The following is a 67,164-nucleotide window of genomic DNA, read 5'->3' on the forward strand; positions in this document are numbered from 1 at the left end:
TATGACTTAAAAGCGACGTCTCTTTATGTATCGTTTGAAACTAAATTAATCAAAACAACTTGGTCAGAACCAGAGCTGAGGCGGCAAGGGTTGGGACGCAAGGTAGCTTGCCTCTCGATGGAGGATCAGCTGGATCTTGAGTTTTTAACTGCAGCAACTTTAAGATTTATTATTGGAGCTGGAAATGCTGTGACTGCCTTAATATGCATCCTCATTTAGAGATTTAAAGTGTACTTATTCCAATTTGCCGACCCTCAAAAGACTCTGTTATTTTTAATCACTAGCACCCCAAGTCAAGAGTTATTACTTGCTGCCTTGCTTGGATGTGGAAATCATTTCTCTCCCTCTCTGGTATCAAACCCTGATTCCCCTGGCTCCCCTATCATCTGTGGACAACATCGTAGGGACACAGCGAACCACCGAAAGTTTATGACGTTTGAATGAGATGTTGCCCCCATCTAGGTGCAGGGATTAGCTTAAGGTGATCTGGAGTCTGAGCAGCAGGACTGCAGAACCTCTTCAGGGAGAAATCCTTTTGTTTCATTTAGTGGTGTACAGAGTTGGAGGGCTTTCAGAGATAGTAACTATGGTTTCAGTCTCAAATACCTCTTAGGTTAGAAGAAGAAAGAATTCAAAGTTGTAAAAAAAAAAGGTAAATGGCTGGATAGTAGGCAGTGTCAGCGCCTGTGCGTGGTACTGACACTGCCATGCACAGGCGCCACCGGGACTTGAGGAAAATCTACTTTAACATAGCATCAGTGTTACACCTATAAACCTGAGTTGGGATTTAAAAAAAAGTCTGTAATACTGCAAAGCAAAAATCAAAGGCAATATTTTAGGTGGTATTTTAGGTATTTTGAACACGCGTCTTGTGCTCTACAACGCAGCAGCTGAAACTGGACTTACTGCAACCCTCAGTTAGCAAACAATCCCTCCTCCTGTGCTTCTGTCGCTGTCTCTTCAATGGGGTAATCAGCCATTCTCCTCCAAGGTAATTCCTGCCCAGGAGTGCATGTGGCCGACACTGCGGAAATTCATTTTTTGGTTTAATTTCAGGCCTATTGATCGTGGTGCGCTTTATGACTGCATGACATCCATAATCACAACAATGGTATGACAGTGCAGATAAATAATGTGGCGAAGGCGCTGGGGAGAGGGAGGGATGTGGGGATGAAAAAGAAAGCAGAAGTGAAAACAAAGGAAGGGCCAGGTTCAAACTCTTGCTGCATTCTGTATTAATTATGGAACTCAACCCTCCACCATCATCTGATTGATCTCCTACGGAGGCCATAAATTAGGTTTCCTCCTAAGTGTCTGAAATCTGTTTATTTAAGCGCCCATTAAAGGATAGTAGCATGTACTCCATGGTAATTACAAAGGCTAGTGTAGTATATATAATTATTATGATTAGTGGAGCAAAATTAAGTTACTGCAACAGAACCCACAAGAGGCCAAAGCCAAAGAATGATAATGGGATTTTGCATATAGTAATTCTGTAGCTGAGCGCAACCCAAAGCAATGTAGCACAAATTAATAAAGGTTTATTCACCCAACAGTGGATGCATGCTGAAAAGAGAAACATATCTTGTTTGGTCTTTGGTTTTTTATTGCTTTCATTATACATGATATTATAGAGCTAGAAAGTAGTAACAGAAGAAGTGAGCAATCAGTCCATTGCAGAGGTATTAATTCAACTTTAAACATTTTGTCAAATGTTGATGTACATTATTCGGATTTTATATGATAGACCGACACAAAGCGGTGCACAAATCTGAAGTGAAAGGAAATGGATTCATGGTTTCCGATTAACAATGCGAAAGGTCTGATGATCACTTTTTGTTTATTCCTCTTTGCTTTTAAGGTTCCAAGTAAAATCCAGTGCAATCGACCGCCAGCTCAGGCGGGAAAATCTACTAACAGGTTAATATGCACTTCACAAATGATTCAGTATAATGCCTTATGTAAAAGGGGCAAGAAGAAAACCACTGATGAATGGAAGCCATAGTCCAGTTTGGAGTTTGTCACAAGTCACGAAGAGATGCAGAAAACATGGAAGAATGCAAACATCCTGACATGAAACTAACTCTGTGGGTAGTGGCAGAGTCATGCTGTGAGAAAACTTCTGTTGGATTTGCAAAGGTGGGAAAAACACACCCTAAAAGGCTCTCCGCTATAGCTGCTGTAAAAGGTTGTTCCACAAAGTATCAAATCTTGGGGAACTGAATACAAAGATATGCTACAGTATACAGATCCTTCCCTTTCACAGCCCAATTATGCACTGTAGTTTTTCTTAATCTGTCATATAAAATCCCAATAAAACACACTGAAGTTAATGGTCGCAATATAACAAAATGTAGGAAAAAAATTTAAAATACATGTTTACCTCAAGGACTAATTGAAAACCAAAGGCTACCAAGACCAGGAAGCACGTTGCATGGGGGAACTAAATTGTGTCACATATTCTGCTGGCTATGGCTTTTAATATAAGCTACTTGTACGTTATTTCCCTTTTCTTGTAAACGTGGAACGACGCTCGCATTCCAGGCACACAGTGTTGAATAATTTTTCCCCTCTGTAAGCATAAATGCTTATTTCAGAAGCCGTGGGGCCCAACGCGGTAAGAATCAGCGTGTATAGAAACTTTAAGAGAGTCGAGAGAGCATGCTTTGTGCTCACAGCAGGTCATCCGCCTCCACCTGGCCGTGTACACAAACCAGAATTTTTGTATTTTTATTTCATTTTTTAAAACCACACATTTAAATAACCAAAGCACAGATGTGGGGTTTAAATGTAGACTTTACATTTATAGCTTTGCAGTGAGATACGATAAACAAAAGCCTGAATTGTGACCTTTTTATAGTGTACATGCAGCTAAATAATAACGGTGTCTAGTAAACAGCAGTGTTGGTGATGCAGCAGTGCGTAAAGCATGTCTCTTCTTCTTGTTGGCGTCTGACAGTTCCTTCTCATAAAATGTCTCAAGTCTGGAAGGTGATAAGGATGTGGGGTTTATGCAGCTTGGCACGCAGTTTTATTTGTGCGGAGGTAGTGAAGACCTGGCCCCCCCGACTCCATCCCCCATAACCTCTCAGAGAGGAGGCTGAAACTGTTGCTGGACAGGGAACAGGAGGGTAATGGAGGATGCATTGCGAGACAAATCAAATGGGCATGACAAAGGTAACTGACCATTTTTTGATGACTGTGCAAAAGTCCTATGCAGTGGTCAATCAAAGCATTAGCCTGCTATTGCAATGAAGGGAGAGAAGTGGATTTAATAGTTCTCTATATATTATTGAATACACCCTTTTGAATACCTCTCATGGTTTTCCCCCAAAAGTAATAGTTTAAGCCTGACAATGTGTTGATAAACAGATGAACCCCTCGTGCACAGCAGAATCCTCCCACGGTGAAATCTCTTCCTTAAAATAGTTTAGCTGGCCCTTTCACTTGCAGTTTCTCTGCTGTGCATCATCTTTATGTAGTTGTATGACATGTCTACAGTTAAAGAATGTGTTTCATTGTTGTAGAAATTAGATTGTTGTCACATTTCTCCAGAGAATAAGGACGTCACAGATATCCACTCTGAGACTCTGATTCATTAGGAGTCTCAGTATTCTTTAAGTGTGTATTAGAGAAATATTTTTACATCATAATAGGATCAAAAAAAGAAGACGAAAAAAATAAACAGAAAAATTGAAAAATTGGCCAGAATAAGCAACAGATTTTGCTTGTGTGCATGGTTTAAAGGTTTTTCTGACACAATCATCAACGTATGGGCAAAAAGAGAAAAAAACAATGACACAAGTACGCAAGTGTAATGCATTACAGCTTCTCTGCGATATCAGAATTTAAGATGATATCTGTTTTAATCTTTCAGTTTTTAGTAGCCGAAAGCGCTAAAGAAACAGAACAGGTCACTGATGGCGCGATAATTTACAGTCTTGCAGCATGTTGCTAAAGTGTAACGCTCTCATAAACCTCATTACTTGGTTGCTTTACTGTGGGGATTATTTGCTGCAAAGACGCATGCACAACGAGGCAAGGCTTTCAAATAGCTCCATGTTGATATTGATGATTAAGATCACTGAAAGCGAATTACATCACAAGGGATCCACACCACTGACAGACTAACCATTTGTATGTGAGTCAACACTCACAGCGTCCCCGTCTTTTTGGAAGGGCCATTGACCCCATCATGGTCACGACCAGTTAAGTGAGGCAGCCTCCTCTTATCTGCATGCCCTTGGAGTATGCGCCCATTGATATGCCACTGTGACTCTATCTTCATGGCAAAACGCTTCCAATTATACAAGCTGCTGAAGTGAAGCAGAGCATGGGTTTCTGTACGATGAAAGCTGATCCATCCCGGTTGGATTTTACTACTTTCTGCACAGAGATGGAGCTTGGGGGGGGGTGCTTCAAAAGCCTTCCAGTGCTCAAGAATTTTACACATTTTCAGTAACGATGGACTGATCTGTTTGGCAAACATCTCCAGCTCCAATCACCTGTCAGATTTTTACATTTATACTTGATATTGGGCAGCCAGGCTCTCCTTACATGCCTCTCTGAAAGCAGCATATTGTTTCCAGACAGCTGTGTTGCAGTGACCTCTCGGGGCAGCCCTGCCTCTGACAGCAGGCTGTCACTCAGAGCAAAGTGACAGGTTCAGAGTTAAAGAGCCATGAGGAAAGCAAGAGATGGATAAGTGGTATGGAGATTTTATTGTCAGTGAAAGCCTCCTAAACTGTGAGGGTGTCTCTGTCAAACATGTCATTCTTATGTCACCATTATATCGTCGGGCATCATGTCTGATCTTGTTATGTTACAGCTGTCAGCTCCTGTTATTAACAGCTTACAAAACAACAACAAAAAAACCAAAAAGATATGAGCCTCAGTAATTCAAACTTTTTTTTTTTTTTACAATCAACGGGAAACTCTATTTCAAGTAGAGATTGTCAGTTTTCCAGAAGAGGGCAGCAGTTCTGCATCCAAAAAAATATCCTTGTAACCAGTTCGGTTTTTCCAGCTCTGTATTAAAAGCGATGCGGTGTAGTTCACTGAGACGTCTGCTGACAGAGACCATAGTCTTTAGTTATTCCACATAAAAAGAAAAAACGTGCAGAACTCGCTGGTAATTCCATGTACGCTTCTTATCTCTTTCATCTATTCTCTCCTGCTTAAAAAAAAAGAATATGTGATGCACCGCTTGTGAAGAGCACTGTAATTTATGAAAGCCCCACATTTTACATGAACTTTCAGGCATTTCCAATTGTAATGCGAGTTGCCCTTTTTCGCCCTCTCTTTCTGCCTCCACCTTTCTCTTTGCTTCGCATCCCTTTTTTTTTCTTTTTTTTTTTGTTCAACCCCCTTCTCCTTCTTCGCTCCTGCTCCACCCTATAATCACGCTGGTTCATGGCTCTCATTTGGAGTGGTATATATAGCAGTAATTGTCAGGGTGCAGAACGGAGACTGGGCAGAGCGTGTGTACTCTCTCACAGGCCTCCTTTGCAGTAAATCTCTTCGACGAGAGGGAAGGATTGGTGCGGGCGGGGAGGGGTTGGGGTTAAGTACGTGCACAGACACGTGCACTCAGATCGAGATAAATTCATTTACAGTTGAAACCAGATGTTTACATACACTGGATTAAAAGATTCAAAATTTCTCCCTCACCTTCCAAAAGGAAATCAACCAATTTTTATTTCTTTTTTTGATTATTTTAGAGCATCACTCGCTGCTTTCTTAAAAGTTGTTACCATTCACTTAGACCACTAACCCTCGAAATAAGGCCCAGTTTACAGGGGATGTCGCAGCTTTACAGGCTGACTCAACGGTGTTTGTCATAATTTGAGAGCACACCTTTGGATGTATTTTAATTAACGTCTCATAACACACTGCTACCCAGTGTAACATTGCAGAAAAACACAGAGAAATCGTCCAGAGAAGTAAACCGAGAACCACCACCGAAAATGATGCCAAAGGATGGACCAGACTGGGATGGCAGCATCATGCTCTGCGGGTGCTTTGGTTCGCCTCACACAACAGGAAATATTGAAGCAACATCTCAGGACATTAGTCACGGACATAAATGGATTTTCCAAATTGACCATGACCCTAATCATGCCACCAAATTAGTTACAATGTGGTTAAACGAGAACAAAGTCGGTGTTTCAAGATGGCTATCACAAAGCTATGATTTGAGTCTCATAGAAAATCTGTGGGCAGAACTCACCGTACTCTTGTTAAAAGCATATACTCAGCACATGGAGAACTGGACTGTGAGAAAGAAAAAAAACAAAAAAAAACAGCATTTACAAGCACCCCTCTCTGCTTCTGCAAGCTATTTTCTATCACTGTCTGGTCATTTATTCCCTCAAAATGTGTTTTTCCCATCAGTGGAAAAGGACAATTATTCAAACACATTAATTATTCAGAGTAGCATCTGCTTATCTGTAATCATTAGCAGCTCAAGCTGAGGAGCTCAGGCCTGTGTGTCAAGTGATCTGCTTATGATTCATGAGCTCAATGAGATACACAGATGTTGCAAAATAAAAATAAAAGGAGCTTATTATAAACAAGAGGAGAAATACAGTAAACATCATTCAAGCTAGATTTTTTTAACATTAAACGGCAGGTATTCATTTCCAAACAACAAAACGGCTAGTCATCATCACGAGAAAACAAAACTGCCACGTGCCTTCAGAGATTAAATTCTTCATCAGTATCTGAAGTGTGATCGCCGGTTACTTTGTCTGGCTGCTGTATAAACCTTGCAATGCTGCATCTATCTGAAAGACACGACAGAAAAACTTGTCAGTATGTCTAGCTTTTTTTTTTATATACGTGTTCCTGTCAGGTTGCGTGTGCGTGCGTGTGTGTGTGTGTGTGTGTGTGTGTGTGTGTGTGTGTGTGTGTGTGTGTGTGTGTGTGTGTGTGTGTGTGCGTGTGCGTGCGTGTGTGTGTGTGTACGCGTTGGGGGGGAGCATGTATGGACAAGTCTGTCATTCAGACAGCACACACAGTCTCCATTCTGGAGTTGCCTGTGGTCCCTTCTGGGTCAGGGTGGGGTGGCACGAAGCTTTCCAGAATAAAAACAAGGGCTGCACACAGGAAGTTGGCCTAAGAGGATTCACATGCAAACCCGAGGCCGAGTGTTTGTCAATGGAGTGTCCTCGCATTTGCTCTGCACTTCATTTTCAAACTCAGATCTCGCAATTTTGATTTGTGTCAGCACAACAGTGCCGGAGTTTGCTCAAGCTTCACCTGAGATGAGGGTCAGTGCTAACAAGAGTCAGCAGTGCCAGATACGATCAGGTACTGACAGACAAAATCACATTCTCCCAAAGCAGGTCGCAGACACCGTTGTCTGCCAGCATGATGGGATCTGTTCCAAAGAAGAGATGTGTTTTCGGAGAGGAAGCAGACTCCTTTTGCAATTATAGTCTATTCTTGTACAGGCCCAGCAGATAAGGGGAACACATTGGGAAAGCCACCTCTTCTTCTCGGGGCTAACGCAAAAAGACAGCGCAAGTTTACAGGTGGTCAGTTTCTTAAATTATGTTTAAGCTGGCATGAATGTGGGAGATAGAAGCAGAGGACCCAGAGAGAAGAGTCCTGGGCACGTGTGTGTTTTCAGGATCACACCGTGCTGAAAGGGCATGAAACGATGCTGAATCTGTGTAATTTCACTCAAGTGGACCAAGGTGCGGCCCTTTCAAGTATTCCTTTCCTGTTTGTCCAGCAGCTGTTTCATCCTGGCGACTGACCGCTTCGCTGCTGTTTTCTTTCTGGGCAGATTTGTCAGCTGTGATCAAGTAAAGCTTTTGTTGGGTGTTGTTTTTTTTTCTTTCCAGACACAGCTGATAACTCCACCCTCATCTACTGGATCTCATAAGAGCAATTTGCCGCCATTAAGTCTTGGATATTTTTGTTACTGAAATAGCTGAGCAATTTCTTCGTTCATAGGAAAAACTGTGTTTGATTTACTCACATCCTATTCAAACCGTTGAAATGTGCGTTTTGTAAGCTGGCTTTAAAGACTCTCAAATATCAAAACTAAAGTGGATGAAAAGTGTTTTGATTACCCACTTTGGAAAAGGTTGGATGTTTTCATTAAAAATAGACACATGGATCAAGATGACTGTCAGGAACATTTAGCAAACTAATTAGGTGCAACATTAAATGATGTAAATATTGTCAGTCCCCCTAAAATACTTACATTTGATATGTTATTTTGTTATTTTTATTCCAGGTTTATTAATCCAAACTTTCCACGTCAACCACTTGAAGGTCATGTTTTTTGCTTGTGTCTACATTTTATCTGATATTGTAGATGTAGCGATGAGTTTAATTTAATTTATTTATTTAACTTTATGAGGATTTTTCTTCCTTCCAAACACAAACTTCTTTTTCCTTCAGTTTTTATTTAATAGGTCAACTGAAAAGAGGTACATAACTGTGAATAAGAAGACTAAAAGATATGTTTTAATTTATTTTATCAAAAATAATCTAAGTGTGACATTTTTTAGTATTCAGCTCACTTCCCACTGATAATTGTAAATAAAGTCTATAACAACCATTTGCCTTCAGAAGTCAGTAAATAGAGCTTGCTTGTGATCATTTTAGTATCGATCCAGCAGTCTGTTAAGGTCACAGACTCTTGTAAAACAACAAAAGTGAATGAAAAACATCCTCAAAATCAAAAAACACAACAGACAGGTCGAGGAAAACGCTGTGGTACATCTTAAAGCAGGGTCGGGTTATAAATCAATAACCTAGACTTTTACATCTGGTTGGGCGAAGCTCTGTTTATCATCTGTGACGGGAAAGCATTAAAGACATGACTGCCCACCTAAACTTATTCAGAGAAGGAAGCCCAAAAGGCCCACAATAACCCCAGAGAAGCTGCAGAGAGCTGCAGCTCAGGTGGGCAGACAACAGGACTAATACTAGTAGTAGCAGCATGGTGAGAAAAAGAAAAGTAAATGGAAACTGGTCAGAGTTGATAGAAAAATGGGTGGAGATGAGAAAAGGGCAATTTGGAAAGAAAAAAATAAAACAGGAGATTGCAAAACACTTGAGCCTGGGCAGAAGTTTATCTTCCTGTATGGCAACACTCAACATACAGAGTTATATGGAGTGGCTTAGATCAAAAACATATCAAAGTTAAAATGGCCTAGTCAAAGTGTTGACCAAAAACCAACAGATAATCTATAGCAAGACTTTGAAACTGATGTTCACCAACACTCTCCATCCAACCTGACTGGGACTGACCTATTTGCAAATAAGAAGTTATTGACATAAAATGTCAATAAATTACATTAAAGTCTGCGTGTGCAGAAGGACAACATGTAAAAAGTTCAGGTTGTGGTAATAATTCCAGACATCCTTGTTCAATTTAACGGGGTACTTTGTGATTAATTCTTGTACTGTGTCATGCATTAACAAGAACGAGCCAGGAAGCAGTTTAATGTGAGATGAAGTTTTATTGATTCACAGTAATGATGGATGAATGGGTTGTGATTTGACTCTGACTCAGACAATGCACATCCACAGTTATCTGAACTTCCTTCAGGACAGAAACGTAGCAAAGATTTTCGCTGTCATACCTTGAATTCTTACCTCCAGAGTAAACATGTGGGTACCAATTAGTTTTTGTAAGAGCACCAACATTTCAAAACCGCTCCGGTTTATTTGTTGTCATCACAGCAGAAAAAAATAAAATAAATCAAACGAGTCACATCATATGAAATATATTGTTTTAAGTATTTAAATGAGGTCAAAGTCCCTGAGAGTGCAGCTTTCTATGAATGTAACTGTCTATCAGCGCTTCTTTTAGTTTTCACTCTCAGCTTTAAAGACATAAGCAAAACTGGCCATAGAAAACAATATCCCAGTGCTATGCATGGAGCATAGGTAGCAATACAGTAAAATGAGGAATATGAACCAACTCATGCTGTAGAATGACATACTTTTAAATAACACAAACAACAGACAATGGTAGTATGTCAAAATCTAAAAGCACATAACAGCAAATATTAAATTCAACATTTCTGGAGTTTCAAGCAACAATATTCAAAACAAAACAAAACAAAAACTATTGTAGTTATTACATTGACAAGGAATTATCTTGTCAGAAAATTTATTAGGTCTACATCTGACTTTATGAATTTCATGCATCAACAACTGTTCACTATCTGAATAGATTCAAACACTAAGACAAGAAGTCAAACAAATAAAAGCTGGGGGAAAAGCCCGTGGAGCTTTCTAAATGTCTGCTGAGCTACTACCAACTCAGAAAAAAAGGACAGACTACAGTACATTTCAGAAGCCCTGTTTAAGTTTAAAACAAGGCCAGTGTTTACTGCTTTGAAGCATGAATAGTTTATTTTTCCTCCCAAACATGTTGTTTCTGTTGAGGAGCAGAAAATGCCAGCCTGTGGTCTCCATGAGGCGGCCAACAAGGAGGCAGTTTTTTTTTTTGTTTTTTTTTAAAGTAAAAACTATACATCTAAATAGATCATTTGCCAAATATCACCCCTTTCTCGTTCTTTCCTTCGCTCCCTTTTTCCCTCACTAAATCTCTTAGATAATCAGTATCTCTATTGTAGTTTATGCAAAGATGGAAATCCAAAAATCTTGTCTTTTTCATGATTGCATAAGTAACAATTCTATGGTGTTTCTTTATAAAGCACATGCTCAAGCCCTCAATCGTAACCGTAACCTTAAGTCTAACCAAACAGAGGTAATTAAAAGGCTTTTTATATGCTCTCAAAACCCAGCCTGCCTGTCTACCACAGTACTGTGGTTTTGTCAGACCAGTTTCCCTCCCCTCAGAGAGGCTGGAAGAGGAAAACTGTACAGCTACAATTGTTTTAATGACTAAAATAAAATAAATCTACACTCATTTATCTACAGGATGGAAACCTTGCAATGTAATGTAACTACTGCAGAAGCTTTAACCCTGGATGTGTTTGTCGGAAAAAAAAAAAGAAGATATGTTAGGTTAAATGCTATAGCTAAGAATCTATACTGGTCATGCTGTGTAAATCCCAATAAATAAAGTAATAAAATACAGCGTAAGTAGCACAATGAACAAGAAGACTAACAAAAACCTTCCATTTGACTTTCCAGGATGTGAAATAAGAAAGTAGATAAAAAAAATAAAAATAAAACATTTAAAAATTTTGGGCAAATCAAAAATGGGGACTAAATTTGAATACTTGTTTTAAAAATAAAGTGCTTTCTTATATGAAAAAAACGAGCCTCCTGTTATCTACTCTAAAGGTGAAACACAACATATAAAAAAAATCTAAGATTATTTAGTTAGAATTAAAAAGTTAATAAAATAAAATATGTCTATTAATGAAAATTATCCAAAATATACTGTACAAAATCTTTCATATGAAACTCATTGAGGTTGATGTGACAAAATAATACAGTATCACTGGTTAAGAAAAAGAAAGCACCAAAATTCAAAATGAGTCAGATATAAACTTAAATGGGAAATTTTGCATGCTAATGCTAACAGCCTAAATATGTGGCACTTTTAGAAAAATGTCTTATAAACCCGTTACGCAACATTTTGTGACAAAAATCACAAAATCTCATCTCATATTTTTTTCTCAGGTTTTCATATCTTCCTGCTTGAGAACGATTCCCGTTTACCTGTTTCTAGTTAGTTTTGAATGTAAGATTTCTATAATTTGCTAAGATCCAGAAGAGTTAAAATCTAAATCTAAGTCGATTTTTCATTAGTAGAGCTCGGAAACAGTTTGAACAAGGTGACACCTGTTCCTCTCTTGCCGTCGATGGATGTTTTAGTCAATGGAAGATGCTGCAATGAATGCTGCTGTCACTTGATGAGTTCTTAAATATTTTACCCAGATCTTCAAGGACATTAGCAGGGCCCATGTCGTTATGTTACTGGGGGGCCTGTGATCCTGGAGCCTTTCGACCTTAGCCCACTTTGAATTGTCTCTGTGCTTCATTGGAAGGTCTTTACATTGGAATGAGCTACACAAAATTGTTGGTTATTTGCCTTTGGTGCTCAAAAAGGTCTTCAGTCTCTGCACTGTAAGCATCACCTGTAGAAAAATAACGCAAATGTTAAAAATCAAAATCTGATCAAATATTAAGAATAGAAAATTTCATCAGCTCTTACCTGTGTGACAGCTGTACATGTACGCTCTGTGACCATCATATTTGCACCGACACCTCATGACGTTGTTCATAAAGTCAGACTCAGCCATGTCCAAAGACGGGTTGACTTCCACCTGCAAAGATTGAGAATATTTATGATTGGTCAACCTTCATTGAGAAAGTCATTAAACAATAGTTGTACAAAACAGGAAAATTGGTCAAAGTTTGTGGGAAGGTGAGCAGAGATGAATATTGTGGCCATCCTGGAGGTTTACAGGTTGTAGAAGAGTTAAGTGGAATGGTTACAATCAAAACATATTCCTGTGTTGCACTCACTTATGTCAAATAAGGGGTTAACTTCCAGAGGCAAAGAATGACGTGATTCATTGTTGGGCCTTCCCTTCAATGGGAAAGTCAGTACAAGAAAATAGTAGCACATAAAAATTGTAAGATTGGCTGTTAATAAACACCTCTCATGGCTGGGATTGTTTTTACAGTCAATCTGTTTCTCGACTATAAAAAGACAAACTGGATGACTTTTCCATGCAGCATTCCAGCTTGCAAAGATAAATACAATGTGTCAAACTTTCACATGGACCTGATGCCTGGTCAGAAGAAATCAGAAGATAACGTTTTGTCCAATATGCCAAACTATTAATTGATTTGATTTATTATTTAATGCTTTTATTTGTCAGTAAAAGCATTGGAGGAACAAATGTTAACAGTTATGCCAATTAGAGACTAAAAAGTGTAGGCAGAAGAGATATCGTATTACGCCTACTCTTTTTACCAGATTAGTCAATTTAGCCACTCTGAAACAAAATGAGCTTATTTGCACTATCACAACTGGTCTTTATTTCCCCTAAAGTTTATGGTATTTTTGTATTTAATGTGCTTGTGCACGCAACGTTGGCCAATAAACTGATTCTGATAAAACAAGTTAAGAAAAAACATAGTTAAGTGGAACATAGTTAAAGGCCTCAAAACGTTTGATCAAAAGATCTAGAGCAACCACAGAATGGCTCAGACCCAAAAACCTTCACGTGTTTAACTTAGTCATGTCTAAGGATTGACTTCAACCTGCAAGACAAGACCTGATTCCTTGTTTTCCTGTTACTGGGAAAGTCATTGTAAGAAAACAGTAGCTGCACGTAAAATTGTAAGAGGGGCTATTATTAAGGAGCACTGGTATTGTTTTTTATAGCCAATCTGCTTCTCAGCTATAAAGAGACAACTGGATGACTTTTCCACACAAGATTCTAATTTGAAAAGATAAATAAATGTGCTGAACTTCCACATGGACCTGCTGCGCTTAAGGATTTTCATTTGGATTTCCATATATGAGTGTGTGACCATTAAAACACTTGCTTTTAGCATGTTTCGTGGAAAGTATGAAGCACACTGGTTGAGATTTCAAGAAAAAGTAATTGTAAAAATGTTTATAGCATGTGCCAATTTCTTTAGATCTGGCCAGACTAAACCGGCCACTGAAGAGGCTCTGCAACGTTTACAGGGGTCGTATGGAAATCAAATTATAACATAGTGCAGGATTAAGCTCTTGCACAGGAGGAACATGTGCTCCGCCTCGTACCACCATCATGCTGCAAAAATAAAAACGGATTTAGCCTAAAAGGCAAGTCTGTTGCAACGGAGAAGTAATGCGTGTGTTTATATGTCTGAAATCAGTCTTTTTCTGGGTACTACCGTCCATGTACTAATGGCGTGTCATTTGCAGAGCAGCTCTGTTACTGCTGATACAACCTTTCTCTTAATCTGGCCTAGTGATAATACTGTGAAGCCATTTACTCTAATAGCTGCTCTGTAAACTACTACACCCACTTTAAGTACAGGTTACAAACAGCTTCTTGGAGAAAGAAGCCAATATACACCAAAATAGGAGAAAACTTCAAAAGACAGTGAATGCACCAAAACAAAGTATCTTCGATTTTTGTTTTTTCTTTTTCTTTTTTGAGTAAATTACAGCATTGGACCTAAACGTACAGGGCAGAAGGGATCTTAGTTAAAGTGGAGGCAATAAAATTAAAAATAGAGCAGGAGGAATTCTGGGGGACAAATTAGCCGTCGCTAATGGAGAAGGAGAAGTAGGAGCTGTTTGATTAAAAGAAGCCAATAGTTAATTTGGGTAAATTGGTGTTTGGCAGGTTCAAGAACAGGTCTGCTAGGTCTTTGTTGTAAAGCCTTGAATAAGGAAAATCAAACATTCCCTTTTCGTTACCACATAAAAATATACCACAGTGAAGACAAAGAGTGCTGCTGTTAAAGGTGTTTATTCCTTCAGTTTTAGCTTTGGTGAATAGCACTAGGCTTACTTTATGTTCTCTTTTGTTTTCCGTTGTTTGGTTCTCTTTTACACAAAACCGCCGCCTGAAAACTGACGGTATTTTTGGTTGCTGACTGGGTAAAGTTCCATGTTTAGTCGGCACCGCCAAAACATATTGAATCCACTGTAGTTGTCATTCTAGGCCATTACATGGCGCTAATATTTTAGCATGTCATCGAACTTGCATGCGTTCTTGACCTTTAGCTTCCGCCTCACTGACCTCATTTCAAAAAACAGAAACCTGTCTATGTCTCCAAGAACCAAGTGGTTATGTCACACAAATATATTAGTTAATAGAAGTTGTGTTAAACTGAACGGGTTAAGGAGCACATAAAGTGCATTGCTGTCCACCTTGTTCATAGAATACAACCTACAGCAGTGCATTCTGTACACATGCAGACTACTTGACACATCTGTGGGAGGATGTTACTGGACTGGAAAGTTTCACTCTGAGACCTGGTTTCAAACATTGGATAAATAAAAAAATTCTGATCACTGAAGACGTATCAACTAGTGACTGAATCGCAACAAAGAGCGGCTCTGTGTGAACGGGTTTTAGTGAAATTCCTCATTGGTTCCTCAGCTGTTTTTTTTCTGTCATTATGTCTTACATACACACCAAGCCAATACAAAACTTTACCATTAAACCCCACTCAACCTGTTTAGGGCACGTCTGGTTGGAACAAGAGTTTACTGTACATGTGTGACACCTTGGCATGGGGCAAATTATACAAACCAGTCTAAAAATAGAGTAGCTATGCATCAGTGAAGTGTGTAAGAGCAATAATCATCAATTGAGCTTGTTAACAGACTGGTGACAGCAATAATTAACAGTGGGTTCAAACAGTAAGTGTCACTGTAATGTGTCTCCCACGGCTTGGAGGTAATTGGCAGCATGCTAAGATCTGAGGAATACCACATCCCACCGCAGGATCAAGGTTCTGACATGAAAATTGATGATAATGGGGGTCAGAGTGTTTGATCTGTTTAGGTCTGCTAGTTGCAAAGGCATAATAGGGGTTATAAAAAGGGTATAAATGGCAATGAAGATAGTTAGTAGTTTTCTTTAGATTAAAAAAAGACATCCTAGGAGGCCATAGTTAAATTTTTAGAAGCCTGTAAAACTCAATCACTTGACAATATTTCTGGTCGCCAATGAAAATGCACTGAGACATTGGCTGATTAGCAAAATAAAATGGAAAGGCTGAGGAAAGTTTTTCTATTGTACCCTTTTTAACTTTCAACTTATTTCTGCTATGGAACATGTTGGATTTGGAAACCTAAGGAGTCTTTTGAAAACTTCTTACAAATATCTAGAGACGCTGATGTAGTTGGCGGTTAGTCATGCTAACTACTCTACAGAATAAAATGAAAAAATGTCTTTGTTTTAGAACAGTGGAAAAACCCTGTTTTACAGAGACTCTTCTTAAAAACCCCTTAACAAGCAACTGAACGCCGTGTTCCGTTTTTCCATTATATTTTCCGAGGGCGAGGGTTAAGGGGTTAAAGACAGTATGAAGTGGCCTCTTCCTCTGATATAATAGCAAATTACAGTTCACAATGGGGATTTTGTAAAGCAAATGTTTTGAATGCTGTTAATCGTGATTATTAAAGAGAAATCAGAACTGGCTTCACAAAAAACTATATAAATATAGTTTTTGCTAATTAATATATAAGAAGATTATTAAGACTCAGATTTGGTAGCAAAGTTTACTTTAGTCAAATTTCTTTGAGGGAAGTAAACTGGCACAATAATGAGTGGTCGGGCTTGTGATATTTGTCCAACACCAAAGCAAATAAATAAAATGTGAAAGTTAAAACAAACTCTAACCTGGAAAATGTAATCCCCTGGTCGTACATCTGTCACGTCAACCCACTGACAGTCAATGTCATGGCGGTAGGTGTCCCAGCAGCCCACAGAAATGCCTTGATCACCCATGTTGTAGCAGGAGAACCTCTTCTGGATTCCTGTGGCACACACAAATATCAACTAATTTAACAATGACAACATCAGAGATTATTTGATTTAATCTTGTTTTATTGTTAGGAGTCTTTGACTTCATTGCTGTTTTTAATTAGATATTTGTTCATGACATAGTAAGGAAATGAGGAGTAAACCAACACAAAATGCAACATTTAGATCTGCTAAGCTCAGGATTCATTCATTCATTTCATCTACAATTCATTTGTAGAATACAAGTTCATACAGTAAATTCACCTCTATTATGCATCAACAAACCACTAACCAGAATTCTTAATTAATTGAAGAAAAACACAGCACAACAAAAGATAAACACACACACACAAAAACAAACAGACAAAAACTTAAGGCAGAAAAATCTAAAAACAACTGGAGGTGACAAGTGAGATTTCTCAAGTAACTGGACTGACCACTACAATGTGCTGGTAGTTGAAACGTGGGAAACAGCATGACTTAATGAACATTACCATCGGGGCAGTATGTGTCCTCCAGACAGAAACTCGCCTTGTGTCCCTCTGCAATCCTTGTGCCGTTGAGCGTCAGCAGGTCGTAATGGGTGAACACCTCGATGCTGTGGTAGTGCCTGTGATGTCAGAGGGGAAAGTCCAGGTGAGAGTCTGAATTTGCCGAGTGTGTGTATCTACATGACCGAACACTGGCTTTCTATGGCTGCTGTCCCTATGACCTCACTGCCTGAACATGAGCAGGGTGTCACCAGAACACCTCTCACAGAGGCTTGTTTTAGGGCCAGCTTGGACCGGCTATTTACTCTTTCTAAGTGAATAGAGTGCTTTGAAACTTGCATGCATAAGTACATTATGCTATAATAAACTGACACAGACTTGATTTTTGCCAATAGCAACTTGTCCCTTGTATGACTTGCATCTTTGGGGGACTTTTCTTCTCTAGCCATCACTGCCACAGACAAACTAACAAATCAGGAGAGGCGACACCACTGTTTCCAGCGTTCAAACTGGCAATCAATCCAATATGTTTTCAGGTTCCTGTAGCTATTTTAGCAAACTTTCCTCTTGAAGGAAGCTGTCATTACAAAAGAGAAAGTTGGTTTCATTCTTCTAATAAACTCTTTACCAAAACTATGGGGATGTCAACATTTGAGTTTTTATAAAATGGATGATTGGAAGACATTCTAAAATGTCTCAGTGTCAATACGGTAGGAACTACTAGAGTTGCTGGGTGGGAAAGGGAAAGTACAGTATGTTACAACCAAAAACTGATTTATTTTATTAAGAATTCACACGGTATTATAAATCAGATTAGCTTTGGACATTTCATTTAGCACAGTTATCCCCATCATATACTGAATAGTAAGAGCATGGGAGAGATTTTATTCATGCTCTTAATGGAAAAAATGCAGCAGGACAGAAGTTGTTGAGTGGACGTTGTAAGAAGTCCCACTAATAGTTTATCACAAGCCTTGTAGGGAACATAACAAACATGATGAGGATGAACTCTAGTAGAATTTTAAGCTCTTGATTGTCAACCTGTTTGTAACTGGAAACTACACACGATGCATTGGTCCTGTGGGATATCTGTTAATATTTCTTAAAATCAGATGCTGTGTTTTTAGACATAGTTGATTAAACTAGCCCACATAACGAGTTAATACCACAGATGGTATTGAGCATTAGAGAACAGGTGCTGATTTGACATCTTAGAAATACAAGAGCAGCAGATTTTACACCTTTAAGAGTCCACACCAATAAAATATCTATCACCTCCATTTGCTTCCTACCTGTGACACTGGTGCCATGTCCAGCTTTCTTTCGATGCCTTGGGTCTGAAATCGGATCGACCTAGGTTCATAATACGGGAAGAGAAGCGCAGCAGGCGTCTGTGGCCATATGGCCAGTTCATTCTGGCAGCAGAGGATGACAGACAGTTCTCTTCATGAGCACAAGTCAGCAAATGAAGTGGTCGGTCTTCCAGGTAGGTTGTTTCCTGAACCAGCTGGGCGTCCAAAACAAGGTCTGGAGCAGCTGAAAGAAGTTGAATGTGAGATATGTTCAAGGCGTTACATCAGAAGAGAAGACCTGAAGCTTCTAATCAGAGGTTCAGCTTACTCTCTGAGCATCTGACCCCAGCAGCCTTGGCTCCTCCTCCGCGAGGGCAGTGGATGTGGTTGTTGCGACGACATTGTTGGATAGAGAGCTCTGTTCCCACACAGTGAGTACCACTAAGAATCACTTCACTTGCATTCGCAGTACCAGGCCAGTACCATGTCTCCTGTCGAAGGAAGACAGTGTGGAGGTAAACAATTAGAGAAGCATCACTACAGTTTATTATTTAGGGAATTTAGGATAGACACAGCGATCATAGATCTATCTGTAAAAATTTGTGCCATTCTCTTGTCAATAACTTCCAGTGTTGAGGCAATTCTGACAACTCCAAAAAAATTTGATTGTCACATTTAAAGTAAAACTAATTGTTGTAAGAGGGAGCACTGCTTTGTAAGTTTCAGAACAGAATCCTTAAAAACTTTGAGAAAAGCTGTGGACTTCATATAAGTTATAATGGGATGTTGGTTGAGGACGTTACCTGATGAGCACTTGCAGCAAAACCCAAACCGAGCTGTCTGCACACCACCATAGCTTCATTTATCCCCCAGTTTTCGCTGCAGACAGAACCCCAGCGCTTCCGTCCTCCAAAGTCCATCAAAACTTCGACACGTCCTTCCGAAGAGGCTCTTCCACCAGCAAGACGAACCTGGATAACCATGAGGTTAGAAGATCAAAATCGACCTCCCATAATTATAGAGTGCCACAAAGAGTTAAGTAACCTAATTTTTGTACCGTTTTCTCTATGCCAGTCTTTGGAATGTTACAGCGTACAGAAGCATCCTGAGTGTGTTTGAATGTCCATGGTTGGACTTCTTGGAAGTAGCAATCCAGGATGGAGCGTTCTGACCCCATACACTGCACATTGTTCATGTGAATAGGTCCCGTACCTGAAGAGATAGAAAGAGATGTAGAAAATTTGAGTAGAAAATTTGAGGAATGCTGAGAAGAAAAACCATTCAAACGAGTCAAGGGTAGTATTTCTTGTGTTTTGTGCCACCCAATGTGAGCACAGTGCCCTAAGAGCATAAAAGCACATGCAAGCAAATCCTTTACTGTGCTAAAGCTTCTATCTTGCATAACAAAACAGTCCTGTGAGGCAAACATGCCAGCAAAAACATCAACTTTAGGCATCAGTCACAGCTCATTACTGCCATTCTTTTGTCTCTGAGCACAACAACAACAATCACATTGTGTGTAGTCTGCCACCCTGAGTGAGCAAACAAGACCAAATGTGTGTCAGCAAAACAAAAAAGCTGACTAGTATGTGCTAACATCCAGAAAATCTCATGACAATATAGAAGACGACAGGAAAAAGTCCTTCAAGAGCAAAATGTCCGTGGTATAATAAGCTACAGGATGTGAAAACACTGAATGAACAGTGGCTCCACTATTTTGTATAATTGTGCAAACAGCAAAACCTGCATGGAAGCAAACAGCTGAAATCACACAAACAATTGGAAACAGAAGCATTACAAGAAAATGGGTGGCAAAGAAAGACATTTGGGACTAGACTGAAGCTTAAGTTGATCTGCCCCTGTGCTGATTTTAACAAATTGTAGGCTAGCTTGCACAGTAGTCATCAAGCATTGGTTAACACCACATGTATAAAAAGTACAGGTCTTCCCCACTTCCCCATCTATCTGCCACAAACCTGATATAATCGCCCAGTGTTTAACTTATCGAGGCAAAAGCTCATGAAAGAGATTCTCAAAATGAACTGTGACATGGTCTGTTTAAACCTTACCCCAAAATAAATCCCCAGAAACAAGCCACTCACGAGTTTGCAATCCAAACAAACACATAGGTTCAAGGGTGTTTTGGTCCCATCTCTTTACATGGGACCCTATATCTGTGTGCCTCAAAATGACATAGTCAAAATAAAACTGTTGGTCAAAAAGGAAACAAAAACATTTGTCCCTGTAATTTAACTCAGGGATGATGATGATCCTTAATTGAGTATTTACCAAAAACAGGTTTCGCTCCATTATTTACACAAATTATTATGTATTTTAAGTTAGCAGATGGAAAATGTTAACAACAATCAGGTTCTTGATGAGAAAAGTAAACCACTTAGGTTAGTGGTTAACAAGAAAATGTTTCCATTTTGAAATTGAAAGGGTGTGGAGTTTTGTCTAGATATTCTGTCCCCAGTAATTATCAACCCTGGGTCTGACTAATTAACATCATTTAATTTGTTGAATAATTATATCCAACTCATATATATGTAAAGCACACAAGGGCTGTAACCACGTATTCAAATCATAAGTCTGTACGTGATAAGTTAAAAGCTGATATTTTCTACTCCAGTGGAATAAAAAGAGCACCATGATTCACACAGCTGGGTGCATATTTTACAGTATTTAATCAGACAGGGTTGATACGAATTTTCCATTTTAAAATTCCATGATTCCTGAGACTGAGCTGTGTTTTTTAACATTCTGAACATTTGAGTAGAAAATTTTAACCAAGGTCAGTTTTATTTAGCATGTTCCCCAAATAATTTCTTTTCCTGTAAGATGGTGTGGTAAAGGACCATTCCACAGCTTGTTTTTGGCATTTCGACAGATGGAAATGTGGGGAGTTGTCTATGCTGGACGAGCCTGTGTGGACTGATAGAACGTAAAGCAATTTTTCTGATGTGTACGTGAAGTTTTGTTTAAGGTATTGTTTCTTAAAAGAAAAATTAAAGCATACAGCTTATGATACTTCAAGTCAGGGAAGTATCAACAGAACCAACTGCAACTTTTTATGCCAAGGTTTGAAAAGTTACAGTTTCAAAGCTGGAAAGACTTACCAGGATGCTCTTCCTAATGTTAATTATTGCTGTAAAATTACTTTAGTGAGATGCCAGAAAGGATGACAGAGGGGCTGAAGTTTTCTGCTTCCTGTTTTACCCCACATTGCCAGTCAGCTGGATCAAGGAAGGCAGCTTGACTTAGTTTAATATGTCGCGGGTAAATAAGGTCGGTACTGTGAAACTGCAGAAACAGTTTCACTGTTCAGACAACGGGAACTTCTTGCTGCAAGTCAACAGTGCAAGCAATTGCGCCACCGTGCAGAAACAAATATAACGACGGGACTTGAGCCAGATGACAAGATGAAGTTGGAAAAAATGTTGGGTGATTTGGACTTTAGCTGTGCTGGTTCATCAAAAAGAAAGCCAACGTAAATGACATCTACAGAAATAACATATAAAATTACACTTGCTTTGATCATCTGAACAGCTAAAGCAGTGGAACACAATCCCACATTTCATCTCCTTTAGCATGTTTTTGGACTACACCCTGGAAGCCTGAGACAGGGGGAAGCCGTTCTCTCTCACATGTCTTAAGGGTGGAGACACCGCTGGAACAGCTGGATACTGACTGTAGCTGTGGGTGACACAGGAGCTGGACATTTCAAATGAAAAGCAGGCTTGGATCTTGCAAGATTTTGTCTCTGGGTTGAGTTGCCAAATACCAAAATAAACCACCTTGGTTTTTTGTGGCGAGTGTGTGTGCGCACGTGCACATGGTGTTTGGGCAGCTGGAACCACTGGCAAAGGACTCATATAATCACAGCTGGAGATATGGCAATCAACACATTTGCAGTTCATGAGGTAATACACATTGGCAAAATGCAAACACACATGCCTGCACATTATCTAATCAGTCAGGGCAGACGGGTGCGGTGTCTACGATAAGCAAAAGATAAGCAAAAGATAAGCAAGTCTCCCTGTCTTCTCCAAAATGCCACGACACACAATAAACGCATTCAAACAAGCAAACTGCTGATTTATAATATTGAATTTTCAAAATTTTCCAACGTTGTTTTTATTTTAAACAGTTTTCTCTCCTACCTTGGCCCATAAAGGCTCCGTGCAAAGCATCCTTGGCAGCACCAAAGCCGAGCTCTCTGCAAACAACACTGGCTGCAGTTCTGTCCCACAAGTGATCAACAATCGTCCCCCATTTTCCATTTCGGAGAACCTCCACACGGCCTTCACCAAGCCGGGGACCTGCCTTGAGACGCACAGGCTGTGCAGGGTAGACCATATATTTTAGAATTTGTTTTCTTCCACAAATGGACCCAATAAGATAATGTTAATAGGAACATAATTTTATTATTCTTACCACTACTGGATGAGGAGCCTGGGGTCTTCCTGAGGACATGCGAGCAAATTGAGGTCCTGGCACACATTTTGCCACTGCAAACTGCCCGTTCTTACAAGGGGTAGGACTTCGAGGAATCGACAGCTGAGAGTGGCACTCCGACAGGGTGTTCTCCGTGCCCAGACAGTGCACCTTCTCTACCCAGAATCCCTTCTTTTTTGCCATGACGCTTACTCTGGAAAAACACACAAGAAAAGACTTTGGTGATGTATCTTTTAAAGTTCTGCACAACATGTCACTGAATTATTTAGATTTCTCAACAATATTGATGTTTGATTATAATTATGACAACAGCTTATTCCCAGTATCATACATTTATTTTCCAACCCTTACGTACAATGTTGTAAATAAGTATTTGGAAATTTACAAATTTCTATGTTTGTACCTTTTTCTTTACTCTCAAGCAAATGTTAATATTAGACAAACATAATCTGAGTAAAAGCAAACAGCAGTTTCCAAATGATGATTTCATTTACTAGAAGGAAATGATCCAAACTATCCAGGCCCCATGTGAAAAAGAAATCTTGTTAAATCATGAATTACTTCTCATGGTGATCCAGACCTCCAGGCTCTAGACGCAACACTGTCTGACAGTATGAAGTAGACCACAACATCTCAAAAAGCAACACATCGTCCCTGAGCTAAAGCAATTCAAGAACCGACTAGCAACAAAGTCCTGGAATACATACATTTGAAAAGTCATTTTTAAATGACTTTCTAACGAGCTATCTCTTAAGGGCTGGAGACTCTGGTAAACCACAGTGAGAGCCATTCTCTGCAAATGGAGAAAACATGAAATAGTGGTAAACCTTTCCAGAAGAGGCCAAAGTATTGCAGGAGGTCAGAAACATGTCCAGAACAACATCTAAAGAGCTGCAGACCACAGTGCCTCACTCGGGGTCAGTGTTCATGATTCAACAAGAGATTTGGAAGAACTCACATCTGTGTGAGAATTCTGAGTTGAAACCACTGGTGACCAAAACAGTACACAATATTGCATTTTTATAGTCATTGCACTGTGACTGATATATGAATCATAACAGAATAAATAATCCCAGATTCAAATGAATAAAATGCATTTTCAGTGTACGATGGCTGACCTGACATACTCCGGCAAAGAATGGGCCTTTCCCTTATTGACTAGTAAATTGAGCAACCTGATCCCAGATTTAAAAATAACTGGATGGATGGAATCTTAGCAAAAATCTACAGAATTTGTTAAGAGTTGAAAACAAAAAAACCCACTAAAAACTACATTAATATTTTACAACTAAACTGCTGAAGTAGAGCTGCATTAGGCCTTTGTGTATTTAAGATTAAGCAGTCTTCTAATTGTGCTTTTATTACCTTGTTGATGGATCTTTAACCTTGATATCCCATATTTTCCTGCAAAGAATCAAAAACAAATATTACATATTTCACATTCCTGTGCTTTTGCACCACAATGTAGAATTAAAATTAGTTGTGCACAAGACTGTGCTATGAGGGTGTAGTTATTTAGAATTAAAAAATCAAGACCCATTCTAAGACCATAACCTTGATTTATACTTTACACAAGGCCAAAATTACATACATAACAAGTAAGAAACAATAAAAAATAAATTAAAAAAACACGAAATTATTCTGAACTGTACTGTAAGCCTCAAAACCCCCATGCAATCCAAAAAATGTTGCATGCAGCTTCAGTGACACAGTATGAAACAATGAAAAAAGCATTGTTTCAACCAAGCGCAATATACAAACAAAAGCTGTGGCGCTATGCAGGAACCGAACAATGATTTATGGGCCGGCTAAACTGGCTCACTTTTAGAGTGTGGTGACGAGGAAAGCCCTGCAAAGCAACAAAGAGTACATGCCGCTCGCCCCATGCCAGTTCATCCACAGACCACTGCAAAGGCCGTATATTCGTTCTGCAACAAAAACATTGGCTAAACTATAAACAGACGCACGCATGCACATGCAAGCCAGCACTTTTATATGGGGAAGTTCAATACTTCAATTTGTTCAAAGATCTTATTTTCTGCAACAGGAGCACAATGAAACCTGTATTTCTTTGGAACACATCATATATGAAAACAAATGAATCGACATGGAATTCAGACATTCAGTAAAGAACTCTTGAGAGAAACGTTCACACCCTGGCATGCTGTTTTCAGTTACTCTCCCTTTTTTTTTTTTTAGAAACAAACACATCTATGTGTATCTGAATGAAAGCAAAGGTGGGTCAATATTTGCATTCCTAACATGAAACGCTACATGCTCCTGTAAAAGTCAAAGCACAAACCTTGGAAAATAAACTAAGGATGTTGGAATCAAGAGGCTCATTGTCCATTACATACTGTTATGTTTGACAGTTGCATGAAGTCATAAGTTGAATGTACACTTTCCAGAAACATATAGCCTGTTTCCTAACTCTTCAGTTTTAACTCAAGACATGAGAACATTCTGCTCTTAGCCTAAAAACATCACTTATCAAAAAGCATTTCGAGATTGTTTTAAATTTAGCATACTTTCATTTCACCGTCATCTGAGTTTTGTACACGTCAAATGTAAATTTGCAGGTGCATCTTTTTCTGGTTCATTTGAAGTAGGAAATCAGTTTCAAAGACCTGAATGCAGAAAAAAAGATTGAACATTTTCAAGTGAAATTAAACTCCTGAAACAGTCTAATTTAAATCAATTTGAAAAAATATTAGGTATGTATCCCTTTTAGGAGGCAGCAAAATGCCAGATAAACCTGCAACAAAGTGTAACTGGTTAACTGTTTGGAGCTCTGGACCTATTCTTTACAGGATCTTAAATTACTCTTGTAAAATATTTTAAATGTGTCTGCCATGTGGCTTTGCAGCAGTGGTTAATAGGAAGCTTGCAGCGTGCATGTACACTAAGGCAAACACGTCTGTGACTTGTTTGTGACCTCACCACAGACAAATCAACAAACCATTTTTCCTCTTCACAAAGCAAACTGTAAATTTCTACCTTCTGGTATTTCATTTGACTGAAATAAGCATGTTGAATTTCATTCATTTCATGCAAATGTTCATCTGGTTGTAACGAGGGGTAGGAACTGTGAGAGGACTTTTCCATTGAAGTTGTACACAAATGGAACAGACAGCTACAACTGTCTGAGCTTTGTTTAGGCAAATTGTCTCTTCAGCACTTGTGAAATGATTCAATTGAAGTTAATGACAGGGGCTGATACAATCTTGCTAAAAGACAAGCATTTCACCATAGTTCAAGTTACATCAGTCTCACACTGCTTTACAATTTAATTATATCGTACAACATTTCTTGTTTATGTTTGCTGCCGGTTTTGTCTTAAGGAATACATCACTCATCAAATTAAGTAGTAATGATGTGTCTGGAATTGAACATCACTGAAAAGTTGATTCATGTCAATAATTGGGTTGAAAACTTACATTTACTTCACAGCAAATCTGAGATTTCAAACATTATTTTTGTTGTTTTGATGATTTAATATTACAGCTAAGAAAACTCAAAATTAAAATTGTCAGATAATTTCAATATTGCATTTTGAAATAAATAAAATATAGATTATTTCTAAAACAAGAATATCCATTTGCTAAAAAAATATATTTCAATTCACTGTAGGTCACAGTATACTTAACCAATACATTTTGGGGGCTTTTTGTGAATGTATTCCTGCATCAGTGCAGCATAGCATGGAGACCATCATATTGGTTGTGCTGCTGTGGTAAGGAAGCTCAGGCAATTCGATAATAGCATCATTCAGCTTGACTACATTGACAGTACACCACAGCAGAGCTTAGATTAGTGTGAGCAGGTGCCAAGTTTTACAGGAAAAAGAAATCAGCATCTGAAAGATTAAATCTATCTCCCCTACTTTGAGCAAATTAAAGATAAATTAAATATTCTAGCAGTAAACAGCTTTAAACTCATCCGAGTACTGAAATAATTGATCAAAGCGAGATGATTCAGATTACTCTTCTTCTTCATTTGTGCTTGGAAAGCAATCTTGCACAGTCTGCTGCAAGCCAGAAGAGTAGCCACTGGAATGCATACGATAATTAAAAGACGGAAAAGTAAATTAGAGAGGTCATTGAGGTGGATCACAGTCACCAGACAGGAAAACCATATTTGGACACAAAAATGTCACCAAATAGCCTGAAAATTATACCCTTATCATAAGAAAATTTAAGCTGAAAGGTAATTAAACAAATGCTGGTTAAGTCCCTAAATCACTATGGTGACAGAGCAAGACAGACAGCCGCTGACACAGCGGAGAGTGCAGCAGGTCTCAGTTGTAATTGGCTGTATTTCACACGAGCAAGCGAAAAGCTCACTTGTCAGACTCTTGCTCTCGTTCCTTCTCTCTGCTGCCTCTTGCGCTTGTTACTCGCTTCCACTTTCGTTGCCAGCGCTGTTTTACTCTCTCACACACGGCTATAATTGGGGGTGTTTTTCACCCTCAGCAAAAACCCAGAAGAGCTTTGGTCCTGACCAACTTGCAATTACAGCCTCTTTAGAGTTCCATCCAAAAGACACACAGAGCTGAGAAACATGGCAGGGTCCAGAATTTCTAAGAATGGACGGGAAGACTGGGTCAGGAGGAGAATTAGCAGGGAATGTCATAGCTAAATAAAATCCCAAGCCTCTTTTGGAAGCTGTAGAAATTTTTACGCAAATTCTTCTTGTTCTGATTAACCACTACATCCGAATTTATTATTTCCAGCCATCCTTGCTTTTTTTAAAATATAATCTTGAGTATACAACAAACAGCTGAAACACATGGGGCCTTTGTACTCTGAGAACCGGTCTGAAAGTTGAAAATACAAATCAAGAGGGAGCAAATAAGCATCTGTGGAGACTAAGCCAACCAGGTACAGATTTGGAAGCAAACACATAATCATGATTCAGACCAGTGTAGAGCCTTAGACCTCAGCAAAACCCTGGGTCATTCTGAGGCCAGGCTGACCAAGAAGTAGCAAGTCATGACCACTTCTGTGCCAGAATGCTGAAATTTACACACCCAAAACACTTCCATGGAATACGTTTGGCTATGCCCTTCAAGCTACAGCAACCCTGTTCTTATCTGTCACCTCCCTTCCCTTGGCAAGTTACCAAATGTCTCCTTAAATGCTGCAGAGATGCAAATCTATTCATCTAATTCGTGTCTTAAAATTACTTGTGTTCCACCTTCCGCTCTCTGTATCTCTGCTGCTGTCGAGTCTGTATGGCAGGAGGAAACTGAATAGACAGACAGTAAAGTTCACACCTACATTGCAGGCATACTCAAATAATAAATGATCCTGTTCAGAGTGCAAACAGAGCCAGGCTGTGCTGGTACACTCCACCTTTTTCGGAAAGCCTTTGATGTTACATGACTTCCTTCTTTAACACGAGGAGGTTGTTATAGTGCCTTGATGTTTCCAATAATTTAACAATGTAAATTTATACCAGACTGGGCAATTTTATACAGGGACAATCCAGAAATACCTTCAGTGAGCAGGTTTACCCCAGTTGGAGTAGTTTGTAAAGTAAACAAAATATTTAAAATGAATAACATTCTCCTCCCAGTTAGTCCTCTAAGGCAAATCAAACCCACTACCTGATTAGGAGGCTACCTGTACTTATAATTGATTTTTTGAAGAAATTATTTTTGCTACTGTCCTCTAAATTACTCACAGTGGTGTGAAACGTTTCAGCTTGCGCCAGAAGTGCTGAATAAATAAAGCTGCATTGAATTGGCTGATAATGTTAAAGTTTTCTTGAGACATTTTTAATAATTTGATTGATCTTATCTTTCTAATCTATTGCTAATGATAAAAAAAATCAAGGTGTTACTGGCTTAAATCATTTATAGCACACAGCTGTGCGCAATAAATGTCATATTTAATAAATATGGTGGGCTTTGTTTTGTGTGTGTGATTCTTTTTTTATACATAAAAGCAACAAATTCAGTTTCTAAAATGATGTATTTACAAAGATATTGCTTTTATTTTTGTAGTATTTATTCTAAGTTTACATTTTAAAAAATAATACAAAACTCTAATAAAGTCATGAGGATCAGGTCAACACTTTAATAGCACTGACTGAAAGCATTTTTACTTCCACCACTAGTATTTATATACCTTTGCTAATAAATGTTGACTCTGAAAGTATGGTGGGGTCAGATGTAATAGCAAATACATGCTGTGCTGTTGACAATACCTTGTCAATAAGACAAGTCCTTTACATGCTAACCCTTATTTCACTTTCTAATAGTTATCTTGGTCACGGATGATATTGATGGCACAGTTACACCACAATCAGCACTGATATTACACCTCAGCAAGGGAATCTAAAAGTTAAAGTGTTGGGAGTTTTTTTTCGTCTGTGAGCTGCAGGAGGAAGATAGCATCAGAAGGAGAGAAGGCAAAGCTGTGAGAGAAAGGCAATGAGGTGTGCAGGGGTGATTTGCCAAGAAAGAGGGGCAGAGAAAGGGCAATGGAGATCGGACGGGGATCCCTTTATCATCATCCTAAGGCTGTGTAAGGGAGGTGAAGAGGCTGGGTGAGAAAGATAAGCCTAAAGCGAGTCATTTACTTAAAGCAGCTCTGAATGAGGGGCTGCTGCTATGTTTTTATTCTGCAAGTTGGGTTTGAATTCATAAAAAAAAAAAAAGCTAAGTTACACGGCAGGTTGCTCTTCTAAGCACAGTTTTCCTGAACACAGCTGCTGTCATACTCACTTGTATGTTTTGACATTGTGCTGTGTTGCCTCTGGAAAGCCAAGCATCCCGCACACCACCCGGCTGCTGTTGAGACTCCAACCTAGGTCACAGACTTGCCTCCATCTCCCAGCATGCTTCACTTCCACTACACCCTCTGAGATAAGGTTCTTCTTCTTTGTAGCTGACAGGATGGGACGCAGACGGACTTCTTCGATCCGTACTCTGCTGTGACCCTGACAAAAGAAGCATATTCTGTCTATAAACAGAAATCATTCTTAGAATAAAAGATGGATGGACCAGATGCTGTACCTGGTAATGGTGGTGCCTTTGGAACCTTGGGATCTCATACGGATGTCCATTTCCGTAATACCCGTATCCTGGATGCCTCTGTGTTGCAACAATACTCCCCCACTGAGAAGCAGTGTTGCCAGAAGGCCTGACAGGTGTAGTGTAACCTCTGCTGGCAGACTGATCCAGTCTGCGCTCAAGGGTGCACACAACCCCTAAGTCTTCAGAGTGCTTGCAGTCATTTACCCCCCAACCATTGTGTTTGCAGTCCTTCAAGGACTTCTCTGAGCCGTCGCACCGTACGTTATCCATCCAAATAGGACCTTATGAAAGAAGAAATTCACAACGTAATTCATTAGGACTTTAAGTGATTGCTCCATGCATGGGTTTGCAATGCATCCTTACACAACAACTTCAATCAGTTCCTTAACATCTAACACTTGACGTTTATGGGCTGGCTGATTTAGGGTTCCACCTTAGCAGTGTGTTCAGTAGCGGATACACAGTATTTTACAAGGCAGCAGAGGGGGTGTAGATTCAGCTCGCTGAATCCACTCAACCCTCTCTTTAATTTGGATTTAAAAGAACCACTAAAGAATGCCTATAAACCACAGCAAGTGTTCCGAACACTGGCAAGCAAATAGAGATATTTTTCTTAAGCAAATGACTCTTTTCTACCCATGATTTTTATGTACTGGTCCATCAGTCAACCCTAGCAAGCGTTGCACTTCAATTACTAAAAAAGTTTTTTTTGTTTTCTTAGTTGCTTCATAATGTTAGTTATTTTGTTATTTTAAAAGCCTGATTAAACTGGTCCAATGTGGACTTCCGCCACTGTTCGCTATCTCCTACAGGAAAAAGCATTTATGCTTGTGGAGTTAATATAATTGTGGCATGCTATTTTATCACATTGCCGGCATGATCGTCAAAGCAGATATATGTATAAAATTAAAAAAAATCTGTTCTTCCTAGTGAAAATAAACAATTCAGGTTTCCAGAATCCCATTCTTTCTGTCTGCACTTCAGATATCTCAGTGAACATCATGCAGGTAGATGCGTATGCCACTCTTCCTAGAAACAAATTGTGTCAACTTTCCCAGTCCTGCGTGTCAATTGTTTAATTCCAAATATCCAAAAGTAGATATTTCCAATGTTAAACAAGCATTGTATTTGAAATATAACTCTGTAAAGACAAAAGAAATCACCTGTTACCTCTACATGTACTCACAGTCAAACTATTTCAAACATGCACTACAGATTTACACATCAAAATTATGGACATCCATTAAAAGCTTTGAGGGAAGCTTTTGTTGCATAGAAATTGGTGATTAAGAGTTTGTTAGGAATTTTGACTTAAATTCCTAGCAAAACAGTATCAGTAGATATATCAGTAAGTTCTAAACATTGGATTTGCAATTGTGCAACTGGTTGCTTCATCCGCTCCAAAATCATCTCATATCCTTGTTCATTACATAAAGTAAACATACTCAAATTTAAATTATTTTTCTAATTAGATATTTCTTGTGAGCAACATTTTGTCAAGAATTGGGTTCTATAAAGTTATATTTGACTGATCTAATAATGGGCATATTTTTGGTTTTCCTATCCAAAGCAAAAACTGTGGTCTATAATGAAGGCATTAAAAGGAGTTGCACACTGCACTTTTCAAACATTTTAATCAATAACCCACTGCTAAGTCATTCAATATTTTATTTAACTTTTTTTTCCAATTAAAGCTTCAAAAAATGATGACAAGTGTTTAACTATTCCAAAACTGTACAATTTTCTACTGTAAGATATTTAGAATCTTCATAACTTCAATTAAGTGATCAATATTTATTCAAGTCAGTGACCAAGAACGAAACCAAATTACAGACATTATGATAAAGAGATGATGTAAACTTTATGATGATGTCACGAATTTCTTTTTTTTTTAACATGCACTTATCTTGATGCCATTTAAAAGGTAATTTAATGCTCTTTCTGATTGACCATTTCTTTTTTCATAAAACTTCTGAAAATGTAACTACCTCATATTAACATTGTAGTGCTACAGTGGTTAATAAGGCAAATAGAAGGTGGGACCCCACAGCAAATTCTCCTTGGGTCAGCCCTGGTAACGTTTGAAAGTATTGTGAAATGGGTCTAAATTTGTCTTTAAATGCTCTCACCTGTCCCTTCTCCATACTTGGCACTATGCGCCCACGTTACCGCTCCTCGAAACCCCAGTTCTCGGCACACCACGTTAGCCAGGTTAATGTCCACCTCATCATCACAGATGGTACCCCAGGTGTTGTTGTGCAGCACCTCCACGCGCCCTTCGTTCGCCTCGCGCGCAAAGTTGCCGGCGAGACGCACCTTGGCGACCGGTGCGCGAGGAGTTCTGCGCTGAGACGTCGTGGTCCTCCGAGGTTCAGCGCGTGCGGTGAAGCTAAGGGACAGCAGTAGAAGGAGCTGGACGATTAAGCCGAGGGAGCGGGTCATCATGGGTGGAGGGAAGAAACCTGGAGGTAAAAGGTTGACACACAGCTTGACTTAGCAAGTTCTAGCTACTTTTCTTACATAAATTAAACTGTCCGCACTTTCAGTTAGGTTTAGGTACCAGCTTTTATAATAGCTGCAAGGTTAATTGCATGCCTTTCAGATGGCATATAATCGTGTCTGAGACCCTTTAAAGGGCAAAGGAAGAGAACAGAGCAGTCAGTCAATCACCGTAACTGTGATTATGTTTTTCCCCTCAAGAATTGTGTTCTCAGACATAATTCTTATCTGATGATAACCAGCGAGATAAGACTTGCTTTGCCTTGTTTTCTTTTTCCACGTTAGTGATTTTATTCACTACAGCTAAGCCTTTGGTCCAACAGTGATGTAGTGGAAGCCTTGAATATCAAATAAGCACGTTCCCCCTCATGTCAAACACAGGCATATAATTTAAGGTACAGCTGCTCACTTTCGTAAGGTAATTAAGGTAAGTAAACATCCCCCAAGGCAAACTAACCAGACAGAAATACGCCAGGCAGGTTTTAACCTGGTGCTGAACAAGTGTTTCAGCACAAACACAAGTGGGGTAGAGTGAGTGAGAAAGAGAGAGAGTTACTTTTAAACAAGAGAGGCCACAGAAAAACACACTGACCAAAAATGCCCTAAAATATGTGAGTGGGTGTGATTTTTAGGATAAAATTACAAAAGAAGAAACCACCAACAAGCCGAACATTGGGCAAATCCATCCAAAGGAAACAATATGCATAACCCAGTTTAAAGATTAGATGCTGTTACAGAATGCTATAAAATGAAAAAGCGGGATATATATATATTTTTTTGTGCAACTGTTGCCGCAGGCAGATTTAAAGGGAAAATATATATATATATATATCTCCCTTAAGAAACAGAATTTAGGTGAGTTAGCATCTTTTGTCCACAATTCATCCCTTAACGCACCTGTTACACCCACACACTGAAGAGCCCGTATTTAGATGCACATAACTATAATCAAAATTTAAAAAAAGGATAAAACGGAACTATTATTAGATCAATATGGTTAGTATGAATGTTCACTCACCTGGTAGGCAGCAAAAAGTTGCAGTGGTGAAAGTCACTAGCAGGGGGAAAGTGACTGTGTGAATGAGTGTGGCTAGTAAATGCTCCCCTCAGTCAATCCTCCCGTCTTCCCTCCTTCTCCATATATCCCTCCCTGCTTCTTTCACTACCTCCCTCCTCTGTCTCTGGATTTCTTTCTGTCATGTAGATTTTTATGGTTAACACTCTAAAACGTGAGGCAGGTTGCTACCATAAAACTGTTTGCATGATGCTCAGATCAAACAGCCAGCAAAATAACAGCCACAGGTGTCATCAATTCATTTTTTTTTTCATTCTTATACCTTTAAATGTTCATCTTAAATTGCTGAAAGTTTTTACTTATATATACAAACACATAGCGTGGTTGCACAGAATTTTATTTAGGTGCGACAGAGTAAAGACAGGCTTTTCAGATCTTATTTGTAAGAAAGAAATTTAAAATCATTTATTTTCCCTTCACGGTGATACTGTACTTTATTCTATCGAATAAGAATAACATTTGTACAAAATATAATAGTGCTTTTGCAAGACACTTTATGCGAAAGTCTGCTTTCAGAATTTATTGTAAAACTGGACTGTAACAATATGCTGTAACTGATTAAATGAATTGCCTCGATTTGACGGCTTAAATGTTGCATTCCAGAGATTATTTTTCAGCAACAACACTCATTGATTTCTTTTTTTTTATAAAAGGAGGTTAAGGACTTGTCTAAAATAACATTTCCGTCTCTTAAAACACTTTTTTTTCTCACATTTAAACCACTTACACCTCTCTCCTCTTATAGGCTAAAACGATACTTTACACAGCTTTACCCTAGAGTGTTGCACAACTTTAGGGGAAACGTGTAAATTAAACCAACAGGAAGGCTTCTGCTTCCAGAATAGCTTTAAATTCTAAGTTCCTGGTGTCTTAAAGAAGCTCCCTATGCCACAGGGTAGATATTTCCTTGTTGGGATGGCCACAAACCACCAACTTTAAAATAGGAGCAGCCTCACCGTAGCCATGGTGAACGTGACAGATGAGAATATGCATTACCACCCCGGCCCAGAGGTATGCAACAGCTCTATAAACTCTCTTTGTTGAGAATGGAGCATAAAAATGTAACTCATCTGTACAGGTCAAGATTCACTTATATGAAAATCCTACTTTTTCCACTGTACGTAAAGGTCTTAACCTGTCTGAGGTTTGTTACAGAGGTGCTTGAGACATGTTTGTTTGTTTTTTTGAGTCACGTTTTTTTTTTTTTTAAGATTTTGGACAAATTTAGCTCCATGGCCAATGTTGGCGTCAGGCTGTTGTTTTGATAAACTGTATTTCTGTTTTCAAGCAAACCTCAGTGGGCACCTTTCTGGGGCAGCACGGTTTATTCATAGACATGAAAAATGGCAATTATGACAGGGGAGGTAGGAGCTTAAACATACAGCACAACCATTATAAACACTTAGCTGTATGCAGATTTCCAGACAGCAGCGTGTAAAGTAATTACATACCAAATAACTGTATGTGTGTACTCTTTGAAGCTGTAGTAGACATGTTTGGGTGTCCTGGAGATGGTGCCACTGGGTGGCAATGTGGTGGTCCCTCCCTTACTGTTAAACCCCGGACAGGAAGAGCAGACCCCCTATTAGCGCGGCCCAGATCAGAGGGATATCCGAGGCCGACGGAGAAGAAGGAAAAGAGATGCTAAGGTTTAAACTAGCGCAGAGTGTGTGACATGCATCCAATTTAACTTGCGATATAGACTAAAAATATCGGATCGAGCAAACTAGAACAGACAGGTGCTCCTGCTCGTGAGCAAATGGTTCACAGTTCAGTGGGATGTGGGCTAGAGTGAGAGTGCTCTTCAGGGCTCCCAGAGAAATCAAAGGACTATCTGAGAAAGCAGGTCTCTGCGGCAGAACGCTTTCTCTCTCCACCTCTCTAATTACACAAACCGAGCTAGCTCTGCCCTTACCCACAATCTGTGGAGGCATGAAATAAATACATGCTCTCCAACAATAAACAAGTGCCTTTTCAAATGACATGCTCACCCCCACTGCCGTCTCTCCAGGCTTTCATAATGCTTTGCCTTTTAACTGACTGTAGAAGAATGCAGGCTGGTACTATAAAGCGAAGAGTGCAGAGAGAGGTTAATTATGCTGCATTATATGCATCATCAAAATGCTAGAGGATTTAAAAAAAAGTAAAATTAATAAATGCAATTTAAAACTGTGTTATAACCTGATATTGAAATATTATCTGCATAGTCATTGCATGTTTATTTAAAGTAATATTTAAGGGATTTTGTACTGGATGTAGAGGACTGAAACATTCTGTGAATGAGGATATGTATAACAGTGATGCACGCTTATTATGATAGTCATAGATTTGCTTAAATTTCAATGTATATTCTGTATGATTTTTAATGCTGTGCCAGAAACATTAAGGCCTTATTAGATACCTGCAGATCAGCCGTTAGCGTTGTTATAAAGGAAGCATAAATATTGTAACAGTCCAATGTTAAGATGGAAAAGATCCAGACATTCACATAAAGTGCCATGCAGAGATGTTCAAACCCTCTAAACTCTTACACATTTTGGTCATGCTACAACAACAAATTTTATTGTATTTCATTCAGATATTGTGCTAAACTAACACACAGTGTTTTTTTTGTTTGATTGTTTGTTTATTTTAAAAAATAAAAATCTGAAGATTTTGATGTCCATGTATATTCAGTACCCCAGACAGAATAGGGTAGAACCACTTTTTACTGTTTTTGCATATCGATACACTAAAATTGCTAACCATACATTATAGCTCAAATCATTGCTCATATTTGTTAGAGATCGTCTTGTCCCTTCATCGTAATTAAACATGTTTTGATCTAAATCATTGCATTATAGCTCTGGCTATATGATAAGGGTTATTTCCTGCTCAAAGGGAGACCTCCACTCCAGTTTATTTTTATTTTTTTCCATAACTCTAGTAGAGGTGTGCCAATCGATCGGTCACCGATCATAATCGGGCCGATTTTCGTGAAAAAGTGCTTGATCGGTGATCGGCGATCATTGGCTCTTGTTGCCGATACCGATCACCTGCATCTCATTTCTCAGCCTGTCTGTGCAGCTGGTCTCCTCTTTCCTTCACACTGCGCAAACGCGCAGCAACAAATCCTAAGCGATGTGGAACTATAACGCACTGAGTGAATGGGGAAGTTTGCGTGTTGCGGCGGAAAATTTAAGCATGTCAAAATGCATCAACACAACGAAGCTTTTACAACATAACAACAATGCCATACTTGACGGAGTTTGGCTACATCGAGGCTCACTGCAGTAAAAAAGACATGGAGGATCAGATAGCAGGTAAAGCAGCGCACAACTACAAACACTCACCCGGATTAGCATGACGGTCAGAAAGCTAAACAAATAACCCGCAAAATTATTTAAGTCTTCGAGCTGCGATGTAAGACGCTGGTTCTGTTCTCGCTGTTGAACCGCTGCTCCGCGCTACAGGTAGTAATATTTCACAGACGGAGCGCCGCTTCTGCTCCACCTGGTAGTGACTCTCACACCGAACCTCTGCTTAAAGCTGCAGCATCTAACCTAAAAAAATACATTTTACATACGTATTAAAACTTTCGCTGTCCTAACATGAGACAGATAATCTCTAAAAAAAATAATCGATCTCCTCCCTGCTCTGTATAATTACTCCGCTCAGTCAGAAACAGCCACTCAGAACTAGCAGTGATCAGCTAGCCGCCATGCTATCAGGAAGTTTTCATTCAGTAACTCTGGATTGTTTATTGTAATGGAATCTGTATTTGCCTTTGAATGTTAAGTTTTATACTTAAATTTTTTTGGAAATGTTGAGAGGCTTTATTTTGATTTTTTGCATTATTTAGCCTCTTCAGAGCCTTCATATGTTATCAGTCTGTTAAAGATAGTATTATCAATAGCAGTACAATTTGCACAATGCCTGTTTTGTTTAGTTTTCTTCTTGGAAAAAGTTATTAAAAACAAGTTTTTGTCTAAATTAAGGTGAATTAATGGTTCCTTTATCCACATAAAGTAATTGATAGTGTTTATGATAAAAAAAATAATAATAATAATAATTATGTGATCGGTATCGGTGATCGGTATCGGTGATCGGTATCGGCGATCGTCCCTCAGGGGGTGATCGGCATCGGCAGAAAAAAACCTGATCGGCACATCTCTAAACTCTAGTATTTAGTTCTGCTTAAAATATGCATGACTAAAGCATGATGCTGCCATCTTATTTTACTGTAATAATTTGTTCAGGCTCATGTGCAATGTTAATCTTTCTATCACACAAAGCAAAAGTTCTGTTTTCCACTCAATTTACCAGATTATCCATTTTGAAATGTTTGCTGTATGATCTTCATGGATTGCTGCATGTTTTAGAAAAAAAATGTCTTCAGACTTTATTAGGACAAATCAATCCTTGTCCTGTCAACTAAAGTTTACTAAAGTTCTCTAAAAAAAAAAACCCTAAAGCCTGGAACAGTTAGATTTATACTTCGACTGTGTTACACACAAGTGAACCATATTTAATAATTAGGTCACTTTTGAATACAACTAATAGAAGGTCAACAGCTGACACCAGCTTAGACGGCACAGTGAGGGTTCAGGAAATGCTTCAGAAGATCTTCTAGCATCAAAAATATGTAGTGATCTGATCATTTCAGATATTATTTATGAGAATAGAGCATAACTCACAAGTCAGTATGACTAAGGCCTCTACATGTGCAAAATGGTTTAGCAATCTGTCAGTAACCCACCAGGCATTGGTCTGATTTCTGCAGACAGTAGTCAGCAAAATCTAATTTCTCGGTGTGTTAATGACCTTATAAAGCTTTGTTTTTTTTTATATGTGGCCATCTTGGCGTATGTCTGTCCCAGAAATGTACCTGAACTGAACGGCTTGTTCTATTTTCTAAGCTTGTAGAACAGTACGTACCAAAATCTCAAAGTCAGTTTATAGATGTGTCCACTGCTTTTTAGAAAAATAATGGTTTGGAAAATGTAATTATAAGGCATTTTTAATGTTTTTTTTTCCCTTCATCTTCAATCAGTCTTTACTGAAATTATGACTTTTTCATTTTATTCCAAGCCCGTTTAATTTTATTTTACTCATCTTTGACTGGCAAAGGAAACGTTTATTTCAATCTAAATATGGATGCCGCTTTTTGTTCTGTAGTTTAGCAAAATTACAGTTCACATTGCAGACTCTCTTCATTCATCAAAAGTTCCACTCAGAGATGAATTTAGGTTTTTTTGTTTTTTTTCTTCAGATGCATTGTGGGCAAAAGTGCAATAGCTTATGGGTTACCTGCAGCTCTGAGTTCATCACCTGACATTATTTAATAGTCTAAAGTCTAGACTCAGTCTCACATTTTTGGAGTTTTTCTCTAAGTAGGGGATCATTCAAGATTACAATGTGTTAAATGTGAAAAACTGGTATTTGATTATGCTTATTTGGATTTTCCTGAGTATTAAGTTAAATAAAACATTGTGCTCTAGATCTGTATAGCTTAACCAAGCTTGGTACTGGTCTTCATGTATAGCAGTGGTTCCCAAACTACGACCCGCGGGCCGGATCCGGACCGCCTCCACATTTGGTCCGGCCCCCTGAACAATACCAGAGAGCATTCTGATTTACCGTATTTTTCGGACTATAAGCCGTTTATATGTGGATTTTTCTTCAACCACCAGGGGGCTCTTTAGCAGGAAATGAATCATTGGAAGTCAAAATTGGAAATAAAAGAAAGCACCCATTAAAACGGAACTAGGTTTTAATACGGAATTGAAATTTGAGAATGTTGTTGATCAGTTAAATAGCATTGAGGGGGAAAAGAAGATTTTTCGTTTTTTAAATAATACTGGGATCATTATGAAAATTTGAGGTATAAATATTAGGAACCAGTAGATGGCAGTAGTGCAACAATAATGGATGCAAGCTGCCGTTGAAATCTAAAAGAAGAAGACGACAATAAAGAAGGTGCCCATTTTCATTTAGCACATGCTAGTAGCAGACACGAAGGATCAGCACTTTTACTGTTACAGTTACCATTCGGAAACTACCATAATCAGTTCAGTTAAATCTAAACTTGGCAGATTTTTCTTTTTCAACCGTAATAAATGTGATATTCAATTGACCTGTTATGACTCAAATTTTGGGTGTCCGCCCCCCTCTGCTGCTGCTGCATCATTGTGGAAAACCTAGAGCGGGCTTATACGTGTATGTTTACTGGTTTAAAAAAAAAAAATAACTTAGTTTGAAAAATACGGACTATAATCCATCCTGGATTTTTTCTGTGGAGAACCCAGAGAGGGTTATTTGGTTATTTATTTCATTAATAGTGTTATTTCCTGATAAGCCTCTCTTATTTCAAATAAGCCTCTCTGTGAAGAACCCAGAGAGGCTTATTTGATTATGTTTTCTGGAAAACATATTTTTACATTCAGGCACTCCTGCAATCGTCACACTTTTTCTGTTACAAACTGACTCCGGCCCCCCACCAGAGAAGGGAAAAGTTATGTGGCCCTCACAGGAAAAAGTTTGGGGACCCCTGATGTATAGGCTCCAGCTGACTGAACACTGGGGCACAAGAGAAAGCCCCAAGGACTCGTCACGTGATCTCATGTTCTAAATTGTACTCATAATCCACTACGTGTCAAAAATAATTTAGGTGTATACATAGTATATGAATCCCACCTTTTTTTGTTGTTCAGAATATGCATACACAACAAAAATACAATCTGATTTGTAAGTTTTCACATGTTGAGCAGTCCACGTTTACAGTTTCCCTAATGAGGCATACCACTTAATCTTGCAGCATGGTGTACTCACGTTTAGATCAGCTGTCATCAGGCCACAGATTCTCTTTTTAAAATGTCATCTGTGGCCCCTTTGGTTGCCTTTTCCCACATATTCTCAGGGCCGCCTGCATCTTTCTTTGGTCTGGGCGGTTTTCTCAACTCATTACTTCACGACGGCCACACAAGTGTGTCCTCTGAGTGATGAGAGGGTAACCATGCTGTCCCCACACCAGCAAGCATGTTAGCAGCAGAAGTTACTTCAAGACACATTGTGGTTCCTCATAATTAAAAATAAAAAATGTGTATGCAAAGCATGTGGTGGGATAGCCCGTTTTGACATTTTAGTGCAACCCTGCCACCTTGTGGAGGAGATGAAAACCACATGCAAGTATAAGAGCAAAAACTCAGCAGATGGGACAAAGATGTTTATTAAATATAAAACTCTTATTTGCATTACAGAAAAATACAAAGTTTTTGGTAGATTAACAGAATCGCAGTGCTCTTGTTGTACATATTCATAACTTGAAATACAATTTAATAAAATAATTCTAAATAAAAGTGAAGAAAATAAAAGTACACAGAGCGAGAAACATTTAGAAGTCCAGATTGAAATATTTCTACAAATACAATTTAAAAATAACATGCTTTAATCAAGTGGTAGGCGTAAATAATTTAATGCACTGCAAGAATAGTATTTAAAATGTTGAACAGCAATTAGTTTAGAAACTAGCACGTTAAAAACAAGTGCAGTTTCAGTTTGTTTTAAGTCCTTTCGTCACAAGCTCCAACCACAAAGCAAAGAGTCTACAAGAAAAGCAGAAGTGCAGCATGTGACAAGGTTCTCACCAAATTGCTGTTAACCTACACCAGAAATAAACAGAAGGGGGGGAAAGAGTGTGAATATGAACCTAGACTTAAGTTTGTAAAGTGTTTAACAAAAAACAAGGAAAAATATATTTATAAATAGCTAAATAAATACTTTTCCTACGCAGTGCATAGTTCACTAGTGAATGTAGTGTGGGCTTTAGTTGTTGCCAAGTGGGTGAGCACATGCCAGCAAATGTGTAATTCACTTTCTAGTGTTGACACTTAAAGCCATCTCATTCTTCAGCTAAGGAAAATACTGCCATGGAGGCCAAAGGTCACAAACACTGCTTTTCAAAAGGTTCAGAAATTATATGCATTAATGTTTCTTATACCTGTTCGTCCCAGAGGCAGGAGACATGCATCCGACACTTTTTGTTTTGCATAGACCCAAAATAAATGTCGAAAAAATAACCTGCCAAACTAAAGATCTTACCTTTAAAAAGGTAAAGTTTTATCTTGCATCAAATTATTCACCTAGCTGAACTGAAGCACAGCCCACCTTGTGTCATGCAATCCAGTTGAACATAAAAAAAATTACAGGCTTTGAAACGTCAATACAAAAAAAAAAAAAAACAAAAAAAAAAAACACTTCTCAAACAGACTCCAATGAGGTATTACAGACTTTAAACAAGCGGAACTGTTTTCAGATAGGATGAGAAGGCCACGTTTTGACATTAATATGCTTTACAGGCATTATGAGGACACTCGGTCTAAAACACAACCATAATGAATTATTCACTTCACCCATCTGTCCAGCTGTTGTATTGTCTATCAGTCCAGTTATTTACTTACGCTGATATAATGATCATGACTAAGGCTGCATAATTCAGTTGCATAGGGGAAGTACAGACTTTTCAAGTAACTTCACCCTCAAGTCTTTGGTCAGTTGCTGATATAATGGCACAAACCCAACTCAAAATATCACCTGCACATTTATGTAAAATAAAGGCAAATGTGGAAAATGAGTTAAACTAGGCAGAGTTCTCAAACAGAGATTAATTAGCATTCTTAAAAAGCTCCTTGTTGTCCCCATAAGTGTATATTTCATAACCTGCATCATAGTCATGATTTTCCACCCCTTCAACAGTGGGCTGAGAAAATTTCACTTCCATCAACTGATCTAGAGTTTAGTGTCGCTTTCAGAGAGAAAAGCAAGTTTCAGCAGGGCTGCAAGTGTGACTGCGTGTTGCTCTCTGGGTCATTTTGTACTTTTGAGCAAAGTCAGCCATTTGGATCTTTGGGTAACAGAACCACCTTCACGTTCCAAGTCTCTACCTGCCTCTGAATTTTTTTTATAAAAAAATATTTTTAGTCCAGAGATCCTGATGTGGTCCATTCAAGCTTTGAAGGCGGATTTGGGAGCAACTCTGTTTCCCCACCAAGCACCGCCGAGGCAGAGCTTGAACCGAGCTCAAGGCTGCCAGGGTTTCCTGTCCTTGCCTTTCTGGTCAGGAAAGTGTTTATAGTGACATTTATCCCCGAAATGGCACCCGGTAGTTCTCCAAAAGTAACACTCATCTCCATTAACTGGGCCACGTCGCCGAGGACTGAGAATATGAAGAGAAAAGATACAGAGAAAAAGATCACAAGGAAGCACATCAACTACTTTGTCAACAGAGATGGAAAAATCCTTTGTCGACTTAGTGGAGAAGATAATGACAAGATGCGCAAGGGTTTGCTTGAGTATTTGGGTTGTTTGGACTTTGAATTTTGGGCTGTAATGTGAAAGATGTAGATGTCTTTTGGGATTTTATGTGATAAACCAACATAATGCACAATTGCAGAGTGGAACAACAAAGATTTGCACTCAATTCCAACTCCCTTGATTCAATTTCCCTTTGCTGCAAGTTTTTAGCATACCTTCTTCCAGCTCAACACATTGAAAGGATGACATTTTTTTCCAGTCTTCATAAAATAGGTCAAGCTTTGCTACAGATTTAGGTCTGGATTCTGACAAATGAATAACTTAAGTTTCATGACAACTTTGGTTGTATGTTTTGGGCTCGTCCTGCTGGAAGGTGAACCACCGTCCCGTTCTCTGAAGAATAACTGCCTGTAACATGTTTTCTCCCACTGATGAGTCTGTCTAACCCTAACCCATCTAACCTTCACCTCTGACAAGTTTCCTTTTCTCTTCTAAAAAAAAAAGTCCCCACTGCCTGGTATCAACATGACTATGTTTAGAAGTGACAGACTGTGTGCTTAGGGTGTTGTGCAGAGCTTTGTTTCATCATTCTTGTCCTGTGGTAATTGGGCCCCTCCCGCTGATTAAACCTCTCTTTGCTCTGTCTGTCATTCTAGGTAGCTGGCCATACCGTTTTTATTTTGATGGATGCTCTGTGAGCGCAGAATAAGGTTTTACAACTGAACCCAGCTTTATAGCTTTAAGAGTTATCTGTAAGCAGGTTGGCGTTTTCCTTGGTTTTGCACCAGTGAACAGGCCGTTTGTTCACTGATGCTTTCCAACAAACTTTTGCGTAAATGCAGTTGCTTTGTGGAAACATCAGCAGCGGACACAATGCAGCAAATTTCATTTAGGGAAAGGCAAAGTAAAAAAAGGGCAATACACACCACATGTATCAGATCTTTTTTTATCTTAAATCACCTACCATTTTTATTTCACTTCATTATCACATAGAAGGGCAACAAAATGCACTTGTGGTAGGAAAATGCAGAACAGTTAAAAGGATATGAAAACTTTCACAAACTGTTGTCTTAACAAAACAAGAAAAAAAAAAAGTTTAAAAGCATGTTTCTTACCCAGCTCCTGTCCCTGCTTGCTGTGTGACAGGGAAAAAAGTCCTAAGTGGAATGGGAAGGACCCTCTGAGTGCGGCGGTCAGGATACCTTACAACTAAACGCGTGTTTTCAATGTAGTACCCCTGCAGAAGCAAATGTTTGCATTCAGACTAAACAAAACTGCATCAAGAAAGGCATTACAAGTGTGAAAATAAATAACCACTGACGTTTAGTTTTTCCATAGCTCGGGCTGCCATGTCTGCGTTCCTAAAATTTACAAAGGCACAGAATCGCTCATGCAGCACACGGATGCTCTCTATGTCTCCATACCTGCAGTGTACAGACATCAGATTACCCACTGTGGTTAAAAGCTTGCCATCCTAAGTTCCTGTGCAAGACCAATTATACAGAACCCAGAAATTAAACCCATACATGAGAATGCATGGAATACTGTACCACATTAAATTCATACGTTTTAAAAAGGTCCCATAAGTGTTTTTCCGTTATTTCTGTTGTCACATTTCCCACCCAGAGAGAAGGACAAGGGCTTCTAAAATAACATGAAAGACAATATGATTTAATACATTATAATAACTGAATACACAGTTCAATCACAGGCCTAAAGTCTCATTTATCACAACATGTTAAATTAAAAAAAGGGGGGTTAAATGTAAAAAAAAAAAAAAAAAAAAAGATTCAAAAATAAAATGGCCAAAAACACTTCTTGAGCCATTGGGAACCCATAGTTTTAACAAAGGTCACCTACCCTGGTTGCACAACTGATGCATCATGGCCTCCAGCTGCAATGACACAAGAACATTATGTCATTGCTAAAATGCATATAAATGTAGCTGCAAGGCATACAGAACAGCATTTGTATAACTGTGATTTTTTTTTTTACCTCTTGGTGCATCTGAACAAGATGCCAAAACAGCCTGCACAGATGAAAATCTCTCCAGCAATGCAACACTTTGCATCTCTTCAAACCCAAACTCCTAATACAGAATGAAAAACATGCCATCATCAGGAAACAAGTCCAAAAGTCTCCCTATAAATTCCAATTACATCTAGCAAGAGAAAACTAGATGAAGTTACCATTAGCTGAAGGACTTTGCAGCTGAAGAGATCATTGACAGCCTCTTCACAGTTTTTGTCCAGTTTTAACACCTGCTCCATAGCCTTCTCTGCCTCACTGTACCGCTACAACACAAGCATACCAAGATTTGGCATAGAGATGCACTCACAGATTGGGATGTTTGTTGTGTATCTATTCATAACTATAACGTTCTGTGCCCACCTTCATGCCAATGAGAGCTCTGCCTTTTCGAAAGTATCCTTTGGCCCACTCTGGAGCCAGCTCAATGGAGCGTTCTGCATCCCCCAGTGCCTGAGGATACTGCTCCAAGCAATAATAGCAATACGAGCGGTTTCCAAAGAACCTGCATGAAAGAGATTTAAAAATTAAAGACGGAGGAAAAACCTGTATAATACACACCTTAATGCATGTAAACCCATGCACTAAATATATTTGCAAAATATTTTGCAAATGTATTCATGTGTGGAAGTGTGGTTTCCATTTATTTCCAGGCTACTTTAATTCAACACCCCTGAATAACAAGCTGAGCGACCAATTATCTTCAGAAGTCACCTAATTAATAAACAGAATTCACTCTTGATTAATTTAATTTCAACGCACATCCAGCTGTTCTGTGAAAGCCTCAGAGGTTTATTAGAATGAGGAACACAACAGACAGGTCATGTGCAAAGTTGTGGAAAAAATTTAAAGGAGGTTAATGTTATAAAACAATATCTTAGGCATTCAACATCTCACAGAGACTGTTCAATCCATATGCCTAACTGGAGCACCTCGTGGAACAAAGTGCTCCAGTCAGCGACAGAAACAAAGCTTTTCAGTCCACAGGCAACAATATGGTTCAAGTTCAAATCCAGACCCAGATTTAATTGTGGCAAGCCTTAAACTACTGTTCACGATCTGCATCCAGAGTAACGGAAATTGAGCTGCTTAACCAGGACAAATGGACTAAAGTAATTCTGTTTGGAAGCTGGTGGAGACACACCCCATGAGTTGTGCAAAAGTAATTGCAGCAAAATGTGGATATACACTGTACTGACCAAGAGAATAAAGCAAATGTTCGACACACTTCTTAGGTCTTCATCTTGAAAAAATAATTAGAGTTTGTGGTTGTAACATGACCAAATTCAAAGCAAAGTATGGATACATTTACAATGTATAGTCATACATAGCTGTCAGAAGATGTACCTGTAATCCTTTGGGTCACACTTTATGGCTTCCGTAAACATGCAGGCTGCTTGTGCATACTGCCCCTCCTGCACCAGCTTAATCCCTTTTTCTGTAAGACAAAGAATTGCAAATAACTTTCAATTAAGATACTGGCCTGTAGGCCTGACTGCTATAACACAGATGACGTTTGTAGAAAAGAATGTGTAATCAATAATCTTCTCAAAGCCTCTGTTGATGTTTAAATGAAAAATCAATTTAACTATTGCTTATGTGGCAAGATTCCACAAAAATCTTTCCTTACCCGTCAGCGACGCGCTTTTCTTGGTCATGTTGTCAGTTATGTTTGTCTACAAACAGAATAATAATACTTTCATCATGCCACATGCATGACAGTGGACAAACAGACAGGGGTATTATAATACAGTCCAGAGTCCAGTTGTTCCCTGTTAAATAAGACTTTGGACCAGCCAGATGAACACAATACCACGCCAGCATAAGTAAAGAGATTGTTGTTGTTTTGCACCAATTTATTATTTCATTTACCTCTTTTCTGGCCTCATTTTCCTTGTTTTCTTTGGACTTGCGACTAGATCCTTTGGGTTTGATATGGCTAGCAGCATTAGCGAAGAAGGCACTGCTCACATCCCACTCCGGCTCCTGTAAAACACAAAAAAACCAAACAGCTCTTAGATCACTCATCTTCTGGCTTAAAAAAAAAAAACTAAACATAATGCAAGTCTTCTGGGTTTATGACAACAATAATGGTATTAGACAATGTGCAATAACCTCATTCATGCTCAGCACCTCTTCAGTTGAGTTGGCTTTTGTTTTCTGCTTGAGTCCTGCAGGAGCCATAACTGGAGTTGCATTGTGCTTGTTAGGAGCAGCAGATTTAGTTTCCTTGTTCTCCTCTTTTGTGGCTCTTTGTTTTTCCTCTTCAGCAATGTCTGCTTCTGACTCGCTCTCATCCAGCTCAGACTCTGCTCCACCGTCCTCTTCTTCATCCTAATGTGTGAGATCATATATACAATCACATTCGAACTGCAAAAAGAAAACGTGGAATATTTTCATAAAGGAAACGCAAGGGCTACCTGTTCAGCGTTGTCATTTTGTTTGATCTGCTCTTGCTTCTTACGTTTCCGGCGGCGCTAAAACATTAAGAGTAATCCACGGCATCATTCATATGTAGCAAAACAAACTGGAGCAGAATCAATTTTTTAGGAGAGCATTTAATTGCTCACCTTCCTCTTTGCTCGCCGTCGCTCTGCTTTCTGTCTGACCTTATCCTCCTCGCTCAGATCATCCTCTTCATTTAATGCATTCTGGGCAAACACACACACAAATACACACAGTAGTTTAGCTCTGCACATTATAGCATAACTTTTGCTGTCAAAGCAGTTTTGGTCAGGATGACATACCTGTGATAAAGTGGCATCATGACACGGGTCAGAGGTTGCAGCAACACAGTCCATTGGCTCCTCCTGTTGCTGCACAGCAGGGCCTGTTAGGAAACAACACACAAGTCTCAGTGACTTGAATTCATTTGTAAATTGACTGTTTTGAGTTTTTGTTCCAATTTGTTTTTGACATGGAACTTCTGTGCTGCCATCTTGGCCATTCTTAATCTCAAAGATTAAATTTAAAAAAATGTAAGCAAATCATCATGTAATATCTTTAGTTTTCCCATCAATTTCCAAAAAAAAAAAAAAAAAGACTTTCCAGTAGATGAGCTTTCCACATCTACTGCTTACATAGATGAAGGTATGCTACAAGCTTTTTAAGAATTTTTAAGATTTGATGTCCTTCTTTAAGGTGATGCTAGAGGAAAGGTTCGGCTGGCTTGTTTTCTCCAGCTGTGTGGATCATAGAGTAGCAAAAGTGGCCCTCCCCCGCCTGTTGCTGCACTACTGACGAGTTGGCTAAAATAAGGTTACTACAGTTTTCTCTCACAAGAAAAATAAATTTGGCTTTTTTAAAATATTTCTGGTTTCAAAAAACAACACTCAGAGCCTAAAGAGTACCACTCTTCACTTTAATAAACCATGGTTTAAAACCACAATGAGCAACAACAGGCATGTCTGTTAGCTAGTCAGTTACAGACTGGTTACTACAGTCTTGTTCAGAGAAGGGAGATCCTTCTCTGAACGATTCTTAGGGGTCAGTCTGGATTTGTTGCCATTACGATTATGTGTCATTCTAGTGTACATTTGAGAACTGGACACTCTGTTTATACTTTATTAAAGAAATGGCTATATGCCAAACAGTTTACCAACACTAACCAATTTCACATCTGTAGCAACTTTTTCTTTTGGGTTTATTATGTTTTATTTATGGAGTTGCTTCTTGTTGCTAATGGTAACCAACTAAACTGGACACCTAAAATTTTACATTGTTATATTGGCAGGGTTAAAATATTTGTATATTTCTATCATGTACTTAAATTATGAGGTGCTGCATGCTTGTGTTTCTTTAAGGTTACTCTGCAGCACAAGTCCATGGACAATGGATATGGAATTCAGAATGGACTTTCAGCTATCTCTGTCTATTTCTTAAGTGTTTATTTACAAGAAAGTACAGTCGTTGATAAACCAGTCTAAATAATAATATTTTCCCAATTACACTTAGGCTAAATCCATACAAGCATTTAAAAAAAACTAGATTCAATAGGTGTTTAGTCTATAAAGTGACAATAAAGTTGATTAATGCTAAAATCACTATAATTGCATTATTATTTAAGCAGCAGTAAAAATAAATATTAATTTTCCATTTTAAGGAAAATATCTTGGATTATGTCACGTTTTATACTTTTTGGAGATACTCTGATCCCATGCTATTTTTACTCGGGGCTGTGAAACTCAGAATCTCATAATCCCATGGTTGGACTGCAGTTGAACAACCTACCCTGACAGCAAATAATGCAGCATTCCTGTACTATAAAATGAGAAACAGACAGTTGTGACCTTCAGGCTTAAAGGTTAATGCTAGACTTTTTCACCTTCAAATCACAGATTGTCCTCTTAATGCAAAGTACAGCTTAAGAAATCCTATGTTTCCAGATTTTGAATTACTTATCAAAATGCATGATTTGACAATCTACTCCTCCATAAGCATCCAAATAGATCTTGTATTAAAAGTTCTGCAGTAGTTCTGAATGCAGGATAAACATGCTCCTCCATCATATTCAGGTTTATCCGCTCTAAGTTTTAGTAAGAAATAAGAAATTTTTAAAAGTGTGGGTGGTGAAAAGGAGAATGGTTATTATTAAATGCTTTCTGAGAACCAGGAATACTCAACAATGCCGAACATAAAACTGCCCAATGAGTTTAAATCATGTTGTTTTTCTTTGGTCTTAAGCAAGAGGAACAGTTTAGCCATCACATACCACAAACAGTCGCTTCGAGGACTACCGTTTCTCTGAAACCTGGCTATATATGACCTACAGAGCAGACACTGGCTTTTTAAAGTAGGGGTCTATTGTTTGGGCACAGAGCAGATACAAGCTCTGCCATTTCTCCAAGCAGAGAACACGAAGACAAATCACAAGACAAAAAAAAAAAATGAAGCAAAAACAACTGGCCTTGAAGGAAACTTTGCGGTGTCAGATTTCTATTGGTTCAGCAAAGTGTTGTGGAGAATGACAAATCCATACTTGGTCTGTGACTCATGTTGTGACTCGTAAAGTGGGGATGGACAATTTTGTCTTTGAAACGCATCTATAAGGCACAAAAATGACGGGGAGCCTCTGGGCTTCCTGATTCTCTCACTGTTTATGTGTGTTCTGCTGGGCGCAGCAGCTCTCGTCAACAATGCAGAAAGAAATAAGGGAATCCTCATAAAGCCAGGTGAAGGAACCTAGACCTTTTTAACCCCTCTTGCATCTAAAAATTTAAGCATTTAAATAAAGAATACAGCACTTGGAATGCAACAGAAAACACAAACATGTAGTGAGCACAGGGAATAAAGTCAGCTGTTCATGTGTGCCACACTTCTCCAATGACAAAAGTCTCAAATGTCGCCGAATCTGACTTTCTGTTCAAGGATTACCTTGGTGGAATGCTCTCTGAACACTTAAATGATACAAGATTGGTGGACAAAGGCAACAAAAGATCCTCTGTTTCTTCTGTTCAGAGAAACGTCCCAAATCAGAGTGCGGTTGAAAGGTGAGCTCTTTCCACAGGAATGCAAAAATAACAGTATCTTGGGGAACTGGTGGGCTGGACAGAAAATAAGCTTCATTGCTAGCTTGCTGTTAGAAAAATGTCAATGGATTTTATAAGACTCACAGGTGCATTTCAGCTGCATTTTGCTACAACTAAGTACAGCTTGAAGGCATGACTGGTTTTAGTTAAGAGCTCTTGGGGGGGGGGGGGCGGGGGGGGGGAGGAAAATTGTGAAACACGAGCCAACTCAAATGTTTACTAGTTTGCAAATGAGCGAAAAAGCCTGAAATTTGATCACATAATCAATAACACCTGTGTCCTACAGGAGTGTTGAAGGAGCTATTTCTGGATGCTCAGCTGCCTCTAATGTCACTCTAACATACATGCATCCCATTGAACAAAACATGACATCATAATTGGGGGAGAGAAAAAAAAGAGGAAGATAGCTTAGGCCAATTTCAGAGACACACAACCTGTCTCGTCTTACATAAATACACCCACAAGGAAGAGTATGCCACCTATCTGAAGTATTGTTTTCATACCAACGCGAACAGGGAACTTAATCTGTTTATTTTGTCTTTTAATACAACATGTACCTCTCGCATCGGCATATTTAACATTCAAAGACCTTACCTGATGTATAAAACACTGTCTGAATCGGTCGTAGGTGAACGTAAAGAATTTTGACTCCCTAGAAGCGAGTTAACAAGATGTGGGGAAAGGGAGGAACTGGCAACATGGAAACTTTTCATTGTTACACGAATTCCATTTAAGTCGCTCGACAGAGACCAGAGAGGCACACAATAACAAACGCAAACCAGTCTAACGTTCCGCATGCTAAACGAGTTCCGAAGTTCGTTCATCGCATTACTATTGTCGGGCTCTAAACTTGTGGCCAGTTCATGAAAGTTTTCAAAAGAGGGACGTTTTCTTACCGCTTCCGAGTCCCAACAGCCGGCATATATCTCTGGTGAATTTCATGAGCGCAACCATCCAGCATTATCCTCTAAAATAAACCTCCCAAAATGTTTTAACTACGGTTTAAGTCGGCGTGGAGACCTTTTTCACACATTGGGAAAATCGCTATCTGCGGGAATCTTCGGTGGTTTAATCCGCTTCCTGAGCGTCAAAACGCCCGACGCTGGGTCCACCCTGAGCAGCGTCTTAAAGGCACAGGACACAGACACCTGCTGGACGGGGAACAGGATGGTTTTTGATTCTCACGTTTACTAGTATGCGTGTTTTTCTCAAAATTAAGTTATTATGCGGATATATTAATCGTGCATAACAATTATTTAAAAAAAATTTTTTTTTAAAAGCAAAAATAATACAGAGATCGTCAACCTTCACTGGATAAATGTTCCCACGCCTGACTCTGGATTGTTACCTTGTGACTGGAAATGTTTCATTTACTGCAGCTCAAATCATTGTTAATCTGATGTTCATATAAATATGACATTTCATTTTTCTGAATGCGTAGACTTCCCTAAGTAGGCGTTTACAATTGGCTTCCCTGAATAAACTTTTACAATATGTATATTTCAAAAGGGTTTATAGTATTTATTTTTTTCCCCAAGTAAACTAGAGGTTTTCTGTGGGGGATTACTGCACTAAGAATTGTACCAACTGGTTAAACAATGATGTAGAGCTACACAACAAAACAAAAACATGCAGCTGCAGACTATTGTTAAATTACTGACTGCAGACTGAATGCTGACAGTTGTTAGTGTTGCATCAAGAATGACCTTGGTTTGAATCCCAACCTAGGGTCTTTTTGCATGGAGTTTGCATGTTCTGCCCCTGTATGTGTACGTTTTCTCTGGGAACTCTTGGCTTCCTCCTGCAGTACATAAATATGTAAATATCCATGTTAGGTTAACTGGTCTCTCTAAACTGCCCTTAGGTAAAAGTGTGTGAATGTGTGGTTGTTTGTCCTGTGATTGACTGGTGGCCTGTCCATGTATCTGCCGCTAGTCCAAACGACGTTGCTGAAGTTATGGCCCTGCATATGATGCTGCACATATAACAGGATACAGACAACAGACAGATGGGAGATGTTTACTTTGTTTTGTAAACAGCTTTGCTTGAATTTATTTAAACATTTTCAAACCTAAAAATTTCACTGTACATCATTTTCATGATTGCAAACATCTGAGATAAGTGTTAAAGATCACCTTAAAATGTCACTTTTGAGGAACGTGCAAGCTTTTGTACTGCTCATCTTTAACTGATACTTGTGTAAAAACATATTTCCACTTGATTAATCTGATACATATTAACTACTTTTCCAAATCAAAATCTGTTTCTCTTTTATGATCAAGTGATTTCAAAGTTGTAGTAGTCTAAAAAGATAACTGCAAAACCTGTCCCACAGACCATTTCATTGCCACCTTCATTACATGTCTGTAGGATCAAATTTGACTTCTTTCATACATGGTTGCAGAAAATAACTCCAAAATAAAGACATGTAATCAAATGTATTCCTTTAAATAAGTATCCATACCCCTTAAATGGTATGGGTACTATCCAGGTATAGCTGGAGACCAGCAGGACTTGGCTTCTGTGAACTGACAGGTTAGGAAAAGGGATCAACAATCAGAGAAGTGGTCAAGATTACCATGGTAACCCTGGAGGAGCAGCAAAGACTACTTGTTCAGGTGGGAGAACCTGTTGACAAAAAAACCCTATTGGTCAAGTTCCCCACAAATCTGATCGTTGTGGAAGAATGGCAAGAAAAAAGCTACAGCAAGTAGCTGTAGTTTGTCACAACCAGTGGCGCAAAAAGTGGGTATGCAGCGTATGCAACGCATAGGGGCGCAGCACAAGAGAAGTGCCCCCTCCAAAACCCCGTCTGGAGGGGGCAACGCGCTGATGATGTTTTCCCATACACTTCTAACCTAACATCCTCCTGAACACATGGGGGTGGTAGCATCATGCTGAGAGGCTACTTCTCTTCAGCAAAGACATGGAAGTAGGTCAAAGTTGATTGACAGATGCATGGAGCTCATACAGGGCAATGCTTGACTCTTGCTTCACAATCATGTGCTACTTCGTATTGATACGTCATTAACTATTCAAGTAAATACATTGAAGTCTGTGAGTGGAACATCACAGAATGTGACATTCAAGGAGTATGTGAGTACTTATGCAAGAATGGAGTGTGGGTTGCAATTTTAAATTTTGAACTTTAAAAAGTTTTTTTTTTTTTTTTTATGAATGTAGATGTGCAGTATTGAAGATTTTAGTGTATGCTTTTGCAATAATGCTGTCACAATTCTCAGCGACGCTTCAAATCAGATATAACAGTGAGCGCCGCATTCCAGCCTGGAGAACCCATCACACCGCCACCTGTGAATCATCAAACACATGAAAATCACACACTGTTTACTCAATGAGCAGACAAACAAAGCAGCAATGAAAATGTTACTTCAAACTCAAAGGTTCATTGAATATTCATCAACAGTAAGCACATAAAACAATTAAAATGCCCATTACTTTGCTATAAGGAAAAAAAAAAGATTCTGTAAATGCAGTTTATTATCCAGTTAAAATGAAACGGCAAACCTGGATGACAGCCACTGCCACACAGATAGAGTCCTTTAATTGGTGAGCGATAGTCTGAAAGTGAGGGCAAAGGTCGCGCTAGGTAGAGCTGGTCCAGAGACATTGATCCATGAAAGATATTCTGTGAAAACAAGCTCATATTGTATGCTTTTGCATCGGAGTTTTACATAACCATGCACACACTTTTGTTTGATGGACACCACATTAAAACAGAAAAGCACACATGTACAATGACGAAACAAAGCTCTGTGATGTTAAAGAAAAAAAAGGCTCAGCTGAACTTTGATTCTCAATTATAAGTTTGTGTAAAAGTGCCTATAACCTTTAACCGCTTACACAACAGGCCCAATGAAGGACTCAAATTACTTCCCCCTTCAGTGAAGAGCTGATTGTGTCAAGCAAACGGGCTCTATGTCAACATTCAAATGGCTTCCCATCTATAATGTGTGCAGTGTACTGTTTGTACCCCGCCAGTGAGTCCAAAGATCTTCTCCAGGTCAGGGGGAGACAGGATTTCTCTGCCCACAACGGAGGTTTTAAACCCAGGGGCGTATTGTTCCACCCAGTCAAAAACTACAAAAGCAGACAAAGACAGACTTGTTTTTTTTTTATTTTACTGATACAGGCTTATCAATACAGTTCTAAAGATAACCAATATTATTTTAAACACATTTTTCATTTTAGGAAGAAGAGGCTCCTAAAAAGAAAACATAGTCTGCAGCCATGTCGTCATCACCTTTTACATAGAGAAGAAAATAAGTTAAAAGGAAGACATGTTTTTAGTATAAGTATAATTTGTGTTTCTAACCAGTGTCTCCAAAGTCCTCTCTGTCCTGCTGGGTCCACTCCCTGCCTTTGATGTGGTATGGGGTAAACTGAGTGAACAATGACACAACATGGCAGCCAGGGGGCGCTAGAGTGGGGTCCAAAACAGATGGGATAGTCATCTCCAGCATAGGTCTACAGGCAAAGAGAACATAATTTGGTCCAGGGTGGGAATTTTGTTTTAAGCAACAAGCAGTGAACATAGGAGATATCTTTAATATTTTATGTGGTAAACAGATTGTTTTTAATAACCGACATAAAAAGCGGTTCGTAAACATACTGACATTTTTAACTTATGCAAAGAGTCAGATAATAATCAGATCTGATGATAATATGTTTGTCTATATTTGTATCACATCTATGTGATGCATATAAAATATATGTCACTGAAAAAAGGTCCTTTAAAATGACTTGATGCACAAATAAACTTATTGGTCACCTTTAGTATTTTGCTCTGATAATCTTGAAATATAAAATTGTCAGAGGCAGAAGGGTTGATGACATATCTTTCAGCCATATCAACTTAAAACTAATTTATACAGTAAAAGTATTTTTCCAGGTTTTTTTCCACTCGTCCACATGATTGAGTGTGAAACAAAGGAATGAGGAATAAAGTCAAACCTCGCTGAGGGACGTCCATTGATGGCATCTTTATATGCAGCCTCAAGTATGTCCACATTTTCACAGTTCAGGTGTACTGAGCACTGATGATGAGGTCCAGGCTTATCGTCTGGTGTGGGTGATGCCAGGAAGTTTGGTAATTTGTCCAATGCCACTACAAAAGCAGACGACAACAAAGAAAAGTAAACAAAAACAACAATCTGAGTTTTTTCCCACTTTTTCGGAAAGAGATGAGGTCTGGCACCTCGGGGGGAGATTAATCGCTATACTGACAGCTATAAGACTGAGGTATGCTTCTAAATCAAATCAATCACAGTCAAATGGTAGTGATATTCTAAGAAAGTAAAAGCAACAGTCATTCCACTATCTTTGCCATAAAAGATAGTGGAAAGACTGAACCAAAGGTTTTGCTGCGGTTCAAAGCAAAAGCAAAAACTTTGGAACTTTTCAACTTTGAACCCTGCGACAGACTGGCGACCTGTCCAGGGTGTACCCTGCCTCTCGCCCGGAACGTTAGCTGGAGATGGGCACCAGCACCTCCCGACCCCATTAAGGGAGAAGGGTGTAAAGAAAATGGATGGATGGATGGAACTTTGAACCAAAGTTTCTCGACCAAACTAAAAATGGGTTTTTGTTGAGAATTCAATACCTTTTCCACTCAACCTTTAAATTGTGTGTATTGTATTTGCAAGGGATGTTGGTTGATGTTTTCTCTCCACATTAAAATAAAGTTAAGAAAAAATACGCTAGCAGTTTATTAGTCTGTCCATCTAACATCTTTATTACACATTTTCACAGAGTTCAGTGATCACTGCAACTCCCTACGGAATGCATAAACTGTCATCTAATTCACAAACCACATACAAGTGAAAGAGGCCTTACAGGACTTTAGAAGGTCAAAAGCCGTCCATACAGAGCCTTGTCCACACCTCGTAGACAATCCCCTTTGAATTCTGCCTTACTTCACTACAGGATAGATTTAATACAAACTTTAACAAAAAGACTTCACCAGAAGCAGAAAAGACTCACCGTTAATCTTTGTAACAGGTGAAGTGTAGTCTACCTGGTCTACAGCTCTGATGAACTCTTCAGAAAGAGCACCCTACGGAGAGAGCAGACGCATCAGCTGCACATTGCCTTCTGCTCTGCTAACATGAGATGGGGATTCACAGTATTACCTTTGGTGTCAGGTACTTGAAGGTAGCATAGGGGGTGGCGTTTGACAGAACCACATTACTGTGAATCTCGGCACCATCTTTTAGCACTACTCCTTTAGTTGCGCCATCTGAACCGACAAGAATCTGTTCGACATTCTACCCGAGATGCGGAGAAAACACAAATCGACCAGGTTATGTAAAAATACACAGGAAAATAATATATCAGACGATCACCTTACCTTCTCTGTAAAAACGTCTACTCCGTAAGACTGAGCGGATCTTGCTATAGCCTGAGACAAACCTCCCATTCCTCCCTCCACATAACCCCACGCTCCTTTCTCCTTTTCCAGCTCTCCCATTACATGGTGCAAGAGCACATACCTTCGTGGCAAGACAAATGCATAATAGATTTTGGAGAGATCTGCATTTAATTCTGCTCAGCTGCATTTGTTATGGTGAAAAAGAAATTCCTCTCACCCGCTACCGGGGTTGCTAGGACTGGTCATGGCTCCTATCACACCATCAGTAGCTAATGTTGCAATCAGTGGCTCTGAATCAAACCACCGAGTGAGAATCTTTGACAGAAAACAGGAGTGTCGTTAGAAACACACACAGAGAGCAGAGTATGTGGTTTATTTATTTTTTCTAAGATATAACAAACCTTCATGATAGGTGCAGTTATAATTTCATAAAATTCTGGAATATTCCCTCCAAGTTTCAGACCTTTCAATTTACAATAAAAAAAAAATGTGATTTAGGTAATGGACTATACAAAGAGATCATTCTGAACGTCTGCCTTGGGACACGAACCTAATTTGGCAATAGGCGTCAGCGTCTTAGTTGCAGCCAGCCTCTTCCTCAGTGATCCAGCTGTAACTCCTCTGATATCTACAGGTGGAGAATCCAGCAGAGGGTGGATAGCACTAGCTAACTTTTCAAGATGTGCAACAAAGTCTGGATAAGCCTAAGGACATTTTAGAGAATCGGTAAAGATGTGGGTGAGGAGAGGAAAGGAAAGCAAAGTGTAAGGAGACATTAAATGCAACAAAAGCAAAGCACAGAATCATTTATTACGGTTTTTATTATGCTTAAGACACCTTAGCATCCTTCTGTGAAAACTTGCCGATCTCATTTAGGTTTTTGGCCAGATTTGACCCGAGGGTGAGGGACCGTGGTGCAGCCCCCTTCATCCCCTCCTCCAACATGGGGGTGAAAGAATGGGGGTCTCTCATGTATACCTTCAATCCATGTTTCTCAATACAAATAAGACACAAAAACAAAGCACAAAATATAAAAACAAACAAGGATATTCATTTTAAGATTAGATATTAGAAACATAAAATACATTGAAATTTAAATTCTGGTCATTGTAACTGACCTAAACAGGAGGGAACATAGTCTGATTTAATGTCAGACTAAACAGTAAGAATTTTTAAAAATCTTTTTACAGTTTATGTAAATATCCGCTTCAGACTGTACATAAAGTGTTTTAAAGTGATTTTGGTGTTTATACCTTAAGCTCAAGGTCTCTGCATATGTGAGGTCGTAACAAACTGAGCAAATATGAGCATCTGGAGAAGTGGAAACCTGCAGAAAAGAGTTTTGTTTTTGTTTGCTTTTTTCTCTAAATTGAATGAAACCAGTGTATTTGAGCAGCTAAAAACAGGTGAAAGCAAAATAGGTGATTCATATCTTCTACTTTTGAGTGCTATTTCATGAATGCATTTCACATTTGGCACAAAAAAGACAAACATGCAACACAAATAAATGTCAAATAAGTTTAGAAAAAATAAACAAATAAAGTCTCTGATACTCAGACTTTCCTGGGGAAAATCCCTGAGAACCATACAGCACTTACTATATGATATGGTTGACCATATAGTTAATGATTGTCTTGTATTCATTTATTTCATATGGTTTGGTTACAGTGTTGTTACACATTCTTAATCTCGATAATTTAACCTGAATAGTTAAGAGATAACTACCGTATATCTCTTTCATGATAATAGCCATAACGCTATATCATGAAAGATAACATTAAAATAACTGTTGTCATAGGCTTATTACTGAGGTCCCTTAGCTCATAAAGTTGTTAGGTAGCTCTGCAACAGGTTTGGATAATAACATCTTGCTTTGCCAGGAGTCATAATCTGTTGTGTGTTTTAGATAAATCACTTTTCTGTGACCCAGTGAACCAATATTTTTCCCAGTGTATTCATCCTACCTGGAAAGATCTCCTCTGTGACAGCTGCCCCTCCCAGCACATGTCTGCGCTCCAGCACGGCTGTCTTCACCCCTCCCTTCTGAAGATAGGCGGCCTACACACACACACACACACACACACACACACACACACACACACACACACACACACACACACACACACACACACACACACACACACACACACTCAATCACATTTACCCTCTTGTCGGATGGTATAGGTGTGCAGACTGAACAGCAGGTGTTGGGAAACAAATGCGTGAACTCACTGCCACCAGCCCATTGTGTCCTGCAAAGAAGACATATTTTGTACATGAATAGCTTTTCATTTTTGTTGTGCATCTTGTGGCTGAGTTGTGCAAGTTTGCAAAACTAATATTAAACACCACTGAATTAAAGAAAAGCCAACTGACAACTTCTGGAAGATTAAGGCTTTTTTTTCACCACAAGCAAGAATCTTGGCACCAAAAATTTTGTTTTCAAAAGCCTTTTTCAATGTTTCTCACCTCCTCCGATGACCAGCGCGTCATAGCAGGGTTTTAAAGCAGTGTGATTCGATCTGGATCCCATCAGTATCCACAGCAGATTCTTAGCCCGAGTTCCTCGATCCGTCCACACCGCTGCAGCCATGGCAGGATCTTCACTTATCTAACGTCGGTCCCGCCTTCTTTCCCGAACTGTGCTCAGCATCCGATCTCAAAATCAGACCCTGTTAAGTTGGTCGGTCCACAGACAAAGTTGGCGTTTCCAAAGGAAGGCGTTTCTGAAGCGCAACACCCGATTGGACAAGCAGTAAAACAAGGCATTTTTTTGAGGATCTGATTGGATGAGATTAACTTCCGTCATTGAAGTTTTTCTTTTTTTTAATATCGCTGACTTTCTTCTCTGGCATCGGACTTTCCGTTATCTTTCTAGTTTCACGCGCTTGCTGTATTAAATCCGAGTCTCAAAAGCCTTGAGGACCTAGATATAATAAAGGCAGGGAGATTGTATTAACAGGTGGTAGATATTAGCGGTTTCTCCATAACTTTTCCTCCCGTTTCTCTCACCGTTTACATTTCAAAATAAGAGCACCAACATAAATCACTTAAACTAACGGTAGTGATTTTTTAAGTAGTGAGGACTAAATGTTGACACTGGGCCATTACACAAAAACTAAATCTGTTTTTGTTATTGAAATTACGTAAACCCGAGTAGGGTTGAAATTGCACAATATGGTGCAGAAGGTAGCACTAATGCCTTCCAGCAGCAGAGTTCAAATCCCTGCTTGGGGAGTTTGCATGAGTACTCTCCTGGTACTCTAGCTCACTCCCACAGTCCAAAAGTCCTTAAAGGTTAACTGGTCTCCCTAAATGCTCCTTAGGTGTGCATGATTGTTTGTCTCTGTGTTGCATTGCGATGGACTGGTGACTGGTTATACCTTGGCTCTCGCCCGTTGACCGCTGCACCCCTATTCAATGACATAAGTAGTTAAAAACAAAGAATAAATATATATATATATATATATATATATATATATATATATATATATATATATATATATATATATATATATATATATATATATATATATATATATATATATATATATAGCTAAGGCTTGTGGCTAAGGCCACAAGCCTTAGCTTGTGGCCTTGAAAAGACATTGCATGGCCAGCACCACGAAGAAACAACAAACTAGTTTTATCATTTTAATTTGTAAGAAATGTTTAAAACTATGTATCATTCCAAGCCCATTTTACAATGAAGAAGTTTGCAAGGCAGTAACTTCAGTGAAGTAGCAGATCATGCTGTAAACATGCAAATGACCACCAGGGGGCACATTGAACCCATAAAAACTTATTCATAAAGCTATAAGCTTTTATTACAGTCAGTCACAACTGATTCATATAGCAGTGTGAAAGTGGTTAATTGCTATAGATCCAGGGTTACGTTGGAGTTTTTTTAAAATGTACTGTACTGAATTTCTCATAAAAAAACATGAAAAGTTTAATGGGAAGGGAACACCTGTTTCCCCAATTGTGTGTGATATTCTAAATTTTCAGTCTCTTTTCCATGGTAAAATTACATGTAGCAAAGCACTAAAACAACAAAGTTGATCATGGCAATCAATTCACAGCTTGTCTGGATGTGTGCGTAAATCACGACAATGTATAAGAGCCGACCTTGAACACTTTAAGAAGAACTCTTAACACAAAATGGTTTCCGAGTGCTGCTGTTAAAGATGTCATCTCGGCCTAGTGGTTCTTGTACGATACATTAAAGAGATAAGAGGTCATAGATCATGATGTCCATCTACGAGCTGCAGTCTGGCTGGACAAGCTGGAAATTGCTTGGTAAGATCTGAAGCATGATTTAAATACTTTAGTTGGTGTAAAAATAACCAAACACAGCAGAAGTTAAGCAAGTTAGAGTATCATCTGGTCCATAGGATTTTCACTGTATTTTGCTTAGGCAGTGTAAAATAATTCCTGAGGTTTGCGTAGATTGTGCACTCTCTTGGTAGGGGGCAATGAAATGGGATGCTATGGTGATCTAGAGTTTCCTGAAAGAATTAAAATGCATCCCCCTCGGCGTATTAGACCAGCATTAGTTTCAGGGAAGAGAAATGATCCTGATATTGTGTCTGCTCGGTTTTCCTTAAAGGAGCGTCTGCGGCAGCGACCAATCAACCGTAACTGGATCAGACGATCCAGGCAGGAGATTTTGTTCTTGTAAGCAGAAATTAACACTTCATTCCCCTTTGTCGGCAGAAATTCAACACTGCAGCCCTTGAAGGCTCTCTCAGGCAATAAAGGGCCAAAATCGAATTAAGCTGGAACAGCTCCGCACCAAAACACAATTACCCCTCTTTGGTAAAGAAAAAAAGAAAAAAAATTGCCTCCAGGCAAATGCATTCCCTGGTGAAAATGTTACGTGTCTCAGCATTTATACAAGGAAACCATAAGGTATTGTTTCAAAGGAGTCTATAAACGGTGCAGAATGAACAGTTATGGATGAGGAAGTTGATCGGTTTTAAATCTCGGGTATATTTGGATGAATAGTGACTAAGATAATTCTGGTAATTTTTGAGAGATGCAACTGACACTGAGAAACCGTTCGTGACATTCATCACCTACAAAATAAGAGAAACAAAAAAAACTTTCATTTAAGAATGACAAATAAAAAGAGGTCTATGAGTTGTGATAGTATGAGCACTGTATAAACAAAGTGAATAAGTCTTCAGTCATCCCCCTTCACTTTATATTTTGCTTAAAGGCAACCAGACTTTTATATTTTGCTTAAAGGCAACCAGACTTCGGCAGTGTCCCAGGCTATTTTTTTACAAAAGTAAAAATAACCTCCAAAAATCTCTTGTTTTTTTACATTCCATCCCTCACTGTGATCATGAGATGTGGATCACACTAAAAGAACAGGAACAGGATCCTGGGGTTTTCTGGGAATGACCTACTGGGACAGAGACGTAGAAGAATGTCTGGCTTTCCCAGACGGATGTAAACAATGGATGTGTGGGTGTGAAGGCTGGATAGCAGCTCACCATACAAGTAAATGTGTAAATCTGACCAAAGTTGTAAACTTATGAGACATCACAAATGTCGATGCTGGCATTAACGTATTCCTAACGTAAAACATTTTGATTAATTGCATTTTGCTGCACACTAAAGCAGGTTTTAGCACTGTTGCTTCATTCTAAAAAGATAAGAAGATCCCAGGTTTTGATCTCAATTCTGGCCCTTCTATGTGCACAACCTTGACACAGCAAAGAGCAGATGGAACTACTTTCTATTTTTCTTACTGTGCATGTCTTGGTTCATTTCCTCCCACCGTCTAAAACCATGCACAGCAACTGGATTGGCCACTCTGAATTGCTTAGCAGTGGAGGATGTGCAGAATTGATTGCACTTTGGGTGTCTGTGTTCCCCTGTGATGAATTTGAACTCATTGAGGGTAAATCCTATTGAGTGCTGATGATAGGGATCAGACTCCCAGCAGCACTACAGGGATCACATTAGCAAAGAATATAAGTGGGTTCATTTTGATGCTTTGGTAGTTACTTTTACTTGTTGAGAAATGAGTGAGCTGCAGATAAAATTGATTCATGATCTCAATAGTTTACATTTTTATGTTAATTCCTTAATTCAAACAATAATTACAAGCATAAAGAGAGCAAAGTACATTTTAAGATAACTCTGGTGTGTAAAACGTCTTAAATGAGTCTTTGATTCATCCGTCATTTATACCGATTTATCCATGCTGACCCGGGCATGCCTCTGTTTATCACAGGGAAAAGAAATCATTGCTTTTAACAAAATCACATGTTGCAAATTTTATTGGCACACTTAATCAATTTCTTAAATATGAATGCAAGTGAAGTGTTTTTTAGTTTCATTTTAAGCTGAGTTTTCTATTAACTTATCAATATGAACCCATGACCCTCTATGTAGTGAATATAATGAGACATTCGGGTTATCTGTTCATTTTATTTTTTTGGTTTTATCTCTTTTAGCACCACATGCAGTAAGGAGATTAGTAGAAGAGGTAAAAAAAAAAAAAAACTAAAATCTCCAAAGCTCACTTTTGTAGAACTGCAGAAAAGTGTTGCTTCTTGGGGTCACCAAGTTATCATAACAACCAGTTGAATGTGTTATGCCAACCAGCTGTGTGGGAGGAATGCCAATAAAAATATATTTTGTGCTACCGTTACAAATGTAAATATGTTAAGTTTACCGGTGCTTTTTCTGCAATCACCGGCTTTTAGGTTTTTAGCAACAACAAAATTTAATTGGTAGGCTGTCAAACAAAAGCTGATTAAGCAGAAAAGCATTTCTAAGCATGGTAGAGGCCTGTATCCCCTCCGAAAACACCTGGGACACTGCTAATGAGCATGGATTCATGAACTCTTTAAAATACCAATAGACCTGAAAGGAAAACCTGATGACCAAAAGCCAAATTTACACAGAAAGTGTACACAGCACACAAATGTAACTTTTTTCCACGGCCATTTCAGTCCTCAGATATGCACTGAAAACTTGTGGCTCGAGGTGAAGAGAGACTTAAGTGAACAGATGATCTATAGTTTAATGATTCTACAAAGAGGTCAAAGATCACTCTCTCTGCAAGGTCCAACCTTGTCAAATATTATAGAAAAATAACTGTTGTCCTAATGGCAACAAAGTTCAATAGTGCCATTGAGCAATTGCTTCCTTAACATTTTTCCCTGTTGAATGAATGTATTGAAATTGAAGGGTGGACTCTCAAAGTTTTTTTCTGGTCAAACTAGTTTGAGAACAATAAGCTAATTGTGGCAAATAAAACAGTTTCCTGTATAAATTTTAGAACTAGATTGAATTGAAATTTTTAAGTTAAACATTTTAGTGGGAAAAGTAACCACCTAAAATGTAATAAAATTTATTAAAGCTTCTCTTTACCTTGTCTTACGAGTTTCTTCGTTCTAAATTTGCACTTTAAACGGGCAGAAATGTGTAAACGCTACTTTTTTTTTTTTTTTAAGTAAAAGTTTGCAACAAACGGAGTCATGAGTGGCATGTCAATCAGCCAATAGCGTGAACGGGCTCTGACACCAATGAGCAATGACTTCCTCATCCCGCTGTCTGCTCTGGATTTAGGTGTGCAGACTCCTCGTCCAGTACGACTTCCCCCCTGCTGGGCTCTGTTTGGAAACGACAGAGGCGGGGACGGAGAGTCGTAACACAGGAACGAGGAGTCCCAAGGGAATGTGAAAGTCAAGGCCTTAAATCCCCGCGATAAGACTTTACGTACCGCCGCGTTTCTCATGGAAACAGATGGATTTGTGAGGAAGCGTCGGATGACAGCGGAAACCGCAGGCGGTGATGCCGGGGTTGCAGGAGCCTCAGCTGGGGCAGAAGTTCGATGGCTGGGGGGCAGATTCTGGGGAGTTTCAGAAAGTATTGTTAGCAGCCTGACGCCGCGTATCGGGGGAGAATCGCAGCTGCAAAGCGTGGACGTTGTCTGCGAGGCTCAGGAGGCACAAGCAGAGGACTCGGAACCTGACTATGAAGGTCTGCCACAGGGAGCATCTACTAGCACCCACATGTTGGCAGGCGCCGTGGCTGGGATAATGGAGCACTGCCTCATGTTTCCCATCGACTGTGTGAAGGTAGCACGGCTCAATGGCAAACAGACTGCACCACAACTTTTTATGAATGTGGAATGCTTTCACATTCCGGTTTCTGTTTGTTTTCTTTGGGTGTTCTCTGTGCAGCCTCCATGTTTGTTAGCTTAGCTCATTAGCTCTTGTGCTAACACGCTGCAGAGCCATGACGAAGGTCAGCTGGCTCGGTTGTATTTCCCAGCATCGACTAACTTGTTCGCATGGTATTATATTGGTAATTAACCGGCGTTTGCTTCTGTGGGTTTTGCACAAACACTGACTTCTGCAAATTCCGTCTGTTTGATAACATCTGTTTAACTTAAACCTTATCTGCTGTCAGAACTTCAGCGGAGAATGTTACAGAACTGCTTCTACGTCACGAGCAAGCTACGGCATCCTGGACGGCCAAAGCAGAACACTATGCAAAACACAGTACTGAGGAAGTCACGTGCAGTGCAAAGGGCATATCGTATTGTATCAACAAACTTACCAAAATACAAGTTTATAAAACAGTAACCTGATATAGTGATGAAAAGAACAGAAAATGCAGTCAGACCTTTTCTTTACAAGCTAGTAGATGTTGGAAAACCTTTTGAAAAAATTTTAGTAGAGTCTGTTTTCAATGAAAAGGAAAATACTTAAAGATCATCCGTAAGAAAATTATAAGATGATTCATGAAGGTTAGAAATTAAGAGCAGCACTTTAAAAGCTTCCCCCACATTCAGTGAAGACACATTTAACTGTTTAGAAATATTTATACAGTAATTATGGTGCACAATCTAAAGGAGCAGCACTAAAATAAATCGTGCTTTATTTTAATTTACAGTCTAAATATAAGGGTGTTTTTACTGTGTAAATCACAGTCCAGTCATTCCTCAAATGCTTGAATAAGAAACATTCTAAAGATGAGATCAGCACAGTGGTGTATGCTTCTTCTACCATGAAGGATCGCTGATCATAGATGATGACTGCAGCTTTATTGTCATTGCATGTTGTTGATCAGTTCGACACATTCAGAAGCAGTGGGGCCTATGTAAGTTTTTTCTGTCCAGTTTGTATACTGTGACTACCTTCACTTTTGGTTTACCAAGCCAGTCGGTCCTCAGAAATCCCACTTGAACAACTAAATCACAAATTATTGAGAGAGAATTCATATTTTTTCCCTCTGCCATGTGTACCATTCCTCAAGATTTTCCTCGGATTTTCCTAACCCTAACCCTACTGGGGCTGTTTCTGTCCAGGCTAAACATGAAAGAGCAGAAAAAAGTTAATTATGGGTAATTTCTCTACTTGCTTAAAATACTCGCAGGTGTATCCCAAAAAGAAGTGCGCGCGAATTATACGCTCATTTATGAGAGTTTTACTCGGTTGAGCCGAAATGAAGTATAAGTAAATTCTGGCTCTTCTTTGGTTTGCTGATGGAGATGTGAAGTCCATGAAGCTAGCCTGTGTTAGGACGAGAAATGGTCCAGGTTCATGAGGGGGTGAGGGGGGGAGGATTAAAGGAAGTAAGCTTATGTCCTCTTGTGACCCTAGAGCTTGTAACGGCACACTTCCTCCTATTCAGTCATTTATGTACACAAACATAACCCCACCCAGTGTCACAAACCTCATTTCCCACATTTGTCCTCTTAATCACACTGAAGACTATTAATCAAGCACTTGTATTGCTGTTTTTTTTTTGTTTGTTTTTTTTGCCATTTCTTTTGAAAATTATGGAGCAACCTGAATCATGGGTTTGTTTCCCTCTGCTTTAATATCACATTGAGGTCGACAACAGTTCCAAACGCAATCCCAATGACATTGTTGGAGAGAAATTATGTTTTTAAAATGGCAACATTCTTTTTCTTGCAGACAAGAATGCAGAGTCTCCAGCCTGACCCCGCAGCGCGCTACAAGAATGTGATGGACGCTCTTCGCCGGATCGTAGCCACCGAGGGAGTCTGGCGACCGCTAAGAGGCCTGAATGCGACGGCCATTGGCGCCGGGCCCGCTCACGCTCTGTATTTTGCCAGCTATGAGAAACTCAAAAAGACTCTAAGTGATACCATTCATCCAGGCGCTAACAGTCATTTGGCTAATGGTACCATAAAGCTAACCCTATTTGTACATTCCTTTTGTTTTGAATCTGACGCTCCAACAAGATGCTGCAGCTCAAACCCTAAAGCTAAACATGCGTCTTTTAAGCTCTGGGTAGCTTTAGGCTACTAATGAGTTAAAAAGTTTCCATTTTTATAGAAATACCCGTTTGCTCTGTAGAGATATCAGCTCCTTCCAGCTTTCATTATAGTTTGATCTGTCATGTTTGAAATCATCTGAAAGATATTCCAAAGATTCACTTTGGAAATCTTCCTCCAGATTACCAACTTGCTGTTTTTCTTATTCCTGTTCTTTTTTTCTTTGTCTTTAAAATTTCTAGTTTAGTGGGTGGCTGGGTACTGTGCCTCTTTTCCCTGCTCTTTCAAGTGTTTGAGTTACTGTCCACCAGGGGTCTCTCTTTGCTCAGGTTTGCTCCTACTGAAGGAGGTTTCCAATGTTTATAG

General features: G+C 39.1%; 4 protein-coding genes across 7 annotated transcripts in view; 1 reads left to right on the forward strand and 3 right to left on the reverse strand.

Moving 5' to 3' along the window:
* Positions 1–9,462: 9,462 nt before the first annotated feature.
* Positions 9,463–33,492, reverse strand: loxl4 (lysyl oxidase-like 4). Its single transcript, XM_008429629.2, has 15 exons — positions 33,234–33,492; positions 31,846–32,178; positions 29,696–29,997; positions 29,405–29,619; positions 24,040–24,078; positions 22,654–22,867; positions 22,380–22,557; positions 19,274–19,428; positions 19,020–19,187; positions 18,545–18,707; positions 18,217–18,460; positions 16,928–17,043; positions 16,311–16,447; positions 12,161–12,272; positions 9,463–12,083 (listed from the first exon to the last, which is right to left on the reverse strand). The coding sequence occupies exons 2-15, from the start codon at positions 32,159–32,161 to the stop codon at positions 12,013–12,015; spliced, it is 2,430 nt and encodes an 809-aa protein (XP_008427851.1). The 5' UTR covers positions 32,162–32,178; positions 33,234–33,492; the 3' UTR covers positions 9,463–12,012.
* A 6,987-nt stretch (positions 33,493–40,479) lies between these two features.
* Positions 40,480–52,104, reverse strand: LOC103476901 (uncharacterized). 4 transcript variants are annotated; one of them, XM_008429631.3, is made up of 16 exons: positions 51,844–52,104; positions 47,357–47,439; positions 47,180–47,260; positions 47,030–47,086; positions 46,743–46,943; positions 46,482–46,595; positions 46,240–46,285; positions 45,957–46,047; positions 44,973–45,114; positions 44,771–44,875; positions 44,577–44,670; positions 44,442–44,475; positions 44,148–44,225; positions 43,903–44,005; positions 43,697–43,818; positions 40,480–42,483 (listed from the first exon to the last, which is right to left on the reverse strand). In XM_008429631.3, exons 1-16 carry the CDS (start codon positions 51,965–51,967, stop codon positions 42,348–42,350), a joined length of 1,611 nt encoding a protein of 536 aa, XP_008427853.1. In that variant the 5' UTR covers positions 51,968–52,104; the 3' UTR covers positions 40,480–42,347. The 4 variants fall into 4 exon arrangements, with proteins under 4 accessions (XP_008427853.1, XP_017164673.2, XP_017164674.2 ...); XM_017309184.2 differs by having other exon boundaries at positions 46,725–46,943; XM_017309185.2 differs by lacking the exon at positions 51,844–52,104 and adding an exon at positions 51,034–51,298 and having other exon boundaries at positions 46,725–46,943.
* Positions 52,105–52,140: 36 nt separating this feature from the next.
* On the reverse strand, positions 52,141–59,605 carry pyroxd2 (pyridine nucleotide-disulphide oxidoreductase domain 2). The gene is made up of 16 exons (XM_008429634.3): positions 58,995–59,605; positions 58,758–58,777; positions 58,490–58,583; positions 57,779–57,852; positions 57,363–57,518; positions 57,076–57,229; positions 56,927–56,988; positions 56,743–56,840; positions 56,505–56,646; positions 56,287–56,421; positions 56,138–56,210; positions 55,109–55,262; positions 54,471–54,622; positions 54,129–54,235; positions 53,663–53,783; positions 52,141–53,446 (listed from the first exon to the last, which is right to left on the reverse strand). Exons 1-16 carry the CDS (start codon positions 59,116–59,118, stop codon positions 53,376–53,378), a joined length of 1,737 nt encoding a protein of 578 aa, XP_008427856.1. The 5' UTR covers positions 59,119–59,605; the 3' UTR covers positions 52,141–53,375.
* A 4,474-nt stretch (positions 59,606–64,079) lies between these two features.
* slc25a28 (solute carrier family 25 member 28) overlaps positions 64,080–67,164 on the forward strand; it is a 5,610-nt gene continuing 2,525 nt past the window's right edge. Inside the window, exons 1-2 of the mRNA XM_008429635.3 lie at positions 64,080–64,627; positions 66,476–66,704. Of these exons, the coding sequence (XP_008427857.1) occupies positions 64,283–64,627; positions 66,476–66,704 (574 nt within the window). The 5' untranslated portion in view covers positions 64,080–64,282. The remainder of the gene's footprint in view (positions 64,628–66,475; positions 66,705–67,164) is intronic.

The sequence above is a fragment of the Poecilia reticulata genome, chromosome 15 (assembly GCF_904066995.2).
Source record: "Poecilia reticulata chromosome 15, P_reticulata-male-v2, whole genome shotgun sequence".
Lineage (NCBI taxonomy): Eukaryota > Metazoa > Chordata > Actinopteri > Cyprinodontiformes > Poeciliidae > Poecilia > Poecilia reticulata.

Bases quoted from the DNA above. Each gene is read 5' to 3' on its own strand.
- pyroxd2 (XM_008429634.3), bottom strand. From the start codon at position 59,118: ATGGCTGCAGCGGTGTGGACGGATCGAGGAACTCGGGCTAAGAATCTG. The intron at 54,623-55,108 runs GTTTGACTTTAT...CTTTGCCTGTAG, and splicing joins AATGGACGTCCCTCAGCGAG to ACCTATGCTGGAGATGACTA. The intron at 54,236-54,470 runs GTTAGAAACACA...CTGCTTTTGTAG, and splicing joins AGAGGACTTTGGAGACACTG to TTTTTGACTGGGTGGAACAA.
- LOC103476901 (XM_017309184.2), bottom strand. From the start codon at position 51,967: ATGGATATTTACATATTTATGTACTGCAGGAGGAAGCCAAGAGTTCCC. The intron at 46,944-47,029 runs GTAGCCCTTGCG...CTCACACATTAG, and splicing joins AAAATGACAACGCTGAACAG to GATGAAGAAGAGGACGGTGG. The intron at 44,876-44,972 runs GTGGGCACAGAA...CTTGTGTTGTAG, and splicing joins GAGCTCTCATTGGCATGAAG to CGGTACAGTGAGGCAGAGAA.
- loxl4 (XM_008429629.2), bottom strand. From the start codon at position 32,161: ATGATGACCCGCTCCCTCGGCTTAATCGTCCAGCTCCTTCTACTGCTG. The intron at 19,188-19,273 runs GTACAAAAATTA...ATGGTTATCCAG, and splicing joins AGACTGGCATAGAGAAAACG to GTTCGTCTTGCTGGTGGAAG. The intron at 18,461-18,544 runs GTAAGCTGAACC...AACTTCTTTCAG, and splicing joins TGGGGTCAGATGCTCAGAGA to CTGCTCCAGACCTTGTTTTG.